Consider the following 72,089-nt stretch of genomic DNA (forward strand, 5'->3'; position numbering starts at 1 on the left):
TTATTTTCTTTATGAGTTTGATGTTATTGCTGATTATGAGGGTTTTTCACACGTCCCTCAAGTTTCTGTCCACCCTGTTATTTCTTACTACTGTCTCTTAAAATGAAGAACTGTTTTACATCCTGACGTCATTTCCTGGAGCTCACATGATGTTTTTAGAGGGAAAACAACTGTGGAAGATGAGCGGCTTATTAAACTCCTCATTTTAATGTTGTTTTTTATACATTTTATCCTAAAAGTCTCATATGGTCCATCATAACATGTCCACCCTGTTATGGGATATATGAGAAAAAGCAAAACGATTTAATCATTTTAAAAATAATCACACTAAAAAGCAGAGAATGATTTGTCTGAATTCACTTTTATGCTAGCATGGTTTTGCTCACTCGCTAGCTAATTTTATGTCAGAATGTCCACCCTGTTACCGTTAACATTTTTAAATACCGCAGTATATCGCAGTATTCTGCAATACTGCAATACCCTAATAAGCTAAATTAATTTCATTTGAAGTTTTGAAACAATATACAAGACATTCAATCATTTCCTATTTCACTAGATGTTTTACTATAAAATGAAGTGAATACATGATTTAATGTTCAGTATGTTCAGTTGTATCACTGGGGTTGTAAAAGCTCAGGAGGATATTTGGCATAAGGTGGAGTGGGGTGTTTGATTAAAACACAGGAGACATGGAGCAATATTTCCTTCTTTACTGAGGACTGGAATGGCTTGGAATAGCAAAACCAAACAAACATTAACAATGTTTCACAATAATTTTAACTAAACATAAATTAACACAAAGAAAACTTACATCACACATCCACACAGTTTGATCATGCTGCCAAAACAGAAGAACAGCTTGGGCGTGGGGTTACATAACGACAGAATCAAAGAAAAGGGTGGGACCAGACCTACTTAAATGATGTGATTAATCAAGGGAGCAGAAATCAATTCAGTGAAAAGGAAAACCAGAATAACTTAGAGATTATTCTAGAGTTTTTACAGGGGTTAAGCTGCACTTTAAAAACATCAGCAGTATAATAATATAAGAAATAATAATCTGTTCTTCTGAACAGTTTTATAGTTTATTCTACAGAACTACTGATTTTGCTCAGCACTGTTTTACTCTGTTTCACTTTCTAATTTTATATTTTACATCAATAAAATCATGACACTGAATCTCCTGCAGATCCTCATTCACCCTGGAGTATAACTATACCAGTATTGGGTGGTTTTTTGGTCGCTGCAGCAGTGGTGATCTTCATCATCTGCCGTAAGAGACGAGGTAAAAACTTCCTGCATCAATCACTCAATTTATTTTATTTTGAAGTAAAACAGAATTCTGTTTACTCAATTAAATTCATCACTGTTAAATTAGTAACAGTGATGATATTGTGCTTAACTGTTATGTGTATTTACATTCTCCTCCATAATTATTAATAGCGTATGTAGTATTAACAGTGTGTAGTAATATTACAGTTTGCTAAAACAGTTGCTAAAACACATTTCCTGAAATCTCCTCTCCTTTTCTCAAAACAGTAAACACTAAACCCAAAATGTAAGCTACTTTCACAAAACCTCTGACTTGTCTTGCAAAATCAAACAATCAACTCAAAACTGTTTTATCTTCACTCAAAACTAAACACTGCCGTCAAAATACACACAAATCCAGCCAATGCATGAACACTACACAGTTATTACACACTACATAACACAATACAAAACACTGTGCTTTTATCATAGCAAAACCAAATATCGTTATTCAGGAATTCTGAAATGTTTTTGTTTACATATTTAAATACTAGGTAATAAACAAAGAAATACAGTATATGAACTGCAATATATTTATTTATTGTATTTACAGTTTGCAAAGTCAATCATTTATTCTGCCACAGGATCATGTCTCTGGGCTCGGTCAGGCCACAGGACTTCATCTACATCACAGACAATATTCTCCCTATCTAGACAATGCAAAAACAATCCATGCAGAATCCAGGCTTGAGAAGAATCCACTCTAATGTCATCACATACTGCATCCACTGACTGGAGCAGATTTTTCTGGGTATGCTGAGTAGAATTCCTCAAATGATTTTAGGAAGAGAGAGTATGGTTGAAGGCTTAGATTTATGAAACAGAGGTTATTGATAAACCACTAACGTTTAGACGAAGGTGAAAGCTCACATTTGTCAAACAACAACGTACACAGGGTGGTGCTCTCTCAGCTCAGGATCCCCTGCTCAAGTCCAATCAAAGCATCTTGTAGACCATCCAGAAATGTTAGCAGTACCCCACTGCTGTTGATGGCCGCACATACATTTTACATTTTCAGCAATATGCAGACACTTTTATCCAGACAACTTACAGTATACAGTCTAAGCAACTGAGGGTTACGGGTCATGCTCAAAGGTCCAACAGTGGCAACGTTGCAATGGGTTTACTAGTCCAGTACCTTAACTGCTAGGCTACATGTTCACATTGCCACCACAATGATCAAGCATTTCTATAATTGCAGGTTGATCAGTTATGTTTGATATGTATGATATATGAAACTGATATGTTTATCAGTTGAGACCTCTTCTCCACCTCTTTGTAAGAATAAATCCAGCTTTGTTCAAATGTAAACAATCATGGGGCGTCTCCGGGGTTTTAGTTTAAATGTGACACATCATGACAGACCTCATGTTGTTGTATACATGTGCTGCTTTACACAGAATACAGTATTTGATATAACTGCTCTTGTTCTTGGTCATCCTCATCTTCCTCCTCGTCCACCACCTCTGACACGCCCTTCTCTTCTTCTTCTATTGTTGCCCTTCATTGCTAAAGTCACAATACAGCTCAGAAATGCCACATGCATCTGAAATAACTTTTATTCTGTTTACCTAATCATCTTTTTACTGATATGACACGTGTGTGAACAGTTTTTACCTGTAGTGTGTTAACGATGACAGTAGTGTGTTTGATGTGTTTAATCTTTGTGGCATGTGTGTGCCATTTTGCATCAAAGTGCGCTACCATGAGAAATGTGTGTTAGTCAGTGAGAATGTGTTTAGAGTTTTGCAAAAAGGTTGAATCAGATGTGAAACTGTGTCAAACTAGGAGAAAATGGTTTAAGGTTTTGTGAAATGAGTGAGTAATTCAATAGATAAGTTTTGGCAGTTGACAGTTGTGTTCCAAGAATGGGGTTTAGTGTTTTAGCGACTGAGAAAAACTGTAATATCGTGTTTAATATTAAGTGTGTTTAATATCAATAGTGTTTAATATTAATAGCGTGTATATTAATAGTGTGTTTAATATTAATAGTTTGTTTATTAATAGTGTGTTTAATATCAATAGTGTTTAATATTAATAGCGTGTTTATTAATAGTGTATAAAATAATAGTGTGTTTAATATTAATAGCGTGTTTATTAATAGTGTGTTTAATATTAATAGTGTGTTTATTAATAGTGTGTTAAATATCAATAGTGTTTAATATTAATAGCGTGTTTATTAATAGTGTGTTTAATATTAATCGTGTGTTTAATATTAATAGCGTGTTTATTAATATTGTGTTTAATATAAATAGCGTGTTTAATAATAGTGTGTTTAATATTAATAGTGTGTTTAATATTAATAGTGTGTTTATTATTAATAGTGTGTGTAGTATTAATAGTGTGTTTAATATTAATAGCGTGTTTATTAATATTGTGTTTAATATTAATAGCGTGTTTATTAAATGTGTTTAATATTAATAGTGTGTTTAATATTAATAGCGTGTTTAATATTAATTGCGTGTTTAATATTAATAGTGTGTTTAATATTAATAGCATGTTTATTAATAGTGTGTTTAAAATTAATAGTGTGTTTAATATTAATAGCGTGTTTAATATTAATAGTGTGTGTAATATTAGGTGTTTAATATTAATAGTGTGTTTAATATCAATAGTGTTTAATATTAATAGTGTGTTTAATATCAACAGTGTGTTTAATATTAATAGTGTGTTTAATATTAAGTGTGTTTAATATTAATAATGTGTTTAATATTATTAGCGTGTTTAATATTAATAATGTGTTTAATATTAATAGTGTGTTTAATATTAATAGTGTGTTTAATGTTAATAGCGTGTTTAATATTAATAATGTGTTTAATACTAATAGTGTGTTTAATGTTAATAGCGTGTTTAATATTAATAGTGTGTTTAATATTAATTGTCAGGATTCTCAGAGACAGGGCAGACAAACGCAGATGGATATGAGTAAAATTTATTAAACAACAAAATGTAACAAGAATAGGTCAGAGGTAAACAGATTACAACCAACAAGAGCAGGATACAAAAACGTACATACCATGAATAAGAGGACAAAAAGGCAAAAGGACGATACACTAAGCAGGACCTATGTATGGAATCAAAACCACAATACTCAGCGAAGTACAAGAGCTAGAATGAGTCCTTTTATACACAGGTAGCCAGGTGCAACCAATCCTAATAGTCAGGTGACCCAGAGCGGGAAAGTGTCACGTGACTCGAAGGGTGCTGGGAGTCAGAGGCTGAAGCATGCTGGGAATTTGAGTCTTTCGAACAAGTGGCTGGATCTGCAGCTTCACCTGAATCTGCAGGACTGACAGTACCCCCCCCCCCCCCCCCCCCAATGGCGCAGGCGTGGGCCTGAGCCGAGGGCGACCACGACAATGCCCACCCGACGAACTGGAAGGAGCAGAGGGTGCCAAAACAGGGCCAGCAGGAGATCCGGACGGGCGTGGACTTCGGGAACCGGAGGTGCGGCGAACAGGGGCAGAACTGGAGGGAGGGCGCCGAGGACGTCCTCGAGGTCTGGGAGCCGGCCGATCAGGACGGCGAGCGTGGAAGTCAGCGACCAATCCGGGATCCAGCACATCCTTGGCAGCAACCCAGCAACACTCCTCGGGCCCGTACCCCTCCCAGTCGATTAGGTATTGTAAAATGCCACCACGCCGCCAGGAGTCCAGGATCTCCCGCACCGAATACATGGACGACCCCTCACCCTCCACAGCCGCAGGCGGGATGACGTCGGGTGCCTCGTCATACAGTGGGCCGGGAACTACGGGCTTGAGCAAAGAGACATGGAAAGTGTTATTCACTTGATACTGGGGAGGTAATTCAACCTTGTAAGAAACATCATTTATCTTAGCCAGGATACGTAAGGGACCAATAAACTTTGGTAACAGTTTTCTACAGCACCCTTCAAATCTGAAGTCTCTGGTGGAGAGCCAGACGCGGTCACCTACTTGATAGACTGGGGTGTCATCTCGCAACCTGTCAGCTTGGGACTTGTACTTCTGTAGGATAGCAGAAATCTGTTGGTGAGTGTCCTCCCAGACTTGTTCGCTGCGTTGCATCCAGTCATCTACAGCAGGGACCTCCGAGTCAGTAAGCGTCCATGGAGCCAGAGGAGGTTGATAGCCTAGAACACACTGGAATGGTGTCAAGCCAGACGTGGAGTTGACTAGGGAGTTTTGAGCAATTTCCGCCCACACTAGGAACTTGGACCAGTCCGTAGGGTGCTTATGGCAGTAGAGACGGAGGAATTTTCCGAGTTTTTGGTTTACTCTTTTACACTGTCCGTTGCTAGTAGGATGAAATCCAGAGGTGAGGCTAACCGTAACCCCAATATTTTCAAAGAACGATTTCCATACTCTGGAGGTAAACTGGGGGCCTCGGTCGGAGAGGATGTCTTCGGGGATACCAAAATTGCGAAAATTACCAAAACATGTTCATAAATGGCTTGGGCAGTGTGGAATGCAGTGGGCAAGGCTGGGAAGGGTATTAATTTAACACCACGGGAAAATCTATCAACTATGGTAAGCACTGCAGTGTAACCCACTGAGTTGGGCAGGTCTGTAACAAAGTCTACAGCGATATGGGACCAGGGATGGTCAGGAACAGGCAAAGGCATGAGTTTACCTGCTGGGTGTGTTTTAGGAGTTTTACATTGGGCACAGGTAGAACAGGAGGTGATAAATGCGTTGACGTCTTGTCTCATGGTCTCCCACCAATAACGTGGAGTGATTAACTGTAGCGTATGGGTCACTCCTGGGTGACCTGAGGTGAGAGACGAGTGTGCCCACGTAATAAGACGTTCACAAAACTGGCTGGGAACATAAAGCTTCCCAGTAGGAAGGTTATCGGGTGGAGTTTGGCGGGTATTAGCCTGAGCAATCTGCTCGTCAAACTCCCACTGAATTGTGGATATGACTACAGAGGGAGGTAAGATATGTTCAGGACTATGTGTAGTGGTAGTGTGATCAGAATGGACTCGGGATAGAGCATCAGCTTTAGTGTTACGGTTACCAGGACGGAATGAGATGGAGAAGTTGAACCTGGAGAAGAAGAGCGACCAGCGAGCTTGGCGTGAGTTATGGCGTTTGGCAGACTTGAGATACTCCAAATTCTTATGGTCAGTAAGAACCATGAAAGGGTAAGCAGCCCCCTCTAACCAGTGACGCCACTCCTCCAGGGCCAACTTCACGGCTAAGAGTTCTCGATCCCCTATACCATAGTTTCGTTCAGCAGGAGTCAACTTCCGTGAGAAGAAAGCTACAGGATGGAGTTTAGCAGGATTACCATTACGTTGAGAAAGGACCGCTCCGACCCCGGTCTCAGAGGCGTCCACCTCTACCGTAAATGGTGAGTCCGGATCGGGGTGCTTAAGAATCGGAGCGGTTGTAAAGGCAGATTTTAATGCTGCAAAGGCTGACTCAGCTTGTTCAGACCATACTAAACGCTTGGGCGCACCACGTAACAGAGCATTGAGTGGTGCTGCGAGCAAACTGAAATTACGTATGAAACGCCTGTAGAAGTTTGCAAAACCTAGGAACCTCTGAAGGTCTTTAACAGACTGAGGGGTAGGCCAACTAGTGACGGCATTGACTTTGTCGTCATTCATTAAGACACCGGAGGAGCTAATGACATAACCTATGAAAGTGACCCTTTGAAGGTTAAATTCGCATTTCTCCCCTTTTACATAAAGGTTGTTCTCTAGAAGACGCTGAAGTACTTGACGAACGTGGGAAATGTGTGACTCGGAATCAGGACTAAAAATCTAAATGTCGTCTATGTAAACTATAACAAATTTTCCAACCATGTCCCGGAAGACATCATTCATGAAAGATTGGAAAATGGACGGAGCATTGGCGAGACCGTAACTCATTACCGTATATTCGTAGTGCCCTCTAGTGGTGGTGAATGCGGTTTTCCATTCATCACCTTCTCGTATATGCACTAGATTGTAGGCACTACGAAGATCTAATTTTGTGAAATGGGACGCGCCCCGGAGTTGTTCCAGCGCTACGGGAATGAGAGGAAGAGGATAGGCGTACTTCTTAGTTATGTCATTTAACCCTCGGTAATCAATACAAGGGCGAAGACCGCCGTCCTTCTTCTTAACAAAAAAGAAGCCAGAACCAACAGGGGATTTAGAAGGTCTGATGAAACCTTGGGCTAGAGCTTCACTTACATACTCCTCCATAGCTTTCTCCTCATCACGAGTTAGGGGGTATACACGGAACTTAGGGAGTGTGGCACCTTCTATAAGGTCTATGGAGCAATCATAGGGGCGGTGAGGTGGAAGCTTAGTGGCTTTAGATTTACTAAAGACCTCCGCTAAATCGGAGTACTCAGGTGGGACTTGAAATGGATGAGAACCCTCTGGGCTTTCTACGGAGGTGGAGTTAACATTGAATGTGTGTGTGGAGATGCAGTTTTCGAGACAATAAGGGGACCAGGAAATGATATCTTTAGATACCCAGGAGATAACGGGGTCGTGACGCTCTAACCAAGGGAATCCTAAGACTATGGAATACTCGGAGTGGGACAAAACAAAAAAGGAGATCTCTTCCGTGTGGAGGAAACTGATCTGGAGCTGGACTGGCAGGGTACGGTGAGTGATGGGTGAAGTGCCGAGGGGTCTCCCATCCAATGCCCGGGCGCGCAGGCTGGTCTTCAGAGGCTCAGTCGGTATGTCAAGCTGCTCCACCAGGTTCGCCAGGATGAAGTTACCCTCAGCTCCGGAATCTAATAAGGCTGTTACAGGAGAAGACACCGATTGGGAAGAGATCATGCAATCAATTTTGAAAGCTTGTGTGGCCAACCCCGTTGTGGGAACACTCAGCACATTAGCGCGCGAAGTAAACTTCACGCGCTGTCCCGGAGTTGGTGCCTTCTGATTATTAAGACGGATGCCACACTCTGATTTCTGATGCCCAGGTTCACCACAGTACAAACAAAGATGAAGTCGGATTCGTCGTTGACGTTCCTCTGGGGTGAGTCGAGTAAAACCACACTGCATAGGTTCCTCGCTGGACTTGGGACTAGACTCGGTGGTGGTACTAGGGATATTGTGAGCTAGTTGCTTAATACTGGATTTCGGCAGTGTAGCTCTCAATTGATCCAAGCGTATAGCTAGCGAAATCAACTGATCCAGAGAGAGCTGGTCATCCCTGCATGCCAACTCTGTCTGGATAGTTTGATTCAAACCACGTCGGAAAACGTTAAGTAAAGCGGGTTCGTTCCAACCACTGCCAGCTGAAATTGTACGAAATTCCAGAGCATAAGATGCTACTGAGCGAGTACCCTGTTGGATAGTTAACAATTGGTCTCCACATGCTAAGCCCTCATTAGCATGATCAAAGACTAGGCGGAATTGAACTAGGAAATCGGAAAATGCGAGAGAACAGATCGAATTCCAGCTGGTAGTAGCCCAGTCGAGTGCTTTACCTGATAGCCGAGAAACAATGAATGCTATCTTAGCCTGATCAGTGCTAACCGGAGCGTTAGCAAAGTAAACAGAGCACTGCAAGAGAAAGCCTCCACATTTCTCCGGAGTGCCATCGAAAACTTCGGGTTTACAAATAGAAAACGAGCGGTTACCCGAAACGGAAGGCACTGAGGGTGAACCGGAAGTGGTAAGAGCCTGGAAGTTACTCGACAGAGCTCGGATACCATCCATAATTTGGTTCATTTGCTGTTGTTGGGTAACCTGTTTGATAGCCAGCTCGCTAACCGAGTGGCTAAGCCCTTCCAGAGCAAGCTGGCACTGACCAAGAGCCTGGCCCTGGTTAACTAGGCCGGATCTAAGAATCTCTGAATCTGCTGTCTGCATAGTGGCTAAGTATTCTGTCAGGGTTCTCAGAGACAGGGCAGACAAATGCAGATGGATATGAGTAAAATTTATTAAACAACAAAATGTAACAAGAATAGGTCAGAGGTAAACAGATTACAACCAACAAGAGCAGGATACAAAAACGTACATACCATGAATAAGAGGACAAAAAGGCAAAAGGACGATACACTAAGCAGGACCTATGTATGGAATCAAAACCACAATACTCAGCGAAGTACAAGAGCTAGAATGAGTCATTTTATACACAGGTAGCCAGGTGCAACCAATCCTAATAGTCAGGTGACCCAGAGCGGGAAAGTGTCACGTGACTCGAAGGGTGCTGGGAGTCAGAGGCTGAAGCATGCTGGGAATTTGAGTCTTTCGAACAAGTGGCTGGATCTGCAGCTTCACCTGAATCTGCAGGACTGACATTAATAGTGTTTAATATTAAGTGTGTTTAATGTTAATAGTGTGTTTAATATTAATGATGTGTTTAATATTAATATCGGGTTTTTAATATTAATAGTGTTTAATTTTAATAGTGTGTTTAATAATAATGGTGTTTAATATTAATAGTGTGTTTAATATTAATAGTGTTAAATTTTAATAGTGTGTTTAATAATAATAGTGTTTAATATTAATAGTGTGTTTAATATTAATAGTGTTTAATATTAATAGTGTGTTTAATATTAATAATGTGTTTAATATTAATAGCGTGTTTAATGTTAATAGTTGTTTAATATTAATAATGTGTTTAATATTAATAATGTGTTTAATATTAATAGTGTGTTTAATACTAATAGTGTTTAATATTAAGTGTGTTTAATATTAATAGCGTGTTTCATATTAATAGCGTGTTTAATGTTAATAGTGTGTATAATGTTAATAGCGTGTTTAATATTATATAGTGTGTTTAATATTAATAGTGTGTTTAATACTAATAGTGTTTAATATTAAGTGTGTTTAATATTAATAACGTGTTTAATATTAATAATTAATATTAATAGTGTGTTTAATATTAATAGTGTGTGTAATATTAATAGTGTGTTTAATATTAATAATGTGTTTAATATTAATAGTGTGTGTAATTTTAATAGTGTGTTTAATATTAATAGTGTGTGTAATATTAATAATGTGTTTAATATTAATAGCGTGTTTAATGTTAATAGTTGTTTAATATTAATAATGTGTTTAATATTAATAGTGTTTAATATTAAGTGTGTTTAATATTAATAGCGTGTTTAATATTAATAGCGTGTATAATGTTAATAGCGTGTTTAATATTAATAGTGTGTTTAATACTAATAGTGTTTAATATTAAGTGTGTTTAATATTAATAACGTGTTTAATATTAATAATTAATATTAATAGTGTTTTTAATATTAATAGTGTGTGTAATATTAATAGTGTGTGTAATATTAATAGTGTGTTTAATATTAATAATGTGTTTAATATTAATAGTGTGTTTATTATTAATAGTGTGTGTAATATTAATAGTGTGTGTAATATTAATAGTGTGTTTAATATTAATAGTGTGTGTAATATTAATAGTGTGTTTAATATTAATAATGTGTTTAATATGAATAGTGTGTTTAATATTAATAGTGTGTTTAATATTAATAATGTGTTTAATATTAATAGTGTGTGTAATATTAATAGTGTGTTTAATATTAATAATGTGTTTAATATTAATAGTGTGTGTAATATTAATAGTGTGTTTAATATTAATAATGTGTTTAATATTAATAGTGTGTTTAATATTAATAGTGTGTTTAATATTAATAATGTGTTTAATATTAATAGTGTGTGTAATATTAATAGTGTGTTTAATATTAATAATGTGTTTAATATTAATAGTGTGTGTAATATTAATAGTGTGTTTAATATTAATAATGTGTTTAATATTAATAGTGTGTTTAATATTAATAGTGTGTTTAATACTAATAGTGTTTAATATTAAGTGTGTTTAATATTAATAACGTGTTTAATATTAATAATTAATATTAATAGTGTTTTTAATATGAATAGTGTGTTTAATATTAATAGTGTGTTTAATATTAATAATGTGTTTAATATTAATAGTGTGTGTAATATTAATAGTGTGTTTAATATTAATAATGTGTTTAATATTAATAGTGTGTGTAATATTAATAGTGTGTTTAATATTAATAATGTGTTTAATATTAATAGTGTGTTTAATACGAATAGTGTGTTTAATATTAATAGTGTGTGTAATATTAATAGTGTGTTTAATATTAATAGTGTGTAATATTAATAGTGTGTGTAATATTAATAGTGTGTTTAATATTAATAATGTGTTTAATATCAATAGCGTGTTTAATACTAATAGTGTTTAATATTAAGTGTGTTTAATATTAATAACGTGTTTAATATTAATAATTAATATTAATAGTGTTTTTAATATGAATAGTGTGTTTAATATTAATAGTGTGTTTAATATTAATAATGTGTTTAATATTAATAGTGTGTGTAATATTAATAGTGTGTTTAATATTAATAATGTGTTTAATATTAATAGTGTGTGTAATATTAATAGTGTGTTTAATATTAATAATGTGTTTAATATTAATAGTGTGTTTAATACGAATAGTGTGTTTAATATTAATAGTGTGTGTAATATTAATAGTGTGTTTAATATTAATAGTGTGTAATATTAATAGTGTGTGTAATATTAATAGTGTGTTTAATATTAATAATGTGTTTAATATCAATAGTGTGTTTAATACTAATAGTGTTTAATATTAAGTGTGTTTAATATTAATAACGTGTTTAATATTAATAATTAATATTAATAGTGTTTTTAATATGAATAGTGTGTTTAATATTAATAGTGTGTTTAATATTAATAATGTGTTTAATATTAATAGTGTGTGTAATATTAATAGTGTGTTTAATATTAATAATGTGTTTAATATTAATAGTGTGTGTAATATTAATAGTGTGTTTAATATTAATAATGTGTTTAATATTAATAGTGTGTTTAATACGAATAGTGTGTTTAATATTAATAGTGTGTGTAATATTAATAGTGTGTTTAATATTAATAGTGTGTAATATTAATAGTGTGTGTAATATTAATAGTGTGTGTAATATTAATAGTGTGTTTAATATTAATAATGTGTTTAATATTAATAGTGTGTTTAATACGAATAGTGTGTAATATTAATAGCGTGTGTAATATTAATAGTGTGTTTAATAATAATAGTGTGTGTAATATTAATAGTGTGTTTAATATTAATAATGTGTTTAATATTAATAGTGTGTTTAATATTAATAGTGTGTGTAATATTAATAGTGTGTTTAATATTAATAGTGTGTGTAATATTAATAATGTGTTTAATATTAATAGTGTGTGTAATATTAATAGTGTGTTTAATATTAATATTGTGTTTAATATTAATAGTGTGTTTAATATTAATAGTGTGTTTAATAATAATAGTGTGTGTAATATTAATATCAGAATCAGAATACTTTATTGATCCCAGAGGGAAATTGCAGTTTTTTACAGTAGCACACATTTATGTAAAACTAATAAACACTCTACTCTCTTGAAACAAAGAAAAAAGAAGAAAAATTTAAAGTGAAAGTTAAAAAGTTATATACACACAATTAAATAATTAAAATGCTTACGTTATTATTATTGCACATATGAAAAACTGAATATTGCACGTATGAAAACTGAATATTGCACGTATGAAAACTGAATATTGCACGTATGAAAACTGAATATTGCACGTATGAAAACTGAATATTGCACATATGAATGCTGAATATTGCACGTATGAAAACTGAATATTGCACGTATGAAAACTGAATATTGCACGTATGAAAACTGAATATTGCACGTATGAAAACTGAATATTGCACGTATGAAAACTGAATATTGCACGTATGAAAACTGAATATTGCACGTATGAAAACTGAATATTGCACATATGAATGCTGAATATTGCACGTATGAAAACTGAATATTGCACGTATGAAAACTGAATATTGCACGTATGAAAACTGAATATTGCACGTATGAAAACTGAATATTGCACGTATGAAAACTGAATATTGCACGTATGAAAACTGAATTTGAAAACTGAATATTGCACGTATGAAAACTGAATATTGCACGTATGAAAACTGAATATTGCACGTATGAAAACTGAATATTGCACATATGAATGCTGAATATTGCACGTATGAAAACTGAATATTGCACATATGAATGCTGAATATTGCACGTATGAAAACTGAATATTGCACGTATGAAAACTGAATTGCACGTATGAAAACTGAATATTGCACGTATGAAAACTGAATATTGCACGTATGAAAACTGAATTTTGCACATATGAATGCTGAATATTGCACGTATGAAAAACTGAATATTGCACGTATGAAAACTGAATTTTGCACGTATGAAAACTGAATATTGCACGTATGAAAACTGAATTTTGCACATATGAATGCTGAATATTACACAGATAAACCATAGTGTCACACATTAAGAGAGGAATTATAGAGTTTGATGGCCACAGGTAGAAAAGACTTCCTGTGGCGCTCTGTGGTGCATTTTGGTAGGATGAGTCTTGCACTGAATGTTCTCCTTTGTCTCATCACCATGTCATTAAGTGGGTGGGAGCCATTGTTCATAATAATCTGCAGCTTAGACAGCATCCTCCTCTCCGACACTGCCTTCAGAGAGTCCAGCTCCACACCAACAACATCACCGGCCTTGCGGATCAATTTGTTGAGTCTGTTGGCATCCGCCACCCTCAGCCTGCTTCCCCAGCATGCAACAACATAGAGGAAAGCACTCGCTACCACAGACTCATAGAAGATCTTGAGCATAGTCTGGCAGATGTTGAAGGACCTCAGGCGCCTCAAAAAAATCGAGCCGACTTTGGCCCTTCCTGTAGAGGGCATCAGTGTTATTAGTCCAGTCCAGTTTATTGTCAATGTGCTCTCCCAGATATTTGTAGTCCTCCACAATGTCCACACTGACCCCCCTGATGGACACAGGGGTCACCGGTGCCTTGTCCCTCCTCAGGTCCACCACCAGTTCCTTTGTCTTTGTCACATTGAGCTGCAGGTGGTTCAGCTCGCACCATGCGACAAAGTCCTTCACCGTTGCCCTGTACTCATCCTCATCATCCCTTCTGATACATCCAACTATTGCAGAGTCATCAGAAAACTTCTGTAGATGACAGTTCTCTGTGCAGTAGCTGAAGTCTGTGGTGTAGAGGGTAAAGAGGAAGGGAGAGAGGACCGTTCCCTGCGGAGCTCCAGTGTTGCTGATCACTCTATCCGACACACAGTGCTGCAGGCACTACAGTACTGCAGTACTGTGGTCTGCCACTTAGGTAGTCAACTATCCAAGACACAAGGGGGGGCGTCTACTTGCATCACTGTCAGTTTGTCACCCAGAAGAGCAGGCCGAATGGTGTTGAATGCACTGGAGAAGTCAATAAACATGACCCTCACAGTGCTGGCTGGCTTGTCCAGGTGGGCGTAGACTCGGTTGAGCAGGTAGATGATGGCGTCCTCTACTCCAAGATGGGGCTGATAGGCGAACTGGAGGTGGTCCAGAAGTGACTGGACTATGGGCCGGAGCTGATCCAAGATGAGCCTCTCCATGGTCTTCATGATGTGGGATGTCAGTGCTACTGGCCTGTAATACTTGATGTCACTAGATCGCGGCGTCTTCGGAACAGGAACAATGCAGGACGTCTTCCACAACACAGGGACCCTCTGGAGACTCAGGCTCATATTAAAAACATACTGCAGTACTCCACAAAGCTGGGTGGCACAGGCTTTAAGCACCCTGGGGGGAACCCCATCAGGTCCTGCAGCCTTGTTTGTGTGGAGTCTCTTTAGTTGTTTTCTCACCTGGTCAGCAGTGAGACTCACTGTAGAGGTGGCGAGTGGGGGAGGGGTGGAGGTGTTAGGTGGATGATCACAGGAGGGGGGCAGACTATTTGGAGGAGGAGGGAGGGTGAGTATAGTGGGCTGCTGAGGACCAGCAGCAGAAGAATTAGGACTGCGGAGGACAGAGCTTGTAGTGTCAAATATGTTAAAGAACAGATTCAGCTCATTGGCCCTGTCCACGCTGCCCTCTGCTCCTCTGTTATTGCTGAACCTGAAGCCGGTGATGGTCCTCATTCCACTCCAGACCTCCCTCATGTTGTTTTGCTGGAGTTTCCCCTCCATCTTCCTCCTATATGTGTTCTTAGCCTCCCTGATAGTTGTCTTCAGTTCCTTCTGGATCGTTCTCACCTCCTCCCTGTCTCCAGCTCTAAAGGCCCTCTTCTTATTGTTAAGGAGAGCTTTAATGTCCTTTGTTACCCACGGCTTGTTATTTGGGTAACATTTAACAGTCCTGGTTGGTACAGTGGAGTCTACACAGAAGTTAATGTAGTCAGTGATGCACTCTGTGAGCCCGTCGATGTCCTCTCCGTGCGGCTCACAGAGTGCTGGCCAGTCTGTAGCCTCGAAACAGTCCTGCAGTGCCTCGTATGTACCCTCAGACCATCTCTTCACTGTCCTCGTAGTCACAGGTTGACTCTTCACCAGCGGCACATACCAGGGGCTGAGGTTCACCAAGTTGTGGTCTGAGCCCCCCAGAGGGGGGAGAGGGGAACAGCTTTATGCCTTCTTAACATTAGCATACAGCAGGTCCAGTTTTCTTTCTTCTCTGGTAGGACAGTCCACATACTGAGTGAAGTACCTTGTCCATAGTGACATGGTTGAAGTCACCTGATATCGTGATGAATGCAGTCGGGAGTTACATTTCATTGAGGGACACATGAACTCTAATATGTACTGTGAAATACTGAAGCAGAGCATGATCCCCTCCCTCCGGAAACTGGGTCGCAGGGCAGTGTTCCAGCATGATAATGACCCCAAACACACCTCTAAGACGACCACTGCTTTATTGAAGAGGCTGAGGGTAAAGGTGATGGACTGGCCAAGCATGTCTCCAGACCTAAACCCAATAGAACATCTTTGGGGCATCCTCAAGCGGAAGGTGGAGGAGCGCAAAGTCTCGAATATCCGCCAGCTCCGTGATGTCGTCATGGAGGAGTGGAAAAGCATTCCAGTGGCAACCTGTGAAGCTCTGGTAAACTCCATGCCCAGGAGAGTTAAGGCAGTTCTGGGAAATAATGGTGGCCACACAAAATATTGACACTTCAGGAACTTTCACTAAGGGGTGTACTCACTTTTGTTGCCGGTGGTTTAGACATTAATGGCTGTATATTGAGTTATTTTGAGGGAAGAATAAATTTACACTGTTATATAAGCTGCACACAGGCTACTTTTCATTGTGTCAAAGTGTCATTTTGTCAGTGTTGTCCCATGAAAAGATATACTTAAATATCTGCAGAAATGTGAGGGGTGTACTCACTTTTGTGATACACTGTATATATAATTATTCGACAAATGCAACTATATTTACATAAATGAGAACTACATTATTAACTACATTATTAAAGATTTGACATTTTAAATGTTCGTACACCAAGAGAACCGTCCAAATCTACCGTCCCCTAACAGTGTCCTACGTCAGCGATGACATATCCACCAGGAACTAGGCTTCTAACCACACGTCTACAGATGTAGTTGGAACTACACAACTTTACCACAGTAGTTACGAACGTTCGTTGGAACTATGCTTCTGAGAAACACCTGTGTCGCCTTACGATGTTTTGAACTATGCAACTTACTAACGTAGTTACCACAGTAGTTCGAACTACGGTTTCGGGAAACACTTGCATCGCAGCTGCATCGTTCCATCGTAGTTAGCAACTATGCTTTTGGGAAATGCACCCCAGGTTATTACCTTTAGGCCTCCCGCCATTCTTCCCTTCCCCCTTACTACCTCCTGTTTTAACAAAAAAGTCCCTCCCCTCTAGGACCTGGCAGCCAATCAAGCCACAGAAGAAATTGGAGGGAAAATTCTGAACACATACAACACATACATATGGCCATATCACTCACACAATTCATACTTGAATAAATAATTCAGCTAGCTTAATTTACTCTGCTTTCTCTCTCTCCAGGCACCTTCTACCCGGCAACATCACGGACCATCACCGATACCCGGACCGTCCCCACCACAACAGGTAAGTATTTATTTATTTATACTATTTACAACAGTAAACTGGTTTAGTCCATTTCATCATTCATAACACAAGACTTGGTGATGTGTAAGTTGTCCTTACATCATCACAAATTTTAATAATGTGTTTAATATCAATAGCGTGTTTAATATCAATAGCGTGTTTAATATTAATAGTGTGTTTAATATCAATAGTTTATTTATTATTAATAGTGTATTTAATATTAATAGTGTGTTTAATATCAATAGCGTGTTTAATATCAATAGTGTGTTTAATATTAATAGTGTGTTTAATATCAATAGCGTGTTTAATATCAATAGTGTGTTTAATATTATTAGTGTGTTTAATATCAATAGTGTGTTTAATATTATTAGTGTGTTTAATATCAATAATGTGTTTAATATTATTAGTGTGTTTAATATTAATAGTGTTTAAAATTAATAGTGTGTTTAATATTAATAGCGTGTTTAATATTAATAGCGTGTTTAATATTCATAGTGTGTTTAATGTTAATAGTGTGTTTAATATCAATAGTGTGTTTAATATCAATAGTGTGTTTAATATCAATAGTGTGTTTAATATTAACAGTGTTTAATATTAATAGCGTGTTTAAAATTAATAGTGTGTTTAATATTAATAATGTGTTTAATATTAATAGCGTGTTTAATATTAATAGCGTGTTTAATATTAATAGCGTGTTTGACATCAATAATGTGTTTAATATTAATAGTGTGTGTAATATCAATATTGTGTTTAATATTAATAATGTGTTTAATATTAATAGCGTGTTTGACAGCAATAGCGTGTTTGACATTAATAATGTGTTTAATATTAATAGTGTGTTTAATATTAATAGTGTGTTTAATATTAAAAGCGTGTTTAATATTAATAGCGTGTTTAATATTAATAGCGTGTTTAATATTAATAGTGTGTTTAATATCAATTTTGTGGTTAATATTAATAGCGTGTTTAATATTAATAGTGTTTAATATTAATAGTGTGTTTAATATTAATAGTGTTTAATATTAATAGCGTGTTTAATATTAATAGTGTTTAATATTAATAGTGTTTAATATCAATATTGTGTTTAATATTAATAGCGTGTTTGACATCAATAATGTGTTTAATATTAATAGTGTGTTTAATATTGATAGTGTTGAATATTAATAGCGTGTTTAATATTAATAGTGTGTTTAATATTAATAGCGTGTTTAATATTAATAGCGTGTTTAATATTAATAGTGTGTCTAATATCAATAGCGTGTTTAATATTAATAGTGTGTTTAATATCAATAGTGTGTTTAATATCAACAGTGTGTTTAATATCAATAGTGTGTTTAATATTAATAGTGTGTTTAATATCAAATGTGTTTAATATTAATAGTGTTTAATATTAATAGTGTGTTTAATATCAATTGTGTGTTTAATATCAATAGCGTGTTTAATATCAATAGCTTGTGTTATATCAACAGCGTGTTTAATATCAATAGTGTGTTTAATATCAACAGTGTGTTTAATATTAATAGTGTGTTTAATATTAATAGTGTGTTTAATATTAATAATGTGTTTAATATTAATAGTGTGTTTAATATTGATAGTGTGTTTAATATTAAGTGTGTTTAATATTAATAATGTGTTTAATATTAATAGTGTGTTTAATATCAATAGCGTGTTTAATATTAATAGTGTGTTTAATATTAATAGCGTTTTTAATATTAATAGTGTTTAATATTAATAATGTTTAATATTTATAGTGTGTTTAATATTAATAGTGTTTAATATTAATAGCGTGTTTAATATTAATAGCGTGTTTAATATTAATAGCGTGTTTGACATCAATAATGTGTTTAATATTAATAGTGTGTTTAATATTAATAGTGTTGAATTTTAATAGCGTGTTTAATAATAATAGTGTGTGTAATATTAATAGTGTGTTTAATATTAATGGTGTGTTTAATACCAATAGTGTGTTTAATATCAATAGTGTGTTTAATATTAATAGTGTGTGTAATATTAATAGTGTGTAATATTATTAGTGTGTTTAATATTATTAGTGTGTTTAATATTAATAGTGTGTTTAATATTAATAGCGTGTTTAATATTAATAGCGTGTTTAATATTAACAGTGTGTGTAATATTAATAGTCTGTTTAATTTTAATAGTGTGTTTAATTTTAATAGCGTGTTTAATATCAATAGTGTGTTTAATATCAACAGTGTGTTTAATATTAATAGTGTGTGTAATATTAATAGTGTGTTTAATATTAATAATGTGTTTAATATTAATAGTGTGTTTAATATTGATAGTGTGTTTAATATTAATAGCGTGTTTAATATTAATAGCGTGTTTAATATTAATAGTGTGTTTAATATTAATAGTGTGTTTAATATTAATAGCGTGTTTAATATTAATAATGTGTTTAATATTAATAGTGTGTTTAATATTAATAATGTGTTTAATATTAATAATGTGTTTAATATTAATAGTGTGTTTAATATTGATAGTGTGTTTAATATTAATAGCGTGTTTAATATTAATAGCGTGTTTAATATTAATAGTGTGTTTAATATTAATAGTGTGTTTAATATTAATAGCGTGTTTAATATTAATAGCGTGTTTAATATTAATAGTGTGTTTAATATTAATAGCGTGTTTAATATTAATAATGTGTTTAATATTAATAGTGTGTTTAATATCAATAGCGTGTTTAATATTAATAGTGTGTTTAATATTAATAGCGTTTTTAATATTAATAGTGTTTAATATTAATAATGTTTAATATTTATAGTGTGTTTAATATTAATAGTGTTTAATATTAATAGCGTGTTTAATATTAATAGCGTGTTTAATATTAATAGCGTGTTTGACATCAATAATGTGTTTAATATTAATAGTGTGTTTAATATTAATAGTGTTGAATTTTAATAGCGTGTTTAATAATAATAGTGTGTGTAATATTAATAGTGTGTTTAATATTAATGGTGTGTTTAATATCAATAGTGTGTTTAATATCAATAGTGTGTTTAATATTAATAGTGTGTGTAATATTAATAGTGTGTTTAATATTATTAGTGTGTTTAATATTATTAGTGTGTTTAATATTAATAGTGTGTTTAATATTAATAGCGTGTTTAATATCAACAGTGTGTGTAATATTAATAGTCTGTTTAATTTTAATAGTGTGTTTAATTTTAATAGCGTGTTTAATATTAATAGTGTTTAATATTAATAGTGTGTTTAATATCAATATTGTGTTTAATATTAATAGTGTTTAATATCAATATTGTGTTTAATTTTAATAGTGTGTTTAATATTAATAGCGTGTTTGACATCAATAATGTGTTTAATATTAATAGTGTGTTTAATATTAATAGTGTTGAATATTAATAGTGTGTTTAATATTAATAGTGTGTTTAATATTAATAGCGTGTTTAATATTAATAGCGTGTTTAATATTAATAGCATGTTTAATATTAAAATGGTGTCTAATATCAATAGTGTGTTTAAAATCAACAGTGTGTTTAATATCAATAGTGTGTTTAATATTAATAGTGTGTTTAATATCAAATGTGTTTAATATTAATAGTGTTTAATATCAAATGTGTGTTTAATATCAATAGTGTGTTTAATATCAATATCGTGTTTAATATCAATAGCGTGTTTAATTTCAACAGCGTGTTTAATATCAACAGCGTGTTTAATATCAATAGTGTGTTTAATATCAACAGTGTGTTTAATATTAATAGTGTGTTTAATATTAAGTGTGTTTAATATTAATAATGTGTTTAATATTAATAGTGTGTTTAATATCAATAGCGTGTTTAATATTAATAGTGTGTTTAATATCAACAGTGTGTTTAATATTAATAGTGTGTTTAATATTAATAGTGTTTAATATTAATAGCGTGTTTAATATTAATAGCGTGTTTAATATTAACAGTGTATTTAATATTAATATTGTTTAATATTAATAGTGTGTTTAATATTAATAGTGTTTAATATTAATAGTGTGTTTAAATTCAATAGTGTGTTTAATATCAATAGTGTGTTTAATATCAACAGCGTGTTTAATATCAATAGTGTGTTTAATATCAACAGTGTGTTTAATTTTAATAGTGTGTTTAATATTAAGTGTGTTTAATATTAATAATGTGTTTAATATTAATAGTGTGTTTAATATTAATAGTGTTTAATATTAATAGTGTGTTTAATATTAATAGCGTGTTTAATATTAATAGCGTGTTTAATATTAACAGTGTGTTTAATATTAATAGTGTTTAATATTAATAGTGTGTTTAATGTTAATAGTGTTTAATATTAATAGTGTTTAATATTAATAGTGTGTTTAATATTAATAGTGTTGAATATTAATAGCGTGTTTAATATTAATAGCGTGTTTGACATCAATAATGTGTTTAATATTAATAGTGTGTTTAATATTAATAGTGTTGAATATTAAAAGCGTGTTTAATAATAATAGTGTGTGTAATATTAATAGTGTGTTTAATATTAATAGTGTGTTTAATATCAACAGCGTGTTTAATATTAATAGTGTAATATTAATAGCGTGTTTAATATTAATAGTGTGTTTAATATTAATAGCGTGTTTAATATTAATAGTGTGTTTAATATTAATAGCCTGTTTAATATTAATAGTGTGTGTAATATTAATAGCGTGTTTAATATCAATAGTGTGTTTAATATCAATAGCGTGTTTAATATTAATAGTGTTTTTAATATCAATAGTGTGTTTAATATTAATAGCGTGTTTAATATTAATAGCGTGTTTAATAACGTCTGTAAAATCAAATGTGCGTGTAGCTTTAATATTGTGTAGTATGTGTGTGCAGTCTTAAGTGTGTATGTATTTTTTATAGCGTATGCAGTATTAGTGTGTTTGTGTGTGTGTGTGTGTGTGTGTGTTTTCATGTGGTGTGTTAAAAATTATTTTGAAAATGAAATTCTGTTTAGTTTCAGAGAGGAACCATCCTGTATCTTATGTAGCAGCAGCAGAACAAGCAGAGATTTGACTGAACAGGTACAGAATAACCTCCAGTATAATATTAAACACATCATGATAAATTACTGTCATTTTTTTACATTAAACATTAGAGTTATAAACACTCACCAGTTTATTAGGAACACCTGCTCCACCTGCTCACTCGTGTACACAGCTGTAAAAGTATTTATGTTTCTGTGTGTACGTTACATTTATATTAGATCTTCACACTAAAAAATATTAACAATAAAAAGAAGAATCTGTGATTTGTTAATGTTCTTCATTTAACAAACAAAGGTAGATAGAAACATTTTCCACGTTGTTTTTGTAATATATTGTTGTTTAAGGTTTAAAACATCTTACTACAGGGTTCTTGTTTGCTATGTTCACTGTTGGCCGTTTTCTTACGACTCATTTCTGACCCACTGAACTATAATTAATTATGAGTCTCCTGTTCATTATCAACACATTTATATTTATCAGTTCAAGATTTGTGTCTTTATGTACTTCCATAATGTTTATCTCTCCTTATGTACCTTTATAATGTTTCTCTCTCATTATGTACCTTTATAATGTTTCTCTCTCCTTATGTACCTTTATAATGTTTCTCTCTCCTTATGTACCTTTATAATGATTCTCTCTGCTTATGTACCTTTATAATGTTTCTCTCTCCTTATGTACCTTTATAATGTTTCTCTCTCCTTAAGTACCTTTATAATGTTTCTCCCTCCTTATGTACCTTTATAATGCTTCTCTCTCCATATGTACCTTTATAATGTTTCTCTCTGCTTATGTACCTTTATAATGTTTCTCTCTCCTTATGTACCTTTATAATGTTTCTCCCTCCTTATGTACCTTTATAATGCTTCTCTCTCCATATGTACCTTTATAATGTTTCTCTCTGCTTATGTACCTTTATAATGTTTCTCTCTCCTTATGTACCTTTATAATGTTTCTCCCTCCTCGTGTACCTTTATAATGCTTCTCTCTCCATATGTACCTTTATTATAATGTTTCTCTCTGCTTATGTACCTTTATTATAATGTTTCTCTCTGCTTATGTACCTTTATAATGTTTCTCTCTCTCCTTATGTACCTTTATTATAATGTTTCTCTCTCTCTTTATGTACCTTTATTATAATGTTTCTCTCTTCTTATGTACCTTTATAATGTTTCTATCCCCTTATGTACCTTTATAATGTTTCTCTCTGCTTATGTACCTTCATAATGTTTCTCTCTCCTTATGTACCTTAATAATGTTTCTCTCTGCTTATGTACCTTTATAATGTTTCTCTCTCCTTATGTACCTTTATAATGTTTCTCTCTCATTATGTACCTTTATAATGTTTCTCTCTGCTTATGTACCTTTATAATGTTTCTCTCTCCTTATGTACCTTTATAATGTTTCTCTCTCCTTATGTACCTTTATAATGTTTCTCTCTCCTTATGTACCTTTATAATGTTTCTCTTGTATGTAGTCGTGAATCAGACAGTCTATCCAGGACCACTGATCATCAACTTCAGACTCGTGATTTTTACTCAGGCTGATCTTGTGTTGATCTCAGTTTTTATATGTGATCCCCAGGATTGCAGGCTCTACAGAAGCCCGGGATGGTGTAAATAGTGGCACAGACCAAATCTCAAGTGAAGCAAGAGGAGAGCGTTCAGTGTGATCCCCAGACACACCAACATGACTGAGGACACGTCATGAATCATCTTCAGTTCACATTCACAGCAGAACTGAACATAATTACAGAGACTTTTCTACCCACCTTCCCTAATGTTGGTGTTACATGACAGCACGTATGTTTTATTTTTTTCTGTTCTTTTTCTGCTTGCACTAATTGACTGCAAGGTTTAGCTGGAGCAACAAGTAATAATACTTTGTTACATTACTTAAGTATTTTTTGAGTATCTGTACTTTAAGTATTAAAATATCGGCAACTTTTACTCCACTACATTTCCTAAAGAAATTGTGTACTTGTACTCCGATACATTTGCCGTAGGTAAATTCGTTACTCGTTTCAACTAAATAAAACAGCAAGGAATTGTGTAGCTAAATGATGTACGATGTGTAACAGACTGTAAGCAAGCAGGAAATTCATGTTTTAAAAATGATTTCTTTGCTTTTCCTAGTTTTCAGCTTTTCATGAATGATTTTTCAGCTGCTGCTTCAAGTTGACATATAAGTTAGAAATGCTGTTTTCTTAAAATAAATGTCATCTATCAATATTTTTAGTTTAACACATGCCAACCAGTGAGTAGATCTGGCCCAAACAAGATTATTTAAATACAGCTTATTTTTACCCAAGTATTTAGACTCAAACTAAACCAGACCATTAAAGACCATTATTAGAGCTGGCCACATGTTTTGTTCAACTCTCTTGAGTTTTCTGCCAAAATTCAGTGGTTGTAGGTTATTGTGATATATCTACGACTTGAATATACAACCCAAATCAAACAATTGGGACAGCACAAAACATGCAAATAAAATAGACACAGTGTTTCTAATGTTAACAATAACTCTCATTCTATTTCAGATATAAACCCAAGATATTTTGTCTGGTCAACTTCATTTCAACTGTTAACACACATATACAGTGTATCACAAAAGTGAGTACACCCCTCACATTTCTGCAGATATTTAAGTATATCTTTTCATGGGACAACACTGACAAAATGACACTTTGACACAATGAAAAGTAGTCTGTGTGCAGCTTATATAACAATGTAAATTTATTCTTCCCTCAAAATAACTCAATATACAGCCATTAATGTCTAAACCACCGGCAACAAAAGTGAGTACACCCCTTAGTGAAAGTGTCAATATTTTGTGTGGCCACCATTATTTCCCAGAACTGCCTTAACTCTCCTGGGCATGGAGTTTACCAGAGCTTCACAGGTTGCCACTGGAATGCTTTTCCACTCCTCCATGACGACATCACGGAGCTGGCGGATATTCGAGACTTTACGCTCCTCCACCTTCCGCTTGAGGATGCCCCAAAGATGTTCTATTGGGTTTAGGTCTGGAGACATGCTTAGCCAGTCCATCACCTTTACCCTCAGCCTCTTCAATAAAGCAGTGGTCGTCTAAGAGGTGTGTTTGGGGTCATTATCATGCTGGAACACTGCCCTACGACCCAGTTTCCGGAGGGAGGGGATCATGCTCTGCTTCAGTATTTCACAGTACATATTGAAGTTCATGTGTCCCTCAATGAAATGTAACTCCCTAACACCTGCTGCACTCATGCAGCCCAAGACCATGGCATTCCCACCACCATGCTTGACTGTAGGCATGACACACTTATCTTTGTACTCCTCACATGATTGCCGCCACACATGCTTGAGACCATCTGAACTAAACAAATTAATCTTGGTCTCATCAGACCATAGGACATGGTTCCAGTAATCCATGTCCTTTGTTGACATGTCTTCAGCAAACTGTTTGCGGGCTTTCTTGTGTAGAGACTTCAGAAGAGGCTTCCTTCTGGGGTGACAGCCATGCAGACCAATTTGATGTAGTGTGTGGCGTATGGTCTGAGCACTGACAGGCTGACCCCCCACCTTTTCAATCTCTGCAGCAATGCTGACAGCACTCCTGCGCCTATCTTTCAAAGACAGCAGTTGGATGTGACGCTGAGCACGTGCACTCAGCTTCTTTGGACGACCAACGCGAGGTCTGTTCTGAGTGGACCCTGCTCTTTTAAAACGCTGGATGATCTTGGCCACTGTGCTGCAGCTCAGTTTCAGGGTGTTGGCAATCTTCTTGTAGCCTTGGCCATCTTCATGTAATGCAACAATTCATCTTTTAAGATCCTCAGAGAGTTCTTTGCCATGAGGTGCCATGTTGGAACTTTCAGTGACCAGTATGAGAGAGTGTTAGAGCTGTACTACTAAATTGAACACACCTGCTCCCTATGCACACCTGAGACCTAATAGGGGCGTGAGGTTGGACCCAAACGTGCGGACCGAGCATACAGGTTCAGTTCCTACAATACTAGCAGTAATTAGAATTAGGGGAACAAAACACAGGCAGAAAAGGGAGTGTGTGTATAAGATAAAGGGGAAATTAATTAAAGTGGAAAAAAGTGAGAGTAACGTCAAACTAAAGCTTCATGCAGCCAAAGCAGCCAAACTGTCATCGGTCCTCATTCTTCTTGACCTCTCTGCAGCCTTCGACACAGTGAATCACAGCATTCTTTTGTCCACTCTCTCCAACCTTGGTGTAACAGGTTCAGCATGGCAATGGATGACCTCCTACCTTGAAGGGCGCTCCTACCAAGTGTCATGGAGGGGATCCATATCTCCCCCATGCACTCTCTCAACCGGTGTTCCTCAGGGCTCTGTACTTGGCCCACTTCTTTTCTCTATCTACACCCGCTCTCTGGGTAAGGTCATAGCCTCCCATGGCTTCTCCTACCACTCCTATGCAGATGACACTCAGCTTGTTCTGTCATTTTCTCCTTTAGACACACAAGTCTCAGCTTGCATCTCAGCATGTCTGCGAGATATCTCACAATAGATGTCAGCTCATCATCTAATACTTAATCCCAGCAAGACAGAGATGTTGCTCATTCCCGGAGATCAGTCTCCAACCCAGGACCTACTCATTTCTCTTGATGACTCCCAGATCAGACCATCTGATAATGTAAGAAGACTTGGTGTTGTCCTGGATAACCAGCTGACCTTCTCTCCTTATATAGCCAACATGACAAGATCATGTCGGTTCCTCCTGTACAACATCAGGAAGATTCGTCCATTTCTCTCCAGGGAAGCTACCCAGATTCTGGTGCAATCACTTGTAATCTTACGGTTGGACGACTGCAACTCCCTCCTGGCTGGAGCTCCCATGTCCACTATTAAACCCTTGCAGCTCATTCAAAATGCAGCTGCTCGCCTGGTTTTTAACCAGCCTAAACACTGCCACATCACCCCACTGCTGCCACATCATCACCCCACTGCTGCCACATCATCACCCCACTGCTGCCACATCACCCCACTGCTGCCACAATATCACCCCACTGCTGACACATCATCACCCCACTGCTGCCACATCATCACCCCACTGCTGCCACAATATCACCCCACTGCTGCCACATCATCACCCCACTGCTGCCACAATATCACCCCACTGCTGCCTCACCCCACTGCTGCCACATCATCACCCCACTGCTGCCACATCATCACCCCACTGCTGCCACATCATCACCCCACTGCTGCCACATCACCTCACTGCTGCCACAATATCACCCCACTGCTGACACATCATCACCCCACTGCTGCCACATCATCACCCCACTGCTGCCACATCATCACCCCACTGCTGCCACAATATCACCCCACTGATGCTACATCATCACCCCACTGCTGCGTTCTCTTCACTGGCTTCCTGTAGCTACACACATTCAGTTCAAAACACTGATGCTCGCCTACAAAGCCAAAAATGGACCAGCCCCAAGTTACCTTCGCGGTCTAATCAAACCCCACTCTGTACCACGCAACAATATAGAAAACACTAAACTGAGGGAAGAGGTAAAATCTTCTCTCTTGTTGCTTTATATAATTAGCACTAAGATTGTTCAGATATCTAGCTAACATTTTTGATTACAGTCGAACCCCAGATATAACGTTTCACTACATTTTGTTGGAATTAATTCTGTTATGTATTTTTGGTAACACGTTTTGACCTGCACGTAGCACCATACTGTGTCATTGTTAACCTGTATTGTAGTCTATAAATGTAAAAAGTAAAAAAGCGAGCTGTGTTCTCCCACCACTCCGTCTCCGTCTCATATTATTAAGTTGTTAAGTGATATTTCACCACGATACAACAAATTCAGTGCAAAACTCCTGAAGACGTGTCCATCATTTTCAAAAATTCACCTGCCGACACACATTTCTTCATCTAACTTCTGAATTACACCAGCAGAGGAAATATTCATTGATAAAAATGCACGTCTTTAACCCTTTACTGGTCTCAACAAGAAATTCACGTTTTAAAAAGTATTGCTTTGCTTTTCCTAGTTTTCAACTTTTCATGAATGATTTTTCAGCTGCTGCTTCAAGTTGTCATATAAGTTAGAAATGCTGTTTTCTGATCTCTAACACATCATATCGAATCTCAACTCTGCCTTCCGGCTAAGGCTGAGCGGCCACATGAACATCGATTGGCCTGTTGTTCAGATGGGTGGACTAAGCCAGATGTGGTTTCCCTCCCATGACTGGTGCAATTACGACCTCTGCTGGCTGTTTGATTGTGCCTGCACAGAGATGAGAAAAGAGTGCTCTCAGGGTGTGTCTCTCCGTACACAATGCTAAGCTGCACTGTACTCATCAAAGTGTAGGTGATAAAATGCATACGGCTGCTGCCCACGTGTCGGAGGGGGCGTGTGTTAGCTTTGTTCTCCTCAATCAGAGCGAGGATTGGCATTGGTGGAGAGTAAGCATGATGCAATCGGGCGTGTTTAAAGGGAGAACAAGAGGAGAAAATGCATGAAGAAAATATAAAAAAAGAAATGGTGTTTTCTTAAAACCACAGTGTTTATCTAGCGATATTTTTTAGTTTAACACATGTGAACCAAGGAGTAGATACGTCCCAAACAAGATTATTTAAATACAGCTTATTTTTACACAAGTATTTAGACTCAAGCTAAATCAGACCATTAAAAAACTACAAGTGCCACACGTTTAGTTCAACTCTCTTGAGTTTTCTGCCAAAATCCAGTGGTTGTATATCTATGACTTCAATGTACAACCCAAATAAATAAAAAAAACTGGGAGTTCACTGAAAGCGAACTGGATGCATAAAATTATTTTGCACTATTATAAGTTGAAACAAAGAAGCAGACACAAACATGTATAAATGATAAAGCCTACATTATTATTATTATTATTATTATTATATACAGTAGGGGACAACATTATTGACACCCCTAAATAATGAGTACACTGTATCTCATAAATATCTCCTGAAACAAAAAGAATATAATAAAAATAACAAAGTAAAGACTTAAAATACAAAAATGATTAAATATAAAAAATAAAAAATTTATGCCAGCACACAATTAATATCCCCTGTTGTTCAGTTTAAAACAAAGGACAATCAGACTAATCTGTGATTAAACCTTTATGGATTCTGTCTATCCACTCTTTATCAAAATTAATAATTAGATTCTTACTATGTTTGGCACTTATTAGACATACATAGTAGAATTATGCAGTAGAATATTTTCCCTAGTATTTTGAATGAAACTCACTGTATTGGTAGAAAGATGCTTCACTGTAAAAAAATGATTTTGGAGGGTTGTAGAAATAACCCATCCAAATTGTTTAAAATGTATATTAAATAGGTATATTAATCAGCATGTGAAATGAATAACAATGGGTAAATCTTACACATACTATCCATTTGTTAAAGTAACAACAGCAACCTTAAGAAATATCATAATTTTTACTCTAAAACTATTAGTTCTGCCCTGCATTGTGCACGTGCACATGACCCAGAAGGTCGCGCCTCTTTTTTCCCTCACTAAAATATTTGTGCCTTTGTCTCAGGCAGTGGTGCACAACCCTGGCTCCAGTATAAACCATCACTTGTCCCTCTGGTCAGCAGGTGCAACAGAGCAGAAACGCCACCAAATACACCAGATAAACAGTGTTTTTAAAGTTCACTTTTTAGTGGTGGTGGTTCTGATCATAGTGACTGAGGATAAGAGGATAAGATGACTGGTTCTGCTGTTTCTAGTATTTTGTCCACCCTCTGTAGTGTTTATAATGAATTGTTCCCGTATAACCAGTAGATGGAGTAACTGCTCTTGAATCTTCTCTGAACCCAGGAGGTGTAACAGGGTATGAGTGGGTGTGGGTGGTATGACTGACTACACAGATGTTCAGAGTTTGGACTGGTGTGAGCCAACAGCGTCATGTGACCAAAAAGTGTCCACTGATAGAGGAAGACAAGATGAAGATTAACAGACATGTATGTGCATTAAATAAGAAAACAGCTTTACTCTCACACTGTACACTTACAACCAGTGCAAACAGGACATGTGTTCCTAATAAATGGGACAGTGGTGGACTAGTGGGTGGAGCTTTGGCCTATCAGTCAGAAGATTTTCGGTTCAAATCACTGTTGGGCCCTTAAGCAATGACTGACCCTGCGCTCTGACCCCTTCAAAACAAGCTGAGATATGCAGAAAAAGAATTGCATTGTACTGTACATCTGCATCTGTATAATTAACAAATAAAGGCCAGTAGGATTAAACTAAATGTAAAAATCCCAACAACACTGCTGCACCTGATACACTCATACTAGAACAACACACACTGTCATTTTATTACAAGATTAGTTTTGTGTTATTATTATTATTAAGAAATTGTGGCTCGGTGGGTAACACTGTCGCCTCACAGTAACAAGGTCCTGTGTTCGGTTCTGTCCAGGTCCTTTCTGTGTGGAGTTTGCATGTTCTCCCCGTGTCTGTGTGGGTTTCTTCAGGGTGCTCCAGTTTTCTTCCACAGTACAAAGACATGCAGGCAGGTTAACTGGAGATACAAAATTTCCCTTAGTGTGTGTGTGTGTGTGTGTGTGTGTGTTTGGCCTGTAATGGACTGGCAACCTGTCGGGGTGTTTCCTACCTTTTGCCCAGTGAATCTGACTCGCCGTGACCCCAAATGAGATAAAACACAATGAATGAATGAATACCTGATAATATGTATAATCATGCATAAATACACTACATAACAAAACGTATACAGACATGAATCCTGGATGATGTAAAGTACTCCACCAGAGGACTCTAGAGCAGTAGAATAACAGATTGCACTACTTTAGTGAAACACATTATTCTGTTTTAATCATCTAATAAAATATAATTAATAATAAAAACTAAATTAATCTGAAACACACAGCAGTTGTTGTTTTATTGTTGAGTTCTGCTGTTAGTGACCAGGAAATGAAACCACAAAATAAAAATGTCTTATTTTCCATTTGCGAGTGGTGGTATAAACCACATGGTCTGAACAGGAAGTACCACACAAGGGGGTGAAAATGAAGCAGCTCTGTTTTAGAATGTGTGACATCTGACCACAGTTGGTTAAAGATCTCTACTTTAATTTATTACTTTCAAATAAATTAATTAAGTAATTCAGTAGCATAACAGTAATTTTATTATAGAATAGTTTTCACATTTTACTTTAAGCTTTTCACAGATTATAAAAATCTGATGTATAAAAACAGACGTCTTCCAAAACTGCTGGGATAATCTCGACAGTCTCTTTTAGGTGTGCTGAAGATGTTTTAAGTGGCTGTGAACTGAGTCTAAAAACACATACTACACTCACACAGACACACTACACACACACACACACACACACACACACACACATTTATTTCTAAGTGTAAAGAGCAGGTGGTTTATACCATCATTTACAAAAAGAATATTCGCTTCACCTCTGTGGTTTTATTTCTTGGTAGCACGAAACAGATCTTTAAATAGCAAAGCTATAACAGTTCTTCTCTGTGTTTCTATTTCAGGTGCTGATTTTAGTCCATTAGACTTTTTAAATGCAGAATCTTTTCAGTTCATGGATCTTCTAGATCAGTGGTTCTCAAACTGTGGTACGTGAAGCAGCATGAGGTGGTACGCCAGATAATCTCGGAAAAGTAATTACATGGACCGAAAAAATAAATCATTTAATAATTATAAATAAAAAATAATATGAAACAAAATGTGTACATTACTAATAAAATCCTTTTCAAAGTTCTTATAATTCTGTTTTAATAAAATCAGTTTAATTAAACCAAGTTGTATTTAAACTAATGTGTTTTAAAAAAAATATTCGGGGCTACGCAGACACCGTACTTCATTAATTCTATACTTCACGTTCGCAGTTTCCATCTCGAAATTTCCGAAACGTTATTAGTAAAGTTATCAGTAAAGTTATCAGTAAAGTGATCAGTAAAGTTATCAGTAGCTCTCTCGCTTTTGTCAGAGCAGATCTGTGTTTGAATCTCACTGATCTCGTTCCTGACATCACCAGGCTGCTCCGCTAAACACGCGCACTCACACAAATCCGAAAACACTTTCAGTATCGCGGAGAATGAGCGAGCGACACACACACACACACACACACACACACACACACACAGAGAGAGAGAGAGAGAGAGAGAGAGAGAGAGAGAGCTAGTAGTATAATGACAAATAATTCAGAAATAAACTATAAACTTGTTTAATTAGGTTAAATCTGATAATTTCATTGTGCTTATGTTTTAAAGCAGAATCAAACTCAGTCACATCTTTGTACAAGAGAGGATTTTTATAAAACTTAATGAAATGCAACCACAGTCTGTCTCTTCCCTGTAGTTTTTTGCCTTTTGAAATTAATCTTTCTTATTTAAGTGATGTTTGAATTAGGCCTACATTTAATGCAAATTTGATGTTAATATCATATTATATATATGTTAATATAGTTTACCTAGCAGCGCGAAGATTCACTTTTTGAATGGCTCTTTAAAAGGAACCAAGCCAAAATATCCGGCTCCAGTCAAGAAGCCATAATTCCCATCACTGCCTATATATATATATATATATATATATATATATATACATATACACACACACCTAATTAATGTGTGCTATATGTGGTATTGTGATGAGAGACATAGGTGGTACTTGGAAGTTTTGGTTTGACAATGGGTGGTACTCGGTCTAAAAAGTTTGAGAACCACTGTTCTAGATTATAATTAAGCAATGGAACACGAGAGGTCGTGTGTTATCGCGAATAACATCACGGCTGTGATTCGGTCGCAGGCACGAGCCGTAGGCGAGTGCCATAGATCATCACAGCCGTGATGTTATTCGCGATAACACACGACCTCGAGTGTTCTATTGCTTTTATACAACAGATTTATACAAAATAAAGAAAGAAAATTAATCAAAGAAGCCCTGAATTTCATAATAATTATGCTTTAATATTGACAATACCTTCCGCCAAAAAGTAGTTCCACAACGAATATAAAGTTTAACACTACAAAGCAGACATCCCAAGTTGCAAAATGTGTTTTCTCATTTCACGGAGGTAAGAACAACAACAAGAAAAAGGCAAGAACCCCTGAAGGAAAAAAAGAAAGAAATAAAAAACCTCTTGCACACACCGAAGGATATGATGGGTCATAACAGAACTCTTAGGAGCTGCTAACTGGGCTATTAAGCTAACTGTTCGCGTCACAAACACATTAAAGTTCCCTACGTAGTGCACTAGATTGTGTATCAGATCACAAATGTATGTTCCCTACACAGTGCACTAGCTAGTGAATTAGACAATTGGTTATGTTCCCTATACAGTGCGATAGATTGTATTTAATCAGATAACGCATTCATGTTCACTACATAGTGCACTAGATAGTGAATAAGACAATTGGTTATGTTCCCTATACAGTGCGATAGATTGTTTTTAATCAGATAACGCATTCATGTTCACTACATAGTGCACTAGAGACAACTGGTTATGTTCCCTATACAGTGCGATAGATTGTATATCAGATCACGGATTTAAAACGTGATCGGGAGCTGTGTCGCCTGCATGCACGTTTGTGTGTGAAGTATTATTGGAAAGAAATACAGGAGATAAACTGTTCAGTAGAGCTTTGTTTTATTGCATCCTTAAACTGAACCCACGCATGCGTATACGGCATCAAGCATAACTCCGTATTCTGTGTTAACCCTTTAACGTCTTAAAGACATATCACAACAGTGTGCATGAAGCTTGTCGTTACTGGCAACATGTCAGCGGAGTAATACAGTAATTGCGTGAAAAGGCCGTGCTGTTATCACCAATATCAGCACAGTTAGAACGCTTCTCAACCAATCAGATTGTAAGGTCGGAACTACCTGTTGTATAATTATAGTTATATTAAACTACAAACTGCAGTGGGGTTAAGTACAAACAAAAAGAAATTGGGGAATTTTTACAGGACCAGGTGACATCATATTCCAGAGGTAACTTCTCTGCTTTTCTGCTGCACGGATTTTAACCCATACAAAGAAGTCTGATCACATAAATCCAGTCCTGGAGCAGCTTCACTGGCTGCCCATTACCATGCGCATATGGTACAAAAACTTACTTCTCACCTATAAGGCACTCCATGGTTTGGGTCCTGTTTATCTTTCAGACCTCCTAAAATTCTATAATCCCTCCCGTAATCTAAGGTCATCAGATGCCGGTCTCCTAGTGGTTCCCAGGTTCAGACTGAGCACCGTGGGTGTTAATACTGCTGCATTTGGCTAGTTTGTGTGAGTCTAAAACGACACTTTACAAAAGTTTAAAATGACCAGTTCAGAGACAATGTAAGTTTTTTTTATTGAATTGATTTTGTTAAATAAAAAGAGAGAACCATAATAAAGTGGTCAGTTGACAGTTAAACACATTCTTAAAAAACGGCTTCTCTCTCGAACACAGTGAGTGTTACTTCCTGTATGCATGTGGTTTATTACTGGCAGTAAATAGAAGCTTTTTATTCCTTTGTGGTTTTCTTGCTTGGTCACTCACAACAGGCCTCAGCAACAAAACAGCAAAACAACAAACTACTGTGTGTTTCAAATTAGATTATTTTTTATCCCTAACAGAATAATCTGCAGTGTTTATTTTACTACAGTACATCAGAACTCTGTTTAACCCAGTTTACGTGTAGCAGTACACTTTACTTCCATCATCAGCGCTCCTGATAGATCCTCTGTATTATTAATATTATCCACCTTCATTACAGAACTGCTGGTTTAGCTGATAGACACAGTCACAGATGATGTGAGTGGGATTAAACACAGGTAGACAGTAGAGGAGAACGATTTGTAGGATAAACCAGTTAAACATGGATCAGGTCTGTGGGACTGTTGATCTTGTTGGACACACCCAGAACATAGCTATAGGACAGATAAAGTCATGCTTTCCAAGAAGCTGCTGTTTTATATAGTAATAATAAATAAACACATCCATACCAGTAAACAAACCTTAAAATTCTATTGTTTTGCTAATTAACGTGTTGGAAAAGCTGCTGAAACACAACAAAGTCTGATTTATTGTGGATTTCTGATTTTAGAAGTCGCGTTTTTAGAAGTTTAATATCAAACACAGTCATGCACAATTTTTTATCTCCAGTTCACTTCACTTGCACGTCTTTGGACTGTGGAAGGAAACCGGAACACCCATAGAAAACCCACACAGACACAAGGAGAACATACAAACTCCACACAGAAAGGATCCTGATCACGCCACCTAAGAATCGAACCCAGGACCTTCTTGCTGTGAGGCGACAGTGCTACCCACTGAGCCATCATACCGGCCCAATCCTGAGGTTGTGATCCATTTACAGGTTAGATATTTTTAATGTACAGGATGATGGAGAATCCAATTGAAGTAAAGTACCAGCACAAAATGGTACTAAACTGGTACTTGTCCTTTTTTTTAGGTTTAACTGTCATGTTTTAACTTATATTTATGGCTTAAGCAACATACACTAAATCATGTATCATTTATAAAACATCCATAGAGAACATGTGCTGGTGATGCTGACACTTACTTTAAGAAACTGGTTTCTAAACTTCTGGTTTTGGCTCATCATCACCATCATCATCATCATCACATGCCCATGTTTATTGTTAATGGATTAATTATTACAATTTAATTAAAACTGCCATTTTTCAGTACTTTACATGGAGAAATCCAGCACAGCCAATCCACCATCTGCATGTTTTCAGGACACAAAAAGAAAATGTTGAGAATCTTCACCAACAGTGATCAGAGAATGAAATTATTTATGCTAATCCAGGTTCTTTATACCCATGTTGCTGTGCACCACCCACAGCTGCACCAACATGTAATGTGTAATATAGCAGCAGCTCACTGGACAGTTGAGTAGAACACGAGCTCGGGGTCTGTGGCTAAAGCAGCTTAAACTGAATAAAAGTGCTCAGTGATAACAGAGTTTTTACACTTCTACATCACTGGAGCATCTCTGTTAAAAATGAACAAACTCCCATCCACATTTATTCTGCATCTGCTGCTTGGTAAGTTTACACATATTATAATGTACTAATTACAATAAATAAATAAATGATAAAAATAGCATTTAATGTAAAAAATATTTTTATAAGCTGGATGTAATCTACTCTTATTCACAAAGAGTCACATGACTGCAGGTTTTAATAATTTTGTGCTTTTATTTTTTCAGGTTTATTTCCACTGAGTTTCCTTCAGGTCACTTCATCTGATGTGAGATCTGTTCATCCTGGAGAAAACATCATCCTGCCCTGTAACATCACTACTGATTTTATATTCTGGTTTCGACAGAGATCTGAGGAGCTGGAACTGCTGATTTCTGCTCAAAGATTAAAAGTAAAAACAAACTTTACGCTTATTAATAATGTGAATGAGAGTCACTTCACTATAACAGAAGTCAGCGGTTCAGTCAGTTTGGTGATTATTGGGGTTGGAGAGACAGATTTAGGACTTTATTACTGTGGTGGTAGAAACGAGACTGAGCACATTCAGTTTGGGAAATCCATCAGACTGAACTTTACAGGTGAGTGTTGACAGTTTATTAATGCTGTTGTGTGTGTTTTTTGTTTTTTTTTACATAAAATGAATAGAATAAGATACAGATGCAGCTTTTCTCAGAATCTGTTTAGTTGTTTTATTTTTAACGCTGGATTTAGATTTGGAAGTTTAAATCTAGACACGTTCTTTAGTATTGAGAGTCAAGCCCGGAGTGGCTAATCGGGAGATTCGGGAAGATTCCCGATGGGCCGGCTCATGTCAATCTCAAGTTTGGGCCGGTTGGGAAAAATAATTTTGACACTTATCTGTCACTTATCTAATCTTCTTCTTGCGTTCATTCTCCATTCATCTGACAGCGCAGCCCCTACATCGCAGTAAATTAGATGGGTTCTACCATCTGAGGGAATCCCCCCCTCCCAAATGTTTAAGTTGTTTGGGCCCATGAGGCGTCTCTTCTGGAGCGCCGGTAAAAGTAACAGAAAGGCGATGGAAGAAGATGCTGCCAAATGTGCCAAATTAACAGACCTGTTTTCCAGAGGACAGACCCCATGCAGCCGGTATTGCGCAACATAGCCAAGTCAACTTAGCGTAGTTTGTTTTGTAGAACCCAATACACACCATTAATCACAAATATCCAGTTTCAAGCTGAAAATAATAAACATAATTTGAAGTGTAATATATTAAATAGCCTAACTCATTAATGGAATGTTTTTGTTCCGACGCTACTGTACTGATGATCCATGTGAGGCCATGACTACTGACCGGTAGAGGATAGTCTAACAGAGTTATTTAAACTAACATAGTTATTTGTAATGTAAAATATAACGTAGAGAATATACATGATATATGTTAAATTGTTCAGACATTCAGAAAGATGTCATTAGCATGATAGCCTAATTTATTTTAACAAATGGAGACAAATAGCCTAAATCACTATCAATTTTACACCATCATAATATAGGCTAAATTGTTTAAAAAAAAAACTTTAAGCATGTTATGTTATTCAGCAAACCTTAATGAAATGTTTTTTTTTTTAGCTTCAGAGCAGCAGATAAGCCATGTCTCATGTCTATAGACAATGACACCGTTATTAATAAAGTTGCAGAAACCAGTGCACTGCTTAGGAGGCTTTTAATGCTGTAGGTAGCCTATTAAATATGCGTGTAGTGAAGCTACTTAAGAGTTTAGTGTAAACCTAACAATAGAGCACCTCTCTGTTAAAAAGACAAATACAATTTAAATTTTTATTTCAACTTATTGCTCCTGTACAAATGTAAATACTTTTTCATCTTTATCACATTTTTTAAACTTTTAAATCTTTATCTGATTTAAATTTAAATTAAACATGTTTAGGTGAAGTGGTTTCTGTTAACTGACCAACATAAACCTGAACTTATACCCAATAAAAAGGCATTGTAAGAGCTAGCTGCTGTTTCATTTATTCAAATTTTTCCTCCGTGGAAAAAGTGGGCCGGGTTTGGGCATGAAACTCCCGGGCTGAAAAAGGGGCCCACTCCGGCCCTGCTGAGAGTTGAATCTCATTTCTTGTATTAAATAACTTATTTAAGATAATCAGGTTTTGGTTGACTTAATAACTGTGCATTAAATAACAAAATATTTTGTTGGCTTAATATTAACACATGTTGCATCATGTTGGGTTCACCATGTGGTAAAGGTGCACTGGTCAATATTTAATGGTTTTTCATAGTACAAATATTTGTGGATACTTGTAGAATAACGATTAAAACAGTAGCAAGTAAATGTTTTTTTATAATGTATTTTATGATTACTGTAACGGTATATGTGGGCTAGACGTACAGGAGGGGCAGACACACACGCAGAGATGCATAAACTAAGTATATTTATTGAAAACTAAGACAGAAAAGAGGAATACAAACTAACATACAGGACAAGCAAGGCTGATAGGGCTAGGGCTAACAAGGCTAATTATGCTAACAAATACAAAACAGACTAACAGGCTAACTGGACTAACAGGGCAAAGAAACAGACTAAACAGGTTAAACAGACTAAAGCTAACGAACAGAGACAAGGTTGAAGCAGAACTACAAGAACTAAACACAGACAAACAGAATTAAAGTTAATGAACAAAGGCTAATGGGCTAACATGGCTAAAGGGGCTAAACAAACAGAACTAAACAAACCAAATAAACAAACCGGATGAAACAGCAAGGAGCAAGGTTCAGAAACAGATAAGGAATACCCAGGCAAAAGAACCGAGTCACAAACAGAGTTACCACAGCAAACAGCGTTACCACCGCAAACAGCGTTACCACCGCAAACAGCGTTACCAAGAGCGAACAGAGTTACAAAGAATAGTGTCCAACCAGCCTTTCCCTGAGCCTCTCCTAAATACTAGCAGCTGGGGCTAATTAGCAATCAGGAAAGGGAGGCTGGCTGGAGACTGGGGAGAAAAGGGCGTGGCACACTAGAGCACAGGGAGGCTCAAAGCGTGACAGTAGCCCCCTCCCAAAGGCACGCCTCCTGGAGTGCCCAAAAAAAAAAGAAACAAAAAGGAGGTCCTGGACCTTGAGGGGCAAGTTCAAAGTAATTTAGGAAGTCCTTAGGCAGGCGTGATAAGAATGCTGGAACACAGGCTGTTGACGGAAAAAGAGAGGCACTGACATGGGGCGCCGACGAGAAGCCAGATACACCTTCAAGAGGCGGTAACGAGGAAACAGAAGCGCCATCAGGGAGCACCGACACGGAAACAGAAGTGCCATCGGGGAGCACCAACACAGAAACAGAAGTGCCATCGGGCGGAGCCGACTCGGGAACAGAAGCGCCATCGGGGAGCACCAACACGGAAACAGAAGTGCCATCGGGGAGCACCAACACAGAAACAGAAGTGCCATCGGGGAGCACCAACACGGAAACAGAAGTGCCATCGGGGAGCCCCAACACGGAAACAGAAGCGCCATCGGGGGGCGTCATCTCGGAAACAGGAGCGCCATCGGGGGGGGCGCCATCTCGGAAACAGGAGCGCCATCATGGGGTGCCAACTCAGGAACAGAAGCGCGATCAGGGTGCGCCAACTCGGGAACAGAAGTGCCATCATGGGGTGCCATCTCAGGAACAGAAGTGCCATCAGGGGGGCGCCATCTCAGGAACAGAAGCGCCATCGGGGGCGCCATCTCAGGAACAGAAGCGCCATCGGGGGTGCCATCTCAGGAACAGAAGCACCATCAGGGGGCGCCATCTCAGGAACAGAAGCACCATCGGGGGGCATCATCTCAGGAACAGAAGCGCCGCCAGGAGGCTCCAACTCAGGAACAGAAGTGCCGCCAGGGGGTGTCAACTCAGGATTAGAAGCACCATCGGGGGGCGTCAACTCAGGAACAGAAGCGCCGCCGGGGGGCACCAACTCAGGAACAGAAGCTCCATTGGGGGGCGCCAACTCGGGAACAGAAGTGCCGTCAGGGAGCGCCATCGGGGGGCGCCAACTCAGGGACAGAAGCGCCATCACGGGGCACCAATACGGGAACAGGAGCACCATCGGGGGGCGCCATCTCAGGAACAGAAGCGCCATCGGGGGGCGCCATCTCAGGAACAGAAGCACCGCCGGGGGGCACCATCTCAGGAACAGAAGCGCCGCCGGGGGCGCCATCTCAGGAACAGAAGCGCCGCCGGGGGCGCCATCTCAGGAACAGAAGCACCGCCGGGGGGCGCCATCTCAGGAACAGAGACTAGCTGCGTGGAGCCTGGCGAAGAGGCTTCGGGAGTCAGCTGCATGGAGCCTGGCAAAGAGGCTTCGGGAGTCAGTTGCATGGAGCCTGGCGAAGAGGCTTCGGGAGTCAGCTGCATGGAGCCTGGCGAAGAGGCTTCGGGAGTCAGCTGCATGGAGCCTGGCGAAGAGGCTTCGGGAGTCAGCTGCATGGAGCCTGGCGAAGAGGCTTCAGGAGTCAGCTGCATGGAGCCTGGCGAACAGGCTTCGGGAGTCAGCTGCATGGAGCCTGGCGAAGAGGCTTCGGGAGTCAGCTGCATGGAGCCTGGCGAAGAGGCTTGAATCAGCTGTGAGGATCCTGGAGAGGCATCCGGAATGAGCTGCTTGAACCCTGGAGGGACGTCATGAATCAGCTGCTTGAACCCTGGAGGGACGTCGTGATTCAGCTGCTTGAACCCTGGAGGGACCTCGTGAATCAGCTGCTTGGGACCTGAAGATTCGTCTTGAATCAGTTCCTTGGAACCTGATGATTCATCTTGAATCAGCTGCTTGGAACCTGAAGAGGTTTCTTGACACAGCTGCTTGGGACCTGAAGATTCGTCTTGAATCAGTTGCTTGGAAACTGAAGATTCGTCTTGAATCAGGTGCTTGGAACCTGGTGAGGTTTCTTTAATCAGCTGCTTGGAACCTGAAGATTCGTTTTGAATCAGCTGCTTGGAACCTGAAGATTTGTTTTGAATCAGCTGCTTGGAACCTGAAGAGGCTTCGTGAATCAGCTGCTTGGAACCTGAAGATTCATTTTGAATCAGCTGCTTGGAACCTGAAGAGGCTTCGTGAATCAGCTGCTTGAAGCCTTGTGGCAGCAGCAGCAGAACTGAAGGAGAATTGTCTGTAGTAGACTGTGGCTTGAACTCTGCAGACTGGAACATAAAGCTTGGAACTTTAACAGGAAACAAAACTGGAGAGGACTTGGAACTGTTTGACTCTGCCTGGGCGGCAGGAGGGCCCGAAAGTAAAGACAGACCATCTCTGACACCTTGACCTGCTGACTGACACCTACAACCGACAGAGACAGACAAACAAGGACAGGACTAGACAAACTAGAACTCATGGAACTCGACTTGGAGACAGGACAGACTTGAACAGATGGACAAGACATGACAGGCTGACTGACCTGAACCTGAATACCTGGACCTGGCAAACAAACAGAAGGACCCCTGGAGCCATTGGGGTCTTTATAAGGAACATGACTAGCCAAACTAGAACTCATGGAACCTGACTTAGAGACATGACTAACTTGAACAGATGGACAAGACATGACAGGCTGACTGACCTGAACCTGATTACCTGAAACTGGCAAACAAACAGAAGGACCCCGGGAGCCATTGGGGTCTTTATAAGGAACATGACTAGCCAAACTAGAACTTATGGAACCTGACTTAGAGACATGACTAACTTGAACAGACGGACAAGACATGACAGGCTGACTGACCTGAACCTGATTACCTGAAACTGGCAAACAAACAGAAGGACCCCGGGAGCCATTGGGGTCTTTATAAGGAACATGACTAGCCAAACTAGAACTTATGGATCCTGACTTAGAGACATGACTAACTTGAACAGATGGACAAGACATGACAGCCTGACCGACCTGAACCTGAATACCTGGACCTGGCAAACAAACAGAAGGACCCCTGAAGCCATTGGGGTCTTTATAAGGAACATGACTAGACAAACTAGAACTCCTGGAACATGACTTGGAAACATGACTAACTTGAACAGACGGACAAGACATGACAGGCTGACTGACCTGAATCTGAATACCTGGAACTAGCGAAAAAACAGAAGGACCCCTGGAGCCCGTGGGGTCATTACAAGGAGCATTACTAGACAAACAATACTGATTGGCTCCTAACCTGGACCTGGGACGGTCACGAGCATTAATAGCGGGCACTGGCACCCGGACCACATCAGCAGTGGGCACTGGGGGAAATTTAACATCCCCAGTGGTCACTGGATGCCGGGTATAAGCTGCAGTGGGCGATTTGCTGCATGAAAATTTGGCTCTCATGAGGCCTTCAAAATCCTTCACCGAGTTCAGCACAGCTCCCCTGTCAGACCACAGCTGCTTAGCCCATTCACGAGCAGCACCCCTCAGTCTAGACATCATAAATCGCACCTTGTCGATGGCTGGGGGTCCAGAAGGTTCTGCAGGTAGAGCTGGCTCTGCAGAAGGAAGCCTTCGACGCCTGAGTCGCTTCCATCATATGGAGCTGGCCTACTAAGCGGGAAGGTTTGAGGAAGCCTCATGGAGCCGAAGTCCGGAAACACATGAACAAAAAACATCTCGCTGTGTCCTCTTGGGGGAGACTATTATGTAACGGTATATGTGGGCTAGACGGACAGGAGGGGCGGACACACACGCAGAGGGCCAGTGATAGCTCAGTGGTTAAGGTACTGGACTAGTAAGCAGAAGGTTGCCGGTTCAAGCCCCGCCACCACCAAGTTGCCACTGTTGGGTCCCTGAGCAAGTCCCCTCAATTGCTCATCGTGTTCCGCTCATTTTGTAAGTCGCTTTGGATAAAAGCGTCTGCTAAATGCTGAAAATGTAAATGTAAATGAGATGCATAAACTAAGTATATTTATTGAAAACTAAGACAGAACAGAGGAATACAAACTAACATACAGGACAAACAAGGCTAATAGGGCTAACAAGGCTAATTATGCTAACAAATACTAAACAGGCTAACTGGACTAACAGGGCAAACAAACAGACTAAACAGGTTAAACAGACTAAAGCTAACGAACAGAGACAAGGGTGAAACAGAACTACAAGAACTAAACACAGACAAACAGAATTAAAGTTAATAAACAAAGGCTAATGGGCTAACATGGCTAAAGGGGCTAAACAAACAGAACTAAACAAACAAACCAAATAAACAAACCGGATGAAACGGCAAGGAGCAAGGAGCAAGGTTCAGAAACAGATAAGGAATACCCAGGCAAAAGAACTGAGTCACAAACAGAGTTACCACCGCAAACAGAGTTACCACCGCAAACAGAGTTACCACCGCAAACAGAGTTACAAAGAATAGTGTCCAACCAGCCTTTCCCTGAGCCTCTTCTAAATACTAGCAGCTGGGGCTAATTAGCCCCAGCTAACCAATCAGGAGAGGGAGGCTGGCTGGAGACTGGGGAGAGAAGGGCGTGGCACACTAGAGCACAGGGAGGCTCAAAGCGTGACAATTACTATATGTTTTATGAAATAGACCAGTTCTAAAAGATTGATACCTAAAATGCACATTTAAGTTTGTCTGTTTCTTATGAGTTTTTTAGTGTTTAAGGTTCAGGACAAAAGCAAATGCTATAACATTTGATTGAACAGGCACAAAGTGTATAGCCACAACGGAGGACAAAAATGTCTTATTCATTTACTTTTGGAATAAGATGTCCAACAAGTTCACAGTCAGCCTGGTTGGTCATTTAGTGTATACAGTATAAATACATTAAGTAACATGTCAATCACTTACTTTTAAAACTGATCACAGTGAAAATATGTCAGTAGGTTTTGAAAGCATTAAGATGCTTTCAAGATCTGTTAGGATGAATCTTTTTGTCGAGAGACCTTGAAGAAGCAGTCGGATAATTCCAGAAAGTACTCTTTAAAACACTTTATTAAGTGTAAAAATGATCTGTGAATATATGCCAGAGCTAAGCCGATCAGCGCTCCTTTCTCCTGCAGTCTAGACACACAACCACCCAAGAAAGAGAGCTCCTCTGAGCCCGCCGTTCTTTTTTAAACTAGTCTAGGCTCCTCCTCCGCCGCTGCTGTTGGAGCCAATGAAATGTGCTAAAAAGCTCAGGGCTCCGCCTCCCCCCCCTTCGGTAGGAGTCAGGGAGGGAGCCTGGCCGGCGCCATGTTGAACAAAGGCAGCACGTGGGTAAATGCCGTCCCATATTGAATTTATGTTTAATAATGATGTTTAATAATGATGTTATGTACCAAAAAAAACCTAACAGTTTTTGTTTTTCTAGCATTTTGTGCTTCACAAATACAGGGTTAGTACTAGACATCAGCATTCTTATATTGGACATGGCAGTAGAAGAATGCTGTATATTTCATTTTACTACAGATCGAGGTGGATGCTTCAGCACAGTTCTGAGCTCAAGCCATCAAATTATTATTACACAGTATTGTGGAATGCTCAAAAATTGGGCCTGTTCTGTCACTTATGACAGAGTTCATATATACGACCTTTAAAGTGTTAATATCACTGTACAGTTCACAAACTCTGCACAAATAGGACCCGAACCGCTGGAGTTAAAACCAGAACCTACTTGCTGTGAGGCAACAGAGCTACCCACTGAGCCGCTGTGCCGCCTTGCCAAGTGTTAAAGCTCTTGAAAGTTTATTTAACTGACAAACTTACGTGTATTTTATAAATATGAAAACAGTAAAATGTGATGCAACACACATCATACCCCTCAGGTGGTATTGTTTGTAATGGATAGACTCAGGAGTACCAATGTCTCAAATACCCTGGAGCTTTGCAGTACCTTCAGTACCAACTGGGCCACGAAGCTGCAAGTTCATATCATATCAACACATCAGCTGTAAATAAAATATAAGAAATAACTAATGTTATGATTAGTTTTTATTATTTATTCTCCAAAACTACAGATTTTCCTCAGCACTGTTTTACTTCCTGGTTTTATATTTCAGATCATCAGAATCAAAAGTCTGAAAACAAGACTGAGCCTCCTGATACCAGTTGTTCTGCAGGTCCTGGTTTCTACTGGATCATCATTAAAGTTGCATCTGTACTGATGAACATCATCTGCTTGTGTGTGTTCTGCTGTAAAAAAACAAGGTAAGAACTTCCTGCATCATTATTCCATTAAATATAATCAAACAGCATTAAAGTAAAATTCTATCAGATTTTAAGATCTGTGGTGATGACTGATCTGTGGTAATGACTGCTTTGCATCATTATTCCATTAAATATAATCAAACAGCATTAAAGTAAAATTCTATCAGATTTTAAGATGCCGGTGTGGTAGAAACCATAATATTGTATTGAACAGTGTGGTGTGTTTGGGTACTGTACATGTACTGTGCTGTGAAAAAGTGTTCACCCCTCACGTGTTTTTTTTTTTTTTCAAATTTCTGCTAATTTGTCACATTTAAATGTTTTGATATTTCAAGTAATTTTAATATAAGATATATAAGATCATTACATTTATTAAAGATAACGGTTTATTTAAAAGAGCTTAATCAATTCAATTAAATTCAAAGAGCTTTATTAGCATGACTGTTGAAAAGGTTACAGTATTGCCAAAGCATTGAAGAGAAATTTATATGAATATACAAAACTAAAGAAACATTTTTATGGAAGAAATACAATTTTAAATAAAAAAAGAAACATAAAAAGGAAATGACAATAAAGGCAGATGTAAAACATAAATAAATAAATATATTACATTAAACATTGTCTCTGTGTGGGTCCATCAGGGTTGTTCCTGTGTTTGGTTGTATCAGTCCGTGTCTCTCAGATTGTGACAGGCAGATACGTACTGAGCTGCTACTGCGCTGCTCTTCTTCTCCTCTCCCAACATGATGAAGAGTTTCTGGGTGTTGGTGAGGGAGCAGAATTCAGGGTGAAGTTTCTGGAATGTTTTGTAGTACACCTCCCGTATGTGAGTGTATTTTGGACACTCAGTTAGGAAGTGCAGCTCAGTCTCTGTGGTGTTGGTGTTGCACTATGTACACACTCGTTGTTCTGTGGGGAGCCAGGAGTTCTTGTAGCGTCCGGTCTCGATGTCCAGCTTGTGAGCACTGAGTCTGTATTTGGTCAGTGTGGTTCTGAGTTTGAGGTCAGTCACTGTACTCAGGTAATCAGCTACAGTGTCGATTTAGGGCTGAATAACAAACAGCATTTTACTCTGTGCTTGTGTTTGGTTTCTCCAATAACTGAAGTACTTTTCTTTTTGAAATGTTACAATTTTACTAATGTTGATTGATTTCATGGGAGGCTGGTCCTGATGCGGTGCGGTGACTGTGTGTGTTTGTGTAGTGTCTGTGTGTGTTTGTGTATGTTTGTGTAGTGTCTGTGTGTTTGTGTAGTCTGTGTTTGTGTAGTGTGTGTTTGTGTAGTGTCTGTGTAGTCTGTGTGTGTTTGTGTAGTGTCTGTGTAGTTTGTGTGTTTGTGTAGTCTGTGTGTGTTTGTGTAGTGTGTGGTTGTGTAGTGTCTGTGTAAGTTCGTGTAGTGTCTGTGTTTGTGTAGATTTTGTGTAGAGTTTGTGCAGAGTCTGCATGTGTTTGTGTAAAATCTGTGTGTGTTTGTGTAGAATCTGTGTGTGTTTGTGTAGTCTGCGTGTGTTTGTGTAAAATCTGTGTGTGTTTGTGTAGAATCTGTGTGTGTAGTGTATGTGTGTGCTTGTGTAGAGTCTCTGTGTGTTTGTGTAGAGTCTGTGTGTTTGTGTAGAATCTGTGTGTGTTTGTGTAGTGTCTGTGTGTGTTTGTGTAGAGTATGTGTGTGTAGAGTCTGTGTGTTTGTGTAGAGTCTGTGTGTGTTTGTGTAGTGTCTGTGTGTGTTTGTGTAGAGTATGTGTGTGTAGAGTCTGTGTGTTTGTGTAGTGTCTGTGTGTGTTTGTGTAGAGTCTGTGTGTAATTGTGTAGAGTCTGTGTGTGTTTGTGTAGAGTCTGTGTTTGTGTAGTCTGTGTGTGTTTGTGTAGAGTCTGTGTGTGTTTGTGTAAAGTCTGTGTGTGTAGAGTCTGTGTGTTTGTGTAGAGTCTGTGTGTGTGTAGAGACTGTGTGTGTTTGTGTAGAGTCTGTGTGTGTTTGTGTAGTCTGTGTGTGTGTAGAGTCTGTGTGTGTTTGTGTAGAGTCTGTGTGTAATTGTGTAGAGTCTGTGTGTGTTTGTGTAGACTCTGTGTGTGTTTGTGTAGAGTCTGTGTGTGTGTAGAGTCTGTGTGTGTTTGTGTAGTCTGTGTGTTTGTGTAGAGTCTGTGTGTGTTTGTGTAAAGTCTGTGTGTGTAGAGTCTGTGTGTTTGTGTAGAGTCTGTGTGTGTTTGTGTAGAGTCTGTGTGTGTTTGTGTAGTCTGTGTGTGTGTAGAGTCTGTGTGTGTTTGTGTAGAGTCTGTGTGTGTATAGTCTGTGTGTGTTTGTGTAGAGTCTGTGTGTGTATAGTCTGTGTGTGTTTGTGTAGAGACTGTGTGTGTTTGTGTAGAGTCTGTGTTTGTGTAGTCTGTGTGTGTGTAGAGTCTGTGTGTGTTTGTGTATAGTCTGTGTGTGTATAGTCTGTGTGTGTTTGTGTAGAGTCTGTGTGTGTTTGTGTAGAGTCTCTGTGTGTGTGTAGAGTCTGTGTGTGTTTGTGTAGAGTCTGTGTGTGTGTAGAGTCTGTGTGTGTAGAGCCTGTGTGTGTTTGTGTAGAGTCTGTGTGTGTGTAGAGTCTGTGTGTGTGTAGAGTCTGTGTGTGTTTGTAGAGTATGTGTGTTTGTGTAGTAACTGTGTGTTTGTGTAGTCTGTGTGTGTAGAGTCTGTGTGTGTTTGTGTACAGTCTGTGTGTGTTTGTGTAGTCTCTGTGTGTGTGTAGAGTCTGTGTGTGTTTGTGTAGAGTCTGTGTGTGTAGTGTGTGTGTAGAGTCTGTGTGTGTGTGTGTGTGTGGTATCTGTGTGTAGTGTGTGTGTAGAGTCTGTGTGTGTAGAGTCTGTGTGTGTTTGTAGAGTGTGTGTGTGTGTGTAGAGTCTGTGTGTTTGTGTAGTAACTGTGTGTGTTTGTGTAGAGTCTGTGTGTTTGTGTAGAGTCTGTGTGTGTTTGTGTACAGTGTGTGTGTTTCTGTAGAGTCTGTGTGTGTTTGTGTAGAGTCTGTGTGTGTAGAGTCTGTGTGTGTTTGTGTAAAGTCTGTGTGTGTAGTCTGTGTGTTTGTGTAGAGTCTGTGTGTGTTTGTGTAGAGTCTGTGTGTGTGTGTAGAGACTGTGTGTGTTTGTGTAGAGTCTGTGTGTGTTTGTGTAGAGTCTGTGTGTGTGTGTAGAGACTGTGTGTGTTTGTGTAGAATCTGTGTGTGTTTGTGTAGTCTGTGTGTGTGCAGAGTCTGTGTGTGTTTGTGTAGAGTCTGTGTGTTTGTGTAGTCTGTGTGTGTATAGTCTGTGTGTGTTTGTGTAGAGTCTGTGTGTGTTTGTGTAGAGTATCTGTGTGTGTGTAGAGTCTGTGTGTGTTTGTGTAGAGTCTGTGTGTGTGTAGAGTCTGTGTGTGTAGAGCCTGTGTGTGTTTGTGTAGAGTCTGTGTGTGTTTGTGTAGAGTCTGTGTGTGTGTAGAGTCTGTGTGTGTTTGTAGAGTATGTGTGTTTGTGTAGTAACTGTGTGTGTGTGTGTGTGTGTGTAGAGTCTGTGTGTTTGTGTAGTCTGTGTGTGTTTGTGTAGAGTCTGTGTGTGTGTAGAGTCTGTGTGTGTTTGTAGAGTATGTGTGTTTGTGTAGTAACTGTGTGTGTGTGTGTGTGTGTGTAGAGTCTGTGTGTTTGTGTAGTCTGTGTGTGTAGAGTCTGTGTGTGTTTGTGTAGTCTCTGTGTGTGTGTAGAGTATGTGTGTGTTTGTGTAGAGTCTGTGTGTGTAGTGTGTGTGTAGAGTCTGTGTGTAGAGTCTGTGTATGTTTGTAATGTGTGTCTGTGTGTGTAGAGTCTGTGTGTGTGTAGTGTGTGTGTAGAGTCTGTGTGTGTTTGTAGAGTGTGTGTGTGTGTGTGTAGAGTCTGTGTGTTTGTGTAGTAACTGTGTGTGTTTGTGTAGAGTCTGTGTGTGTTTGTGTAGAGTCTGTGTGTTTGTGTAGAGTCTGTGTGTGTTTGTGTACAGTGTGTGTGTTTGTGTAAAGTATGTGTGTGTTTGTGTAGAGTCTGTGTGTGTTTGTAGAGTATGTGTGTGTGTGGTATCTGTGTGTGTAGTGTGTGTGTAGAGTTTGTGTGTGTTTGTGTAGAGTCTGTGTGTGTTTGTGTAGAGTTTGTGTAGTGTGTGTGTAGAGTCTGTGTGTGTGTAGTGAGGTTCAGGACCAGTTTGATGAGAGGACTCTTCACTGTGTTCACCTCTTGGCATTGCAGGACTTTGCTGTGGTACGTTTGGGGGTCGCTGCTCTTTAAATGGAACCAGTATATAACGGCTCTTTGTTGGATTTGGATGATTAGCCGGTATCGGCCCAGTTCTGCTCTGCAGTTGTTGTGTATCGTGTTTCTGTGCACTTGAACAATACTTAGATAACGTGGTGGTAAAATACTCAGGATCTCAGTTGATGGCTTGTTTGGCGTCTGTTGCTACATTTACAGAATTATTCAGAACAAGTTACATAAATTCTTCATTGGTAAACAGACAGTGATGATCTAGTGCTTAAGATATTAGAATGATATGTTATACATGTTGGCTCAAAGGCTATGATGTGCACCTCTGTGTGTATTTAGTGTGTTTAAGTCTTTCTTATCTATCCTTTTCCTCTAGGATTTCTGCACCCCTGAACTTTGCACATATGAAAAATATTAGTTTGTATTTTATGTTTTTGAGAATATTTTCTTTGTGAATGCATTTGTTTTTTTGTTTTTTTAGAAAAATGTGTCATCACCGGTGATTTAAATGAAAAGGTACATAAACTTTAATAAATAATGATTCAACAGTTAGTTCTGATAAAAGCACTTTTTCTCTATGTTCAGGGGTGCTGTATGGAGGGGGGTTGGGATGAATACCTGAGACTGACAGGAACCCTAAAAAATATTTTTAGTTTAGTTAGTTTAATAGTGAATGAAGAGAATGCACAATCTTGCATGCACGCCTGCACAGTGTTATATATTTCAGGGTTAGTGTGGCCTGGGGGGTGGGGGCCAAAGTGATATCTTTTCATAGGACCCCAAATGGGTCATTCCTGGGACCTTAAAACTTTTTGAAAATGAAAGTTTTTATTAGTTTTTTATGTTTTATTATAAAAAACATGTGTTATACTTTTCCAAACTAATATTGGTCAAGAACCTCATACTGTGATGTCCAGCCTGTTACATATTATGTAGTAACATGGTGACCATAACATTGGACATAACCATGGACATTCTGACATAAAATTAGCCATTAGCTAGCAAATTAGCAAAACCATGCTAACATAAAAGTGAATTCAGACAAAGAATTCTCGGGTTTTTTGTGTGATTATTTTTAAAATGATCTAATTGTGTTGTTTTTTCTCATATATCCCATAACAGCGTGGACATATTATGGTTGACCTTATAAGACTTTTAGGATAAAATGTGGAAAAAACAACATTAAAATGAGGAGTTTAATAAGCTGCTCATTTTCCACAGTTGTTTTTCCTCTAAAAAGATCATGTGAGCTTCAGGAAATGATGTCAGTATGTAAAACAGCTCTTCATGTTAAGAGACAGTAGTAAGAAATAACAGGGTGGACAGAAACTTGAGGGACGTGTGAAAAACCCTCATAATCAGCAATAACATCAAACCTATAAAGAAAATAAATCCAGGGATTAGAGGGACTGAAGCAAAAGCTTTTATACAGTATTGAAGGACTGAGATACTTTCATAATTAAACCTCATATATCATCACTACATCAGAATGTACAGCACTGGGGATCATGGGGAAACCTGCTATCTAACAGATAAAAACAGTGTGTATATGTTATGCAGAGAGAGGTAGGACCCAAGGATGCAGAGAAAATTATAATTTTTATTTAACAATAAATAATAAACAATAAACAACACAAAAGGGAAAAATAACAGGAACGGGACGAACGAGGCCGCTGGCGCCGCAGGCAACTGAAAGAGAAAAAACAGACACAAGGAAAAAGGGGAAGCGTGGGGCGTGAACCCAGATCGCTGAGGTGCGAGGTGTTCGCTAGCCCCGTTGCGCTATGGCAGGGTGAGAGCTAAATGAAGCCCGTGCACTAGTAAATGGCGCGCCGGGAAAAATACATTGAAATGAAAACCCGGGTAACGAAATCAGCAAAAGCAAAAACCAGCTTATGATAAAAGCCGCTTCGGCATGGTCACCAGCACGATCTGGCTGGGAAGGAGCCAGAGCAAAATCGGCTTGTACTGAAAGCCGCTTCGGCATGGTCACCAGCACGATCTGGCTGGGAAGGAGCCGGAGCAAAATCGGCTTATACTGAAAGCCGCTTCGGCATTATCACCAGCACGGTCGGGCTGGGAAGGAGCCAGAGTTAGAGGTTGGCATGGGAGCCAAAAGGGCGGATTCGAACCAGGACTGAGGGGAACACAAAAAGGCAGTGATTTAACCCACTCAGCCAACACAGCTGAAATGAACCTGCTGCAGCTTTTGGCTTAGCTGCTGTGTGATGGCAGTTAGCTAGCTTTAGCATGTTGCTAGCATTGCTAGCGATGGCTGGTTTGAAACACCAAAACAAACAGCAGCTCGATGGCTGCACAAAATCGCACCAGCTATACTTAACAGAGAAAACCAAAACCCTAGCTTACCTCGGCCTTGCGACCTACACACCCTAACGCTCTAGTAGCACCAGGGGTAACCAGAGCATCTCTAATAAGAAGCCGGTGTTGTGCCACCATGCCAAACAAAAGGAAGGAAACAAAAAGAAACAAAAGGTGCGACGCCTGCAGCCTGGTGACGGCCCCTTAAATAGGGAGGCCACAGCTGCAGGTCGTTCGCCCTAATGAGCTGGCCGCCTATTTGAGGCCACGCTTTTAGTTGCTCTGTAAGGCTTGCGACGTCAGGAACGAGTGGTAGGTTCTACCGACGCCGCAGACACCTTACCGCAGAAAACATTGTGTTTAGTATTTAAAAGTGTTAATTATTTCAGTGAGATGTTTAGAAAATTGTATTGTTTAAAATGTACTTAATAAAAACAATGATCAGTACTGGGGACACACAAGGCACTGAATTGTAAGAATGACCCAAATCACTGGTAACCACCTTGTTCCTGGTTGCTAAGGAACAGCAACCTTTCTCTGAGATATAGCAAATTAGAATAATCAGGAATAAGGGATGGATTGGTCTCTATAACTTTTGTTAATTCAGTGTGAAGTTTATGCAGAACTGTAAGAATAATTTGACATTAGTAGGTTTATTAGTGACCCATCAAACTATAATCATTCTACAGCACCAGAACGTTTAATCTCTTTAATTGCACAATAACCCCGACTGCACATATAACCTGATTAAAGAAAATAGGACAGTGTGGGTGTGTTCGAAAACCTAGTGAGCTGTCTTACTGTCTACATAGGCAGCTATCTAAGTAGAGAGGATTCTAATAAGTCATAGACTCAAAAGGCAGCTAATTCGGTCGCACTACTTAGCGATTCCATCAGGTTTCACTTACTAAGCTAACACATTTAGCATCATGCCATTCAAACCAATGGGATGGGGTCGCACAGCGCGCTTGCATGTCAAATAACGTCTCCCTCCGTGTACCGAAAATGGTTAAATTCACTGACAAGCCCAAATTTGCAAATAAAAACACTTGTGCAAGTTTATACAAGTTAAAAATCAATAATAAATTATTTACATTTGAAAATAACTCTGTTTGGTTCTCCGCATCGTCCACCATATTTTTTATTTTTCTGTGAGCAAAGTTGTGCCACACTGAATGCTGGGATCGCCTTCAGCACTAAGGCAGCATTGGATGCTCCCTCGTTCTTGAGTCGAAATACGATGCCTTAGTAGACAACATTTTAAGGCATCTAGGATTTCGATCAGCCTCCTTCTGGGGAGCGCATGTATACCCTAACCCCGTTAATGTCTTAAATGCTCTTTTTGTTATAAATACAAGAATATTTTCCCTTAAATCTTGAATTATAGAATAGATAATACTGTAATAAACAATAATAAACACAATACACAGTAGTACTGTACATAAAAACACACCACATTTCAGTACAGTACGTGTGCTGTATCATACACCATAATACATTTCCTTCTTTTTATATAAAATGTATCTACCAGAAACAACAATAACTCTCATATTTCTGTATTATTTCCTTCTTTATTTCAGTAGTGTTGTATTTTGTAGGTGCAATAGACCAGTGGTTTTCAGACCCTGGGTCATGACCCTTGAGTGGGTCACAAGCCCAAAAAATGGGTCGCAGAGAAAAATAATAATAATTAATTTACATTTTTGGTGTTTAGCAGAGGCCTTTATCCAAACAACTTAAAGTACAGTTACATTATACAGTCTGAGAAATTGAGGGATAAGGGCCCAACAGCATCAACCTGGCAGTGGTGGGGCTTGAACTAGTGGCCTCTACTAGTCCAGTACCCTTACCACTAGGCTATGGCTACATAAACAAATATTAACAGGCACAAACACAACATGAACTTCGACACAGTCACACCTTGTGGAAGCTTTATGTTACACCTTGTAAACCACAGTGGGACCAGATTCCTATCACTTTTATTAATTAAGTATATTTCGTTTTGATGCATCATTTGTGTTGCTTGGTTTTGGTAAAAATCATGTACAAAATGTGGGTCACTTGAAAAAAAGTTGAAATAGACCACTGTATTCGTGTGGTCATTTTGTTGTCCACGCCATGTTGTTATGCCCATATTTGGTAACCCGGGTCTAAGAGAAATTTTGAATGGGAAATATGAATGGAGATTTCACAAATTGCCTCTCTTGCATCCTGTAGTCATAATAAATGTTCCAGAGCTGTTACGTTTTGTTTTATGGAGATTCTTCTGTCTATTATCACTGGATCCTCTGAATTATGAAGTCGTTAAAAAGTCATAATATGAATATTGCTACATGTAAGCTAATGCTACTGCGCCACTGAATTGACGTCACTAAACTGGAAGCCTCTTAATGTTTTCATTTTTTTTCTTTTATAAGCCTCTTAAATAACCGCTTGAAGCAGCGTGATTCACCGGTGTAACAGTGGAGTGATATTCACAAGTTTTACTTTATATTTTTAGTAGCTAGCTACATTAAAGTAGAAAGCAATGATGGTCGGGTGTTACGCCTTTGGTTGTACTCACCAAAAGCTAGCCGTTAGTTCCGTTGATTTGATTAGTGTAGTTCAGTGACGTCTAATTAATGTGCAGTAGCGTTAGCTTTCGTGTAGCATTATTAGTGTTACGAGCCTTTAACAACCTCGTAATTCAGAGGATCCAGTGATGTACAGGAGAAAAATGTACACAGGACAAAACGTACAGGGTTCTGAACATGTTTATTCAGCACAGGATGCGTTAGAGCCGATTTTTTGAAAATCCCGTTAATTTTTCCCATAGGAAATCTGACTTAGACCCGGGTCTCCAAATATGGGCATAACGAGGACTACAGAATGATGCACGACTTCAGTGGTCTATTGCATGAAACAATACTTCTTCTCTCTCACTCACTGTCCCCTCTGTCTGATACACAGTGACACCTACTGGCAGGAGTAATTATACAACAACAACAACGCTTTCTCTGCAGCTTCTTTTTGGCCATTTTAATATAGAAATTTACAAAATATAAAGAAAATGCTGAAAAAATACAGTCCGCTGTCCGAATGTTCACTCACTGTATACAGAGAGAGAGAGACGGTCGGAGTGAACGTGTTCGTGACGTCACGTGTTTTGAGAATTTTGTTTCGTAATTTGAAATTTGTTTATATGTTAAGTTGTAAAAGAGCATTTGTAACTCAAAATGTTTGTATCGTAAACTGTTCGTAACTCAAGGGTCGACTGTACACACATATTCACTTAGAATCAGTCAGTCTTAGATGAACTTGAGCACAGAGAAGCAACATTTCTACATAGTGAAGTCTTAAGCACTTTATTGTAGATGCAACAACAAAGTGCAAGTGGTTTTATCAAAGTATTTCCAAACCGATGTGGTTACACTCATTACAGAAACATACTGATTTTTATTGCACTGCTCTCTTAGAGATTGAAGCTCACAGCCATTTAATATTTAGTCTTTTTGATTTGCCGTTTTGAGATTGGTCCAGGTTATCAAAATATTTTAATAATGTTACTGACTCAGATGAGATTAACTTTATCATTTAAACTGTGTTTTTCTCTGCAGGACCGAGAAAAAGAGTCTGAATTCACCCATGTGATCTACTCAAGCTTTACCTGATAGTCCAGCATTTACCAGAATCAACAGATGTCCCTTTGTGAATCTAAAAAGTAAAAAAAAATTAAATCATACTAATAAATTACATATTAGAATAATCATAAATATTTCAGTAATGAAATGAATCTAGAACGGTTCTCTTTTCCAGACAGATCTGGCATGTACAGTATTTGGTTCTGACTTATCCTGATCACCTGAACTTGTTCTTTATTTACAGACTATTATTCAGACTGTTGATCATGAAATTAATAGATTTTATCTGTCCTGACCATGTTGAAACTGTGTATAGAATTATTCAGCTCGATCCTGGTCATCACTGTTAGTGAAGATAAACGCTAACGTTTTAAAAAACTCCCAAACTAACCTAAACAAAACAAGAATGGTACCATGCCGGCAGGTAAGCAGGGGTGCGCATATACGCTACTTTACACATCTACACTATATTGCCAAAAGTATTCGCTTGTCTGCTTTCACACATATGAACTTGAGTCACATCCCATTCTTAATCCATAGGGTTTAATATGATGTCGACCCACCCTCTGCAGCTATAACAGCTTCAACTCTTCTGGGAAGGCTTTCCACAAGGTTTAGGAGTGTGTTTATGGGAATTTTTGACCGTTCTTTCAGAAGCAAATTTGTGAGGTCAGACACTGATGTTGGATGAGAAGGCCTGGCTCACAGTCTCAGGTTGAGGTCAGGACTCAGGCCAGTCAAGTTCTTCCACACCAAACTCGCTCATCCACGTCTTTATGGACCTTGTGCTTTGTGCACTGGTCAGTCATGTTGGAGCAGGAAGGGTCCATCCCCAAACTGTTCCCACAAAGTTGGGAGCATGAAATTGTCCAAAATCTCTTGGTATGCTGAATCATTAAGAGTTCCTTTCACTGGAACTAAGGGGCCGAGCCCAACTCCTGAAAAACACCCCCACACCATAATCCCCCTCCACCACACTTTGCAGTCAGACAGGTACCGTTCTCCTGGCAACCACCAAACCCAGACTTGTCCACCAGATTGCCAGTTGGAGACGCGTCTCCACTGCTCTAGAGTCCAGTGGCGGCGTGCTTTACACCACTGCATCCGACACTGTGCATTGCACTTGGTGATGTAAGGCTTGGATGCAGCTGCTCGGCCATGGAAACACATTCCATGAAGCTCTACACACTGTTCTTCAGCTCATCTGAAGGCCACATTAAGTTTGGAGGTCTGTAGTGATCGACTCGCACTATGTTCCTCAGCATCTGCTGACCCGCTCTGTCATTTTACGTGGCTAACACTTCATGGTTGAGTTGCTGTCATTCCCAATCACTTCCACTTTGTTATAATAGCACTGACAGTCGGCTGTGAAATATTTAGTAGTGAGGAAATTTCACAACTGGACTTGTTGCACAGGTGGCATTGCGGTATCATGCTGGAATTCACTGAGCTCCTGAGAGCGACCCATTCTTTCACTAATGTGTGTAGAAGCAGTCTGCATGCCGAGGTGCTCGGTTTTATACACCTGTGGTCATGGAAGTGATTGAAACACCTGAATTCAATGATTTGGATGAGTGAGTGAGTGAATACTTTTGGCAATATTGTGTATATTTGATTATTTGAAGATGGAATAATAGTGTAGTTAGGCTTTCTGTTCTGTTTGTTTTGCTTTAGAGATAAAGTTTAAAAAACTGACATATGGCAAATTGATCATGTTTTGTGTTCTTTATTGTCACCCATGGTCCAGCTTGTTCTTATGAAGATCTGTAAATATTGTACCTGGCTGTTTTTCTTTTCCTACTCATATAATAAATATTAAAATATAATCATTTGTTGCAATTTTCTTTGTTAGTTGGGTAAGTCCTTTACACAAGTTGACAATAAACGTTGGTGTATCCATTTACCCCTAGAGCCACCTTGTGGTCATAACAATCTAGGATCCTTAAATAGCCAATACACACATGATCATTTTTTCCTATCAGGTTCGGGCGGCACGTGGCTAAGTGGGTAGCACTGTCACCTCACAGCAAGAAGATTCTGGGTTCAATCCACAGGTGGGGCGGTCCGGGTCCTTTCAGTGTGGAGTTTGCATGTTCTCCCTGTGTCTGTGTGGGTTTCCTCCAGGTGCTCCAGTTTCCTCCCACAGTCCAAAGATGTGCAAGTGAGGTGAACTGCAGACACTAAATTGTCCATGACTGTGTTTGATATAATCTTGTGAACTGATGAGTCTTGTGTAACCAGTAACTACCTGTCGTGGATGTAACTGAATGGTGTAAAACATGATGTTAAAATCCTAATCAAACAAACAAACACTAAAACAATCAAACATGTTATTACTGCATACTATTGGCTATCCCTCGTCGCTGAGGATGATTGGCTTTCTTTTGTCGATGGCTTCTGAGGTGGCTGATGAGTCTGATCCTGGCTGTGCAGACTTTGTCGCAGTGTGGGCAGCTCAGTCCCGCCTGGAGAGCGGGTCAAGACATGGTGGCTGCTCGTGCTTTCCTTCTTTCTCGTTTTTCCTCCACTTGCTGCCTGCGGTCTTGCTCGAACCTTTCCATCCCATTGTTAACAAGAGACCTCCACATGATCCTCTCCTGTGCAAGTGTTTCCCACCCGCCGAACTCAGTCATCAGTTTATAACCTTTGGATTACTAGTCCAGTACATTAGGCCAAGGCAGGCTGGGTAAGGAACACAGGGAGAACATGCAAAATCCACACAGAAAGGACCCTGGCTTCCCGGCCGGCAAATCAACACTGTGCCACCCACAATAGATGATCATTTATTATATTCTTTATTTGCTGACGTGTTCAGAACAGCTGGCAAAACTGGTTGTGTGAGTGCTTCACAGCACCTGAGCTCTAAGAACCTGGGTTCGAACCTCACCTCCACTAACTGCCTGTGAGGAGTTTATGTTTTTCATGTGGCATTACCACCATTTTCAGTATTGCAATAACACTAACATGGTCATGTATGTTGTTCTGGTATGATTGTAGCAGATGCAGCAGTGTTGTTGGGATTTTTAAACACTAAATCATAATTGTTGGGGTAGAGTAGTGCTCCAACCAAAAATGTAAAGCCAGCATCATTCTGTGAGCAGAAGATTCACACATTGTGCACATTCTGACTGTATACTCAAGTGCTAACAGGATATAAGTCCAAGTTTTAACAGTAGAGACTTAAGTTTAATTAATATTTTAAAATCCCAACAACACTGCTGCACCTGCTACACAAAAAAAGTTGGGACAGTAAAGCATTTACCACTTTGTAATGTTGCCGTTCCTTTTAACCACTTAAAAGAGGTAAATTTGGCACTGAGGAGACCAGCTTTTCAGCTTTTATTTTGTCTCGTTCTTCCTGTAAACACGTCTTAACATGTGCAGCAGTACGGGGACGTCATCATCGCATTTGTCCTTTCAAAATTCTCTATTGGGGACAGGTCAGAACTGCAGACAGGCCAGTCCAGTAGCCGTACCCTCCTCTTCCACAGCCACGCCTTTGTAATGTGTGCAGCAGGTGGTTTTGCATTATCTTGTTTAAAAATGCTGGACGTCCCTGGAAAACACATCTTAAAGGCAGCACATGATCTTAATGTACTTTTTCTGCATTAATGCTGCATCACAGAGTGTAAATGACCTTTACCAAGGGTACTGACACACCCCCATACCATGATACACCCTGGTACTGACACACGCCCACACCATGACAGACCCTGGTACTGACACACCCACATACCATGACAGACCCTGGTACTGACACACGCCCACACCATGACAGACCCTGGTACTGACATACCCACATACCATGACAGACCCTGGTACTGACACCCCCCCATACCATGACAGACCCTGGTACTGACACACCCACATACCATGACAGACCCTGGTACTGACACACCCCCACACCATGACAGACCCTGGTACTGACACACCCTCATACCATGACACACCCTGGTACTGACACACCCCCATACCATGACAGACCCTGGTACTGACACACCCCCATACCATGACAGACCCTGGTACTGACACACCCCATACCATGACAGATCCTGGTACTGACACACCCTCATACCATGACAGACCCTGGTACTGACACACCCCCGTACCATGACAGATCCTGGTACTGACACGCCCTCATACCATGACAGAACCTGGTACTGACACACCCCCATACCATGACAGATCCTGGTACTGACACACCCTCATACCATGACAGACCCTGGTACTGACACACCCCCATACCATGACAGAACCTGGTACTGACACACCCTCATACCATGACAGACCCTGGTACTGACACACCCCCGTACCATGACAGAACCTGGTACTGACACACCCTCATACCATGACAGACCCTGGTACTGACACACCCCCATACCATGACAGACCCTGACTTTTGGACTTGTTGCTGAACAGTCTGGATGGTCCTTTTCAAAAAAGACCTGGAATGCTGATTTATCTTTTTTATCTTTTTATTAATAAGTGAAACTGTCAGGTTGCTGCTGTTGGGCTCTTGAGCAAGGCCCTTAACCCTCAATTGCTTAGACTGTATACTGTCACAGTACTGTAAGTCGCTTTGGATAAAGGCGTCTGCTAAATGCTGAAAATGTAAAATGTAAATTTATCTGACCACAATACACGGTTCCACTGTGTGATGTGGTTATATCAGCTAGTGTTGAGTGGAGGTTCTTGATGCCATCTGAGGGATGGAAGATCACGAGCGTTCAGATTAAACTCGAGCTGTTGGCCTTTACACCAGAAAATATCATTGCCCCCCCCCCACACACACACACAGTGGTTCACTATCCTGGCTCCAGTATCCTTGTCCCTCTGGTCAGCAGGTTTAAAGTTTACTTTTTAGTGGTGGTGGTTATGATCATAGTGACTTAGGAATTGGTCCCCCAGATGCTCAGTTGGACTTGCCTCTTGCGTTTGTGATCTGCAAGTATGGATTCATACACAAACTGGTTGAGAGTGCCTTCAACATGGATACACAATCCCAGAGAATGCCACAAAAACATTCCCCAGACCATAACGCTGCCAGAGCCATCAAAAGTAAGAAGCGGTCATAATAATGTGACTTAACAGTGTAACAATGGGTATGTGGATGTGCTCACTGAAATGATGCTTCTGGTTTCCCTGCCTTGTCTTGTATAAATTAGAGTTAATATAGTTCATGGTAATAATTATCTGGGTTTTTCTTTACTAAGATCTATCTATAATGAACTAGGGTGTCCCATAACAGCCTTTGTGGTACATCAGCGCCCACCTCCCTTAACCACTGACAAACCTACATAGACATAAAAACATGAGAGATAAAGGAGAACAGCAAACCAACATCCCAACATTTGTGCCTTTGTCTCAGGCAGGGGTTCACAACCCTGGCTCCAGTATAAACCATCACTTGTCCCTCTGGTCAGCAGGTGCAACAGAGCAGAAACGCCACCAAATACACCAGATAAACAGTGTTTTTAAAGTTCACTTTTTGGTGGTGGTGGTTCTGATCATAGTGATTTAGGATAGGATGATGGGTTCTGCTGTTTCTAGTATTTTGTCCACCCTCTGTAGTGTTTACAATGAGTTGTTCCTACAGCGTATCACAAAAGTGAGTACACCCCTCACATTTCTGCAGATATTTAAGTATATCTTTTCATGGGACAACACTGACAAAATGACACTTTGACACAATGAAAAGTAGTCTGTGTGCAGCTTATATAACAGTGTAAATTTATTCTTCCCTCAAAATAACTCAATATACAGCCATTAATGTCTAAACCACCGGCAACAAAAGTGAGTACACCCCTTAGTGAAAGTTCCTGAAGTGTCAATATTTTGTGTGGCCACCATTATTTCCCAGAACTGCCTTAACTCTCCTGGGCATGGAGTTTACCAGAGCTTCACAGGTTGCCACTGGAATGCTTTTCCACTCCTCCATGACGACATCACGGAGCTGGCGGATATTCGAGACTTTGCGCTCCTCCACCTTTCGCTTGAGGATGCCCCAAAAATGTTCTACTGGGTTTAGGTCTGGAGACATGCTTGGCCAGTCCATCACCTTTACTCTCAGCCTCTTCAATAAAGCAGTGGTCGTCTTAGAGGTGTGTTTGGGGTCATTATCATGCTGGAACACTGCCCTGCGACCCAGTTTCCGGAGGGAGGGGATCATGCTCTGCTTCAGTATTTCACAGTACATATTGGAGTTCATGTGTCCCTCAATGAAATGTAACTCCCCAACACCTGCTGCACTCATGCAGCCCCAGACCATGGCATTCCCACCACCATGCTTGACTGTAGGCATGACACACTTATCTTTGTACTCCTCACCTGATTGCCGCCACACATGCTTGAGACCATCTGAACCAAACAAATTAATCTTGGTCTCATCAGACCATAGGACATGGTTCCAGTAATCCATGTCCTTTGTTGACATGTCTTCAGCAAACTGTTTGTGGGCTTTCTTGTGTAGAGACTTCAGAAGAGGCTTCCTTCTGGGGTGACAGCCATGCAGACCAATTTGATGTAGTGTGCGGCGTATGGTCTGAGCACTGACAGGCTGACCCCCCACCTTTTCAATCTCTGCAGCAATGCTGACAGCACTCCTGCGCCTATTTTTCAAAGACAGCAGTTGGATGTGACGCTGAGCACGTGCACTCAGCTTCTATGGACGACCAATGCGAGGTCTGTTCTGAGTGGACCCTGCTCTTTTAAAACGCTGGATGATCTTGGCCACTGTGCTGCAGCTCAGTTTCAGGGTGTTGGCAATCTTCTTGTAGCCTTGGCCATCTTCATGTAGCGCAACAATTCGTCTTTTAAGATCCTCAGAGAGTTCTTTGCCATGAGGTGCCATGTTGGAACTTCAGTGACCAGTATGAGAGAGTGTGAGAGCTGTACTACTAAATTAAACACACCTGCTCCCTATGCACACCTGAGACCTAGTAACACTAACAAATCACATGACATTTTGGAGGGAAAATGACAAGCAGGGCTCAATTTGGACATTTACGGGTATAGTCTCTTATGGGTGTACTCACTTTTGTTGCCGGTGGTTTAGACATTAATGGCTGTATATTGAGTTATTTTGAGGGAAGAATAAATTTACACTGTTATATAAGCTGCACACAGACTACTTTTCATTGTGTCAAAGTGTCATTTTGTCAGTGTTGTCCCATGAAAAGATATACTTAAATATCTGCAGAAATGTGAGGGGTGTACTCACTTTTGTGATACACTGTATATGAACCAGTAGATGGAGTAACTGCTCTTGAATCTTCTCTGAACCCAGGAGGTGTAACAGGGTATGGGTGGGTGTGGGTGGTATGACTGACTACACAGATGTTGGAGTCCACAGAGTTTGGACTGGTGTGAGCCAACAGCGTCATGTGACCGAAAAGTGTCCACTGATAGAGGAAGACAAGATGAAGATTAACAACATGTATGTGCATAAAATAAGAAAACAGCTCTACTCTCTAACTGTACACCTACAACCAGTGCAAACAGGACATGTGTTCCTAATAAATGGGACAGTCAGAAGATTTTTGGTCAAATCACTGTTGGACCCTTAAGCAATGGCTGACCCTGCGCTCTGACCCCTTCCAAACAAGCTGAGATATGCAGAAAAAGAATTGCATTGTACTTTATATTAATTGTATCTGTATATTTAACAAATAAAAGCCAGTAGGATTAAAGTAAATTTAAAAATCCCAACAACACTGCTGCACCTGATACACTCACACTAGAACAACACACACTGTCATTTTATTACAAGATTAGTTTTGTGTTTATATTGTTATTATTATTAGGAAGGAATGGTGGCTCGGTGGGTAGCACTGTCTCTTCACAGTAAGAAGGTCCTGTGTTCGGTTCTCAGGTGGAGCTGTCCAGGTCCTTTCTGTGTGGAGTTTGCATGTTCTCCCCGTGTCTGTGTGGGTTTCTTCAGGGTACTCCAGTTTTCTCTCACAGTACAAAGACGTGCAGGCAGGTTAACTGGAGATACAAAATTTCCCTTAGTGAGTGTGTGTGTGTGTGTGTGTGTGTTTGGCCTGTAATGGACTGGCAACCTGTCGGGGTGTTTCCTACCTTTGCTTAGTGAATCGGACCCACTGTGACCCCAAATGAGATAAAACAGACAATGAATGAATGAATACCTGATAATATGTATAATCATGCATAAATACACTACATAACAAAACGTATGCAGACACGAATCCTGTATGATGTAAAGTACTCCACCAGAGGACTCTAGAGCAGTAGAATAACAGATTGCACTACTTTAGTGAAACACATTATTCTGTTTTAATCATCTAATAAAATATAATTAATAATAAAAACTAAATTAATCTGAAACACACATCAGTTGTTGTTTTATTGTTTTATTGTTGAGTTCTGCTGTTAGTGACCAGGAAATGAAACCACAAAATAAAAATGTCTTATTTACATTTGCTAGTGGTGGTATAAACCACATGGTCTAAACAGGAAGTACCACACAAGGGGGTGAAAATGAAGCAGCTCACACATTTTAGAATGTGTGATATCAGAAGATCTTTACTGCAATTCATTACTTTTTAATAAATTCAGGAAGTAATTAGTAGCATAACAGTAATTTTAGCATATAATTTTATATCGCGAAAATAATAAACCTTTTACATTTTCCCATTTTTAAAAAGGATTACAAAAATCTGATGTATAAAAACAGACGCCTTCCAAAGCTGGTGAAGTGGTCTCACTGATCTGACTCCAGGTTAGTGGACCCTGACCACTTTGTCTGGGAGAATCTCGACAGTCTCTTTTAGGTGAGCTCAAGAAGTTGGCTGTAAACGAGTCTAAAAACACAAACTACACTCACACAGACACACATACACACACACACACACACACAACCTACACTACACTCACACAGACACGCATACACACACACACACACACACAACCTACACTACACTCACACAGACACGCATACACACACACACACACATACACAACCTACACTACACTCACACAGACACGCATACACACACACACACACAACCTACACTACACTCACATAGACACGCATACACACACACACACACACTACACTCACACAGACACGCATACACACACACACACACACACACAACCTACACTACACTTACACAGACACGCATACACACACACACACAACCTACACTACACTCACACAGACACGCATACACACACACACACACACAACCTACACTACACTCACACAGACACGCATACACACACACACACAACCTACACTACACTTACACAGACACGCATACACACACACACACAACCTACACTACACTCACACAGACACGCATACACACACACACACACAACCTACACTACACTTACACAGACACGCATACACACACACACACACACACAACCTACACTACACTCACACAGACACGCATACACACACACACACAACCTACACTACACTCACACAGACACGCATACACACACACACACACAACCTACACTACACTCACACAGACACGCATACACACACACACACACAACCTACACTACACTCACACAGACACGCATACACACACAACCTACACTACACTTACACAGACACGCATACACACACACACACACAACCTACACTACACTCACACAGACACGCATACACACACAACCTACACTACACTCACACAGACACGCATACACACACACACACACAACCTACACTACACTCACACAGACACGCATACATACACACACACACACACAACCTACACTACACTCACACAGACACGCATACACACACAACCTACACTACACTCACACAGACACGCATACACACACACACACACAACCTACACTACACTCACACAGACACGCATACACACACACACACACAACCTACACTACACTCACACAGACACGCATACACACACACACACACAACCTACACTACACTCACACAGACACGCATACACACACAACCTACACTACACTCACACAGACACGCATACACACACACACACACAACCTACACTACACTCACACAGACACGCATACACACACAACCTACACTACACTCACACAGACACGCATACACACACACACACACAACCTACACTACACTCACACAGACACGCATACACACACAACCTACACTACACTCACACAGACACGCATACACACACACACACACAACCTACACTACACTCACACAGACACGCATACACACACAACCTACACTACACTTACACAGACACGCATACACACACAAACCTATACTACACTCACACAGACACGCATACACACACACACAAACCTACACTACACTCACACAGACACACACACACTTATACACACTACACTTACACACACACACACAGACATACATATACACACCACACTTACACTTACACACACACACACATACCTATACACACTACATTTAAACACACACACACATTCACACATATACCTAAACACACTCATTGCAGGATCTGTGCTCTCATTGGGGGGGGGGGGGGGGGGGGGGGATCACTGGAGCTACTGGAGGTCAGAGGCTTCCAGTATCTGGAAGGGGAGTCTGGTTTTGTTTACCTTATGATGAGCCAGTAAGATAATCAAAAAGTCAATTAAGATTCATTTACGATTGCTATGGCATTTTCTTCATACGATGTATATGATTTATTTAAAAAAACCTTAATGAAATGAGAATGTTGGTCAGTTTTTAGTTTAAGAGTAACTACTATTTACTATTCCTCCCCTGTGTCATTTCTAAGTGTAAAGACCAGGTGGTTTATAACATCATGTGTAAATGGAAGAATATCCGCTTCACCTCTGTGGTTTTATTTCTTGGTAGCACAAAACATCTTTAAATAGCAAAGCTATAACAGTTCTTCTCTGTGTTTCTATGTTTCTGTGTTTCTGGAGAGGCTAGAAAATACAGTAGGTGTTAAAGGACTCGCTCTCTCTTGGTTTAAATCATATTTGACTGACCGCTCTCAATTTGTTTATGTAAATAATAAATGCTCGGAAACAACAAAAGTAAAGTGTGGTGTTCCACAAGGGTCGGTACTGGGACCGCTATTATTTACACTCTATATGCTTCCACTAGGAGAAATTATTCATAAACATTGTCACGTGGGAAGAAGGGAGGTCTCAAACGCAGAGATAAATTACAAATATTTTGTTTATTAATAATAAACAGAAAAATAAACAGAGAAAATAAAAAGGCAAATCAAAAACCGATCGAAACCTCCGACGGAAGCAGCTGAAGCAGCAAACTAAAAATGACAAAAGGGAAAGAATGAAGAGCGGACGCGAACCCCGGTCTTCAAGGCGAGAGCCGGGAGCGTTACCACCGCGGGTTAAAGAAAAGCGCATAAGCGCTGAAAGTAGTGATGGGTCCGTCAACACCGATGCGTCGGCGCATGCGTCGAGCGCATAGAGCGAACCCCGTGTCGGTGCGCGTATTGCGTTCAGCAAGTCATGTGACCGATACAGGAACTGTTTCGAAACAACACTGACGCGCCAAACTGTGTTTATAAGGAAGCGCATCTGGAAACGGGATGCTTCTGCCAAAAGAATCCCTCATCTTTCTTTATCAAAAACAATGGAGCAGCCTCAAGGCAAAAGGAAGTTTTCTGCCGTGTGGGACCATTTTGAGCATACATCGGAAAAAAGGTATTTTTTTTATTTCGTTGTTATTTTATCCCACTTGATCTATCTGAATTCAAATTTATCTCAAATTGACTCTTCGTTTACTATTCATATTATGTTCTGCAGGTTAAATGTCACATTTGTTTGGCAGAACTGTCATATTTAAACAAATCCACGTCCTCAATGCTGAGGCATTATAGGGCCAAACATGAGAATGAAGCCGCAGATACACCCAGGATAAATTCAGGTCTCCAGCCAATCTACAAATTACTCACAAATTGCTTTTTTATTGATTCCTATAAATGTATTCTTTATTTCATTTTTAACCATCAAGCTTCCAGGAAGCAGATACTGAATGAGGCTCTTTTGAATTTTATCCTGAAGGATTGCCAGCCCCTCAGCATTGTGGAGAGTGAAGGGTTCAAGGAACTGATTAAAGTCCTTGAGCCCTCATATGTTTTGCCAACCAGAAAGGTTTGTCTGTAAATGATGTAAAGTAGTAGTTAATATATCCAATCTATTTAATCTTTAATTTAAATATATTGATTTGCTTTTGGTTTGTCTTGGTGTAATTTTCAGACCATCAAACAAATGCTGGCTAAAAGGTACGAGGAGGAACGGGAACGAGTGAAAATGGAAGTACAGCAAGCTGTGGCAGTGAGTATAACGGCTGACATGTGGACATCTGTGAACATGGAGGCTTACTTGGCTCTTACCTGTCACTACATTAATGAGAATTTGCAGTTGTGTACATCTGTGTTGGGAGTACAATACTTTCCACAAAGTCACACGGCAGACAATTTGGCTCAAGTCAAACGAGACATAATGGACGACTGGGCCATTACCAATAAAGTAAAGTGTCTTGTGACTGACGCAGCACCAAACATGATCGCATCCACTAGAAAGCTCCAAATTCGGCACTCAATTTGCATTGCACATACACTTAATTTATTAGTTAGAAAATCATGTGATCAGGTCCCCACACTTACATCCATCAGACACAAAGCTAGGCACATTGTCACATATTTCAGGTCAAGCACTACAGCCAAGGAGAAGCTTGCTCAAGTTCAGCAACAGATGGGACGACCAACCCTGAAACTCATCAATGAGGTGCCAACACGCTGGAACAGCACATATGAAATGCTGTCAAGGCTGCATGATGAGAGGGAACCAGTGTGGGTATCTCTGGCCTCTCTAAAAACAGATCTGTCTCCACTTACAGCTGATGAGCATACCATCATAGGAGAAACACTTCTTGTGCTTGCTCCTTTCCATCAAGCTATAGTGGAGTTGTCTGAAGAGAGGCGAGTGTCAGGGTCAAAGATCATCCCGATGATGAAAATGCTCTATCTTGCACTAGAGCGTAATGCTTCAACCTTGCACACACAGGCAGCCATACACCTACATGAACACCTGAAGCGTCGAGTCACAGACACTGCTTCCAATCTGGAGTCATTAAGTGTGTTGACCCTAGCAACACTTCTAGACCCCAGATTTAAATCACTTGGGTTCCGCAGTTCCTCTAAGGGAAATGAGGCCATCAACAGACTGCGGTCAGAATGTGCGTCTGTAATCGGACGCACAAATGAGCCGCAGCCAGGACCATCTTCACAACAGCTGTCTGCACCCATGTCAGGCATGTTATTCAGCATTATTTTTATTGTTGTTGTTTGAACATCATGTACTAAAATGACAATTTGTTGTTTTTAGATAATCTTTGGCACCATCTTATGGAAGTAGGCAGACAGACCAAAAGTGCCACAGCTGACGCCATCCAGGAGGTGCAGAGATACCTGGCAGAGGGCAATATTGCCAGGTCTCTTGATCCAATGGCATACTGGAAGAACCAAAGGACAGTTTATCCAAACCTCTTCCAGCTGTCATTACAGTATCTTTGCACTCCAGCTTCATCTGTGCCATGTGAGCGTGTGTTTTCTACAGCTGGAGAAGTTGTATCCAAAAAGCGAAACAGACTCAATTTTAAAACGTTGGAAAAACTCATTTTTTTGAATAAAAATTTGTGAAAAAACTAATCCCAGTCCACAAGTATCCTCATTCCAAACATGTTCACTTTATTTATTGACTGAATCATAGAATATCAAAGATATTCTAAATTTAACTGAAGATATGAAATAATACAATATGTAATATACAATAAAATACAATGACTTCAATCATATTGGTGTATAAACTAGGTCATCAAATCAGTCTGTCAACTAGGTTGCCTGTAGGGATTTTTAATGTCCAGCAGGTGTCAGTATTCAGTGACAGTATCGACACAGTATCAATACAGTTTCGCTATGGGTCGAAACGCTTCATGACGCCTCATCTACCCATCACTAGCTGAAAGCGCTACGGTGAGCAGGTGCGGGAGAAAAAACCTCCGCTGACGTCTAGCCCCAGCGCAGCGGTAGGCTAGCGTAGGTATCAATCGGCGAGAGATCAGCTTACGGTCGCAGTAGCTGAAGCACACCGATCTGAAAAAGAGAAAAAGATGCAAGTTCAGTTTAGGCAAGCTCAAACATGCGGATTCGAACCGGGGTTGCTGGCAGACCAACCGAGCGCCTTACGGAGTCGCCACCCAGCTGTTGTGGAATCCAATGAATAGATTCAATAAGTGCAATATAGCGGAGCACCGAACCAGCGCCGTATCACGGCGTGCATGCAACCGCTAATGCTAAATGCTAATCGAATAAACAAACGGCAGTTCGAGGACTGCACGGCGTCGCACCACGCTATGTCTAAGAGGAGAAAGGAACACTAACTACCTCGACCTTGCGGTCTACACACCCGAATGGTCTTGTGCCACCAGGGGTACCACCTAAGGCTACGAACAGAGCGTGGACGAGCTGCCACCAAGAGAGCGAAAACAAACAAAAGGTGCGACACCCGCTGCTGCACGGAGCTGGCTTAAATAGCCAGCCCCACAGCTGCGGGTGATCAGCCCTAATCAGTGGACCTACTACTTAAGGCCTTGTTTTCTGAGCTCTGTAACGCCTGCTTCGCTGGGAACCCGGGGCACGTTCACCAGCTACAACAGGCATCCTAAAAAACATGGCATAAACTTTCACTGCTATGCAGATGACACACAACTGTATATATCAGCCAAACCAAATGATACTGACACAATCAGTAAAATAGAAGATTGTGTAAATGACATAAAAAACTGGATGTCGTGTAATTTTCTTTTACTTAATTCAGATAAAACTGAGGTTTTACTTGTTGGCTCTAAAGCTGCAAGAGACAAGTTGTCTAACCTGGTGCTAAACTTAAACACGTTCTCTGTTACTCCCAGCCCTGATGTAAAAAACTTGGGTGTCACAATAGATTCAGATCTTTCCTTTGATACACACATTAATAATATTACTAGAGTTGCTTTCTATCATTTGCATAATATTTCTAAAATAAGAAATATACTATCTGTTAATGACGCTGAAAAACTGATCCATGCGTTTATAACTTCTCGGTTCGATTATTGTAATGCTCTTCTAACTGGATGCTCTGGTAGATCCATAAACAAACTCCAGTTAGTTCAAAATGCAGCAGCTCGAGTGCTAACTAGAACTAAAAAATTTTATCATATTAGTCCTGTTCTATCATCTCTACACTGGCTGCCAGTTAAATTCCACATTGAATACAAAATACTTTTACTAACCTATAAAGCGCTACATGGTCTGTACCACAGTATCTGAGTGAGCTTATTAATCACTACAACCCAGCGCGTCCACTTCGTTCACAAGATGCAGGGTTACTTATAGTTCCTAAAATTAAAAAGACCACAGCTAGTGGAAGAGCATTTTCTTACAAAGCTCCACAACTTTGGAATAATCTTCCTGCCTCTGTTCGGGATTCGGACACAGTCTCAATGTTTAAGTCTAGACTGAAAACATATTTATTTTCTCAGGCTTTTGATTAATATAGACAAAGGCGCAGAGCTTGGGGGTTCTTGGTCATAGAAACTTGTGGTGATCAGGGATGTTGGGTTGCTGTCGTTCTGCCTCTCCTGTCCGATCACTCCGGTTTGATGACAGTGGGAAGATGGGCGCTGATGTCCTGTGAAAGCCTTCATGACCTTGTTACCTGCTTGCTCTCCCTTTTAGTTATGCTGTAATAATTAGGGCTGCCGGAGTCTAAAACTCTCTGTAAAACTGTTTTACTCAACTAGCATTGTACATTATTAACTACATTCTTTGTTGTTTTACTCCAAGGGCATTCTGATGGAAACTTGTTTACCCGCCGAGGTTAAGGATTAAAGTCGAGACTGAGACCTGGGCTAGACCTGTCCAAAGGCATTCTGATGGGAACCTGTTTACCAGCTCGAGGTTAAGGATTAAAGTTGAGACTGCCGTGACGACGATGCTGCTCCTGCCGGATATGATGGGTCTGGAGTAATTTGCAGCAAGAATGACAAGAAATCACTACAGACTTTATTGAAGACTAGAGCAAATAACAACTCTAATATTATTTATTTATTTATTTATCTATTTATTACCAGTTATAACTTTTAGTTCATTTAATTCTGTGTTTGTTTGCTTTGTGTAAATTATGTATTTATTTAAAGTATCCTCCAGGCCACCCAAGAAGGATGGGCCCTGCTGAGTCTGGTTCCTCTCAAGGTTTCTTCCTGTATTTTTCACGGAGTTTTTCCTTGCCACTGTTGCCCTCGGCTTGCTCAACAGGGTTTTTTGTATCTGTTGGTCCTGGATTTTGTAAAGTTGCTTTGAGACAATGTCTATTGTAAAAAGCGCTATATAAATAAAGTTGACTTGACTTGACTATTTCAGGTGCTGATTTTAGTCCATTAGACTTTTTAAATGCAGAATATTTTCAGTTCATGGATCCTCTAGATTATAATTATAGTTATATTAAACTACGAACTGCAGTGGGGTTAAGTACAAACAAAAATAAATTGAGGAATTTTTACAGGACCA

General features: G+C 39.2%; 1 long non-coding RNA gene across 1 annotated transcript; it reads left to right on the top strand.

Moving 5' to 3' along the window:
• The first annotated feature begins 1,208 nt into the window (after positions 1–1,208).
• Positions 1,209–30,222, top strand: LOC134318715 (uncharacterized). The gene is made up of 6 exons (XR_010013421.1): positions 1,209–1,285; positions 17,191–17,253; positions 22,222–22,288; positions 23,834–24,051; positions 24,789–24,861; positions 30,084–30,222. It is a non-coding gene; the product is annotated as an uncharacterized LOC134318715 (long non-coding RNA).
• The last annotated feature ends 41,867 nt before the right edge of the window (positions 30,223–72,089 follow it).

This window comes from Trichomycterus rosablanca, chromosome 1, assembly GCF_030014385.1.
Source record: "Trichomycterus rosablanca isolate fTriRos1 chromosome 1, fTriRos1.hap1, whole genome shotgun sequence".
NCBI lineage: Eukaryota > Metazoa > Chordata > Actinopteri > Siluriformes > Trichomycteridae > Trichomycterus > Trichomycterus rosablanca.